The sequence below is a fragment of the Peromyscus leucopus genome, chromosome 15 (genome assembly GCF_004664715.2).
Source record: "Peromyscus leucopus breed LL Stock chromosome 15, UCI_PerLeu_2.1, whole genome shotgun sequence".
NCBI lineage: Eukaryota > Metazoa > Chordata > Mammalia > Rodentia > Cricetidae > Peromyscus > Peromyscus leucopus.
Genome location: NC_051076.1, coordinates 3,427,170 through 3,498,606, shown reverse-complemented (window position 1 = coordinate 3,498,606; position 71,437 = coordinate 3,427,170). Strand labels below are relative to the sequence as shown.

General features: G+C 42.4%; 1 protein-coding gene and 4 long non-coding RNA genes across 6 annotated transcripts; 3 read left to right on the top strand and 2 right to left on the bottom strand.

The window, feature by feature from the left end:
* Positions 1-15,017: 15,017 nt before the first annotated feature.
* Positions 15,018-38,229, top strand: Cd34 (CD34 molecule). Of its 2 annotated transcripts, none has more exons than XM_028882803.2 (8): positions 15,018-15,305; positions 24,778-24,945; positions 25,789-26,051; positions 27,436-27,516; positions 35,246-35,402; positions 35,635-35,687; positions 35,889-36,053; positions 36,757-38,229. In XM_028882803.2, exons 1-8 carry the CDS (start codon positions 15,227-15,229, stop codon positions 36,940-36,942), a joined length of 1,152 nt encoding a protein of 383 aa, XP_028738636.1. In that variant the 5' UTR covers positions 15,018-15,226; the 3' UTR covers positions 36,943-38,229. The 2 variants fall into 2 exon arrangements, with proteins under 2 accessions (XP_028738636.1, XP_028738637.1); XM_028882804.2 differs by having other exon boundaries at positions 15,019-15,305; positions 36,610-36,850.
* LOC114702381 lies at positions 32,751-35,251 on the bottom strand. The gene is made up of 2 exons (XR_003735978.2): positions 35,171-35,251; positions 32,751-33,471 (listed from the first exon to the last, which is right to left on the bottom strand). It is a non-coding gene; the product is annotated as an uncharacterized LOC114702381 (long non-coding RNA).
* An 11,416-nt stretch (positions 38,230-49,645) lies between the features above and the next one.
* On the top strand, positions 49,646-50,988 carry LOC119089131. Its single transcript, XR_005092963.1, has 2 exons — positions 49,646-49,832; positions 50,766-50,988. It is a non-coding gene; the product is annotated as an uncharacterized LOC119089131 (long non-coding RNA).
* Positions 50,989-57,762: 6,774 nt separating this feature from the next.
* LOC114702378 lies at positions 57,763-63,840 on the top strand. The gene is made up of 2 exons (XR_003735975.1): positions 57,763-57,802; positions 59,152-63,840. It is a non-coding gene; the product is annotated as an uncharacterized LOC114702378 (long non-coding RNA).
* An 869-nt stretch (positions 63,841-64,709) lies between these two features.
* Positions 64,710-64,929, bottom strand: LOC114702380. Its single transcript, XR_003735977.1, has 2 exons — positions 64,810-64,929; positions 64,710-64,765 (listed from the first exon to the last, which is right to left on the bottom strand). It is a non-coding gene; the product is annotated as an uncharacterized LOC114702380 (long non-coding RNA).
* Between the last annotated feature and the right edge of the window lie 6,508 nt (positions 64,930-71,437).

Genomic DNA, 71,437 nt, shown 5'->3' with positions numbered 1-71,437 from the left:
AGACAGGGTTTCTTTGTGTAGCTTTGCGCCTTTCCTGGAACTCGCTTTGTAGACCAGACTGGCCTCGAACTCACAGAGATCCACCTGCCTCTGCCTCCTGAGTGCTGGGATTAAAGGCGTGCACCACTACCGCCCAGCTCTTTCTTTTTTTTTAACTTTATTGACTCTTTGAGAGTTTCACATCATGCACTTCATCTTCCAGTACCCCCATATCCTCCCCTTATCCCTGCCACCACCACTACCACCCACATACGCACCCCCACCCACTCTGCCACACATAAGGAAACAAATCAAAGTATATGAGCAAGAAAAAAAAAAAACCAACTTCAACACCTCTTCATTCGTCCTGGTGGCAATGGAGGCTTCAGTCTGCCATATAATACACCTCTTTGTCCCTCTATTTTACTGGCAAGTGTTTATTGCAATGAGTCACTAGTCTGGTTCAAGGCTTCTGGTTTCTGGTACACCATCATCATTGGATCCTCACTGGAACTCATCGGGGATATCCTGTGGCTGCCACCAGGGTATCATTCCACAGGACCAGTCCCTTTACCAGCTCCAGCAGGTCTTAGATGGGGTAGATGCTAGGGTGGGTCAACCCAAAGCCCAGTTGTGGGCCTGGATGGTAGTCAGCTGGTCAGTCCAAGCCCCCAGGGGCCACCCACCTCAGGCAAGGTGGTGGAGTTAGCTCCCCTACATGCATTCCCCCAGGGTAGCTTCACCCTGGCCTGTGGTGAGGGGTGGAGGCAATCTCTCTGGCGTCAGGGGCCAGCTCTCTTGCTATAGAGTCCAGCGAGAGGCAAAGCCAGCTTTCCCAGGGCCAGTGAAGGGTGTGGCCAGCTCAGCATGACCCTCTGATTTTATCTCACATGGTTCCTAAGGCCTCCTGAGGTGACACAGGCCACAGACATCCACACAGACCCCAGCTGTAGCTGGACCACAGACACAGATGTGGCCCTCAGCAGCAGCTTGGCGACATCTTGGCTCTGGGTAGAGGGACTGGCCTCTCAGGTGGGAATGGTTGCAGCCCTAACCTTGGACCTTTATGTGACCTTGGTGGCAATGCAGGACTCAGACTTCAGCACAGACCCAGCCACAGTAGAACCATGGTATGTTGCATTTCTTAACCTTAGTGAGGGTTCATAAATTTTTCATATTACTCTTTTACCCCTCTTTTATAAATACCTGAAATACCTCAAAATACATCTTTAAGCAACAAAGGTTACCTTAGATATATAAATGGGGGTGGGGGGACCTGAAGCAATCGATATTAGCTAAAATGTTATTCTGTTTCTGGAGAGCAGTGATGTAGATCTCTGGCAGGTGTCTTCTTTGTGCTTTCATGTTCTTTTTGGCTTATAAATATGCTGAAGACTCTGCTATTCTTAACAGAAATAAGGAACTTCTGTCCCTTATGTACCTACTGTCAATTCCTTGCCTAATTCCTCGCCCAGCCTGAATATCCTCTCTCTATTGCATCACTCTAACAACAATAGGCTCCTGGTCCACTTTGCTAGGGGAGCTCATCTAAAGCATCAACAATCTACTGAAAGTTAATTCAAAGCAATTTATCAGATCATAGACACTTGTTATATTTGGTGTTATTGATTTGATGGCTCCCTCCTTGGAAGCTGCTTTGTCCCTTGGTTTTGATATCTCTTCTTGTTCCCTTTACCCCTCCATACCCCTTTCCCATTCTTCATAGTCTGAGTTGTCACTTTTGTATAACTCAGGTGAAGTATACATGGGTGTGTTTTTTACATTCTATTCCATCTCATTCTTTATTTTATCTGTAATTGTTCCAAAATTCATTATCTCAATTAATTACTGTACCTTTAGAATAGATATTAATATTAACATTTTGGCTTTTGAACTTAAACTCAAATTTTAGAAAATTTAATTTAAAAAGTGTTTTCCATAAACATGTGCCCAACAGATTTTGGAAAGTTTGGAAATCTGAAATATGAGAATATCTAACCTAGTTCTTTGTTACTCATTTTGAGATTTAACTTTGGTGCAGCTCTTTCAAGATCCTTCATGTGTACTTACTATAGACTCCTCTGGTTCCATTCTTACATGGACTCATATTTCCCAATGCATGTTTTTACTCAAGAAATCATTCTAAAAATAATGATAGCAGCTATTACTTATGTCTGATAATTAGTTATTTAATATATCCCACAGTCCTCATGCAATATCATATCACTAACAACAAAAAAAAATTAAGTTGTAGAAAAATAAACCCAGTTTCCTGAGAAAACACAGCTAATCAGTTTTAAAGTTGCAATGGTAAAGGTGTGATTGCAAATCTTGATTGTCGACTTTATCATATCTGGAAACACCTGGGAGGAATGCTTCTGTGCTTGTTGGTAAGGGCATTTCCAGAGAGCATCAGCTGAAGAGTGGAGACACATCCTGAATGTGAGCAGCATCATGCCATAGGCTGGGGTCCAGGGTTGAATACGAGAAGAAAGAAAGCTAATTGCCAGTGTTCATCTCTCTCTGTGTCCCAGCTGTAAGTGTGACCAGCTCACATTCCTGCTGCCACGATTTCCTTGCCATGATGGACTGTACCCTCAAACTATGAGCATAAACAAACCCTCCCTAACTTATGTTGCTTTTGTCATGGACTTTTGTCACAGCAACAGAGAACTAATGTGCCAGACCTGATGTTTTTTCTATTCACTCCTCCTCTTCTAATGATATACTTAACCTCAGCATTAAAATTTAGTTACAAGAAAAGTATTGATAAATGATGCTTACTTTAAAAAAAACTAATGAATAATGGACTCTATGGAAAGTGAATAAAGTTTCAATATAAACTTTAATTTTAAAATATTATGTCTATATTTCCTCAAGCCAGAAAGTTGCTTCTGTTTGAATTAATAATTGCTGAGTAATAAAACACTGCACAGCTTGCTAGTATAAAACAAGAAGTGCTGCATCCATTCGTGAAGTGTGTGGGTCAGAACCCAGCAGGAAATATAGTTTCTGCTGTCCACTGTCTGAGATGTGAATAGCTGGGAGGTAGAACAATGTACAAATCCTTTCATTTAAATGCCTGATGCCAGGGTTTCAATGACTGAGAGATGAGCTATTCTGTGAACTATGCATATGGGATCCAGATGGGGCCCTTTCTGTGTGGCATGTATGTAGCAACTGGTTTCCAAGAATTTCTTGACCAAATCAGAAGAGCAGAGCATTCTGAAAAATAAGCACATTAACAAATAGGAGCATTTCCAGTGTTCTATGACCTTGCTGTTCAAAGTATGATCTTCAGGCCAGTAGCATCAGCATTGCTTGGAAAGGCTTTACAAATGCAGAACTTCGAGTTACATACTACATCTATGAAATCAAAATCTGCATTTCCACATGGTATCAAATGAGTTAGTTGCTCATTACATTTTTCGGGTCCTGCTTTATGAAGTAGATGCTTTATGAAGATCACCTTTTGTAGGTTAGGAGATCCCAGAGTGAGGAAACTTGTTGGATAATAATCAATTTGTGAATGAGAAGAACTAGAATTTGAATTCAGGGGAATGGATTCTCCAACCTATGATGTTTATGAATGTTTGCCAGGGCCTCTCAGAAAACTTCACAACCTCAGGAATATGCTGCTATACAGACAACTGCCTTGTGTTTAAAGGGAGGTTCTAAAAGCCTTCAGTGCTCTAGAAAAGTTCTGGAACAGTGTTCCCCAAAAAGCATCTTTTCTCCCTCTTGTCACACATCACTTGGCCCTGTGACTTCCTGCTAAACTGCATTCCTGGAGTGACAGGACTGTGGCCTTGCTTGTTTATACAGCTCCGGAAGCTGACTTAACACAGCAGCTGCTCCTTCCTTGCTTCTTGATCCACAGGCACTGACTTAATGACTCAAATGAATTATGCAGATTGTGGGTGGGTAACTGAGGGGTACTAAGATTGTTTTCCATGAAAGGTGTATAAGGGATCTGTCTGTGTTTTACCAACAGCCCAGGGTTTCAACTTCAGCAAATGAAGGACAGAGGCAACAGCTATGATCCTCTGGGCTCAGCTTATCTCTCCATCCAGACTCTCCTTCCCAGCAAGCAAGGGAACTTCCTGAGAAACAGTCTCCTTTCTTTCCCACCCCTGCTGCAGCTTAACTCCTCTAGATCTATAATTAACTTTCTTCCACTTGATTGATGCAAAAGGGATGTGACCCACAGGAATGCAAGAAAGCTTGGCAATAATTTCCAGGTTTCTGTGGTGCCTCAGTTTCTGGTACTTTTTAATCTGTTCCCTCTTATGTTGCATTTTTAAGACATCCACACAGATGGGAACATGACTGCCCAGCAATTGACAGTAGCTAGAACAACTGGAAGACTTGGTTTAACCAGATAGTCATTTATGTTTGCCATCCTGGCATATTTATTAGCAAAATCCTCTTTTACTGCAATTTTTAAGCCTCATTTGGGTGATAAATTATAATAACTAGGGTATACAATGGTCCTTAGGAGCTAGAATAGACCAATCTCTCATTTAAGGACCAGGATGTACTGGTCATTTAATTGTTTCTCCAAGGGTAGTATTTATCTGCTGCTTTAGCTAGAAGTGTAGGTAGGTTTCCAGGCTTTGTCTTGGCTCCACTCAGGAGAGATCCTTCCCTTGAAGGACCTGCTTTCTATTCTAGTACAAATCCTTCCAGCATTGGCTCTCAGGTTCAAGGCCTATAGCTTCTTACCTTTCAGAAAATGGCCTTAATTCTAGCATGCCTGCACACTATAACATTATTATTGGGTGGCAACATCAGAAATTAGAACTGAACTCCCTGGCAGCCCTTTGATCCTTAGCGGGGGAGAGAATGGCCGGAAGGGAGAGCCCTGCCTGGGGCTAGACAGTTAGCATGCTTTCCTCTGGGCTCCAGAGGGTTGCAGACCAGCAGGAAAGAGTGCAGCTATTCTTAGACAAGGTGTGGGAGCCTGGCAGGAGCTGCAGGCACTGCCCCAAGGGTCAGAGACCGGAATCAGCCACCCACTCTGGCTGCTTCCCCTCTCCCTTGGCTGCCCCTCACACAAGGAAATGGCTACCCCACTCTCCCAAACAGAAGTAGTTTGTGGCTGGGGATGGTGCTACCCCCTAGTTCCCTCTCTAGACAGCAGAGTTCTGCCTTCATCTTATGCATCAGGAGTGGGTGGGTGCACTGAGAGGTAGGGGCCTGAAACAATCTGTGTTTCTCCAGAGAACCCTGTGTCATCATGGGAATATCAGTTTTGAGTCCCAAGGAGGGGCCCTGATTTGTCCAGGTATTTAGGTACTGTGGATGTCCAGAGTTGCACTCAGAACTCTACCAGGTAGTCATTAGGCTGATGTTTCTAAATGCCAGCCAGGACAGGGGCTACATATAACCACATTTCCATAGACTCTCTGTAAAATGAGGAAAACTGGCACAATATTTCATGCTTTTTTGGAATGGGCTTTCTCCTAAATTTACTTCTTGAGGTTTAAAAAAAGAGTTTGCTTTTATGAAATAGATACAGTAATATACCACAGTCCTTGATATTAAAGCCATAGAGTGGAAAACACTCAGAAGCATATGAAAATAGTTCATTCATTTTCTCAGCTGGGTTTTAGGGTATTTAATTTTAGTCTACACTGTACCAAGGTACCAAGTATACCTGATGTCTTCTCCATGTTTTTTACAGTCAAATGGAGAAGACAGGCAATAAAAATGTGACCATGTAACTGTAAAACTGGAAAGAATCACGAATGAGCCTCTAGAAAGAAGACAGAGGAGAACAGAAGATGACAAGGTGCCAGTGTGCTTAGAATGAGCAGGAAAGAGCAGTTGGGTAAAGGGTTAGAGACTTGAGGCTGGAAAGGAACTTGGTAAGTTTTAGGAACTAGAAGAGGCTAGCATAGTGAAGATAGGAATAGTCAAGGGCGAGAGACAGTGGGAGTCCAGCCCTTTCAGGTCTTGCAGGCTACGATGAAGAAAATGCAATAGTTAATTTTGATTTAAATCATGCTGCTCTGCCTGCTAAGGGAATCAGAGCCATAGTACAGGCCAAGGATATTTCAGCAATGAAGAGATGGAGAAAGGCAGCTCCAGATGATCCCTCCCCCAATTCTGGAAAGCAATACTTTTTTCATGTTTCAGGGACACACGTGTATGTCATTTCATACATTTGGGCTGTTTTGTAGAGGAAATCAGAATTTTTAGGCTCTTCCTAGGCCTTTGCTGTCAGGTCTTCTGATGGTCAGTTTCCAAATCCATACATTTATCCTCAGCGAATCCTCCCTGGCTTGGCTCTGGTACTCTATCTATCCTGCCAGCTCTCCCTAGCTTGCATACTCCATCTCTGGAGAAAACACATCTGGGAAGCAGCTGCTTGGCAACTGTCACAGAATCATATCTCCCTGATCCAGTTGAAGCTGGGTGGAGAGGAGGCATGAGGACTAAGGAAAAATATGGATTCTTCTGGTAGAAGCTAAGGGTAGAGTGTTGGGGCACCACTCCTTTGTTTTGGAGATAGGCCTCTGGGGTAGCTGTTGAATTTACAACTGGCCACTGTGTCTTCCTCTAATTCCTACAAGGCCAGATGTGTCCCACAGCTGCACACCATCTGCCACTCTCCACCACTGGGGAAGCTGCAATTGGAGCTTAGAGACAGGAGGGAAGAGAATGAGCTCGTCTTTGGCTCTGGAAGGCTTACTGTGGGACTCAGCAGTCAAGACTTCACACAAAGCAGGCACACAGCCTGGCATTCTGTACAACCACTCCCTCCAAAGTGCCCTGGAGTTTCTAAACTGCGTCCCTACCCAAAGTTCCAGATGCTAGCTTCCAAACTTTATCTCTCTATTTGCTCTGCTCCTTGATCTTTTTCTTTCCTCCCTACTCCAAATGTACCCTAAGTTCCCAACCTGGGTCATGGTGAGTCTAAGTAGTCAAGCTGACATTTAATCCTCCCTGAGAAAGAGAGCATGCTCCTGTCCAACAGATGATGTTATCGGCTCCACCCTGGGCTCCAGGCTTGCCTCAGCCCAGACATATGGATCTTTTTAGAGACTTATGCAATTTGGCATCCCTATTTTACACCCTGCAAACCCTGCTGCTTTGACACTGTATGCTGGGAATGCACCCAGAGAGGGAGGGAATGGATCTGTGCAGGCTCTTTTATTCTTTTCTCCTTGTCATTTCTCCTGGCAACTTCTTGCTCAATCTGGAAAACAAAAAGTTTTCTTCTTCTGGCTCAGATCTTGCCTAAAAACAGGAAAGAAAGAAAAAAAAATCAAATAAGAAGAGAAAATGGGAGAAAGAAAGAACATAAAACTGCCCTGTGAATATTCTGGTCAGTTTTCCAAAATAAAAACTGGGAACCCCTCAGTCACCAACACATTCTGTTCCTCCTCTTCTTTTCCTCCCCTCCAAGTGAGATGTGAACAGACATAGATTCCAGTCTCTCTGAATCTTCTGGTTTGTACAGTATATAACCTGAGCATCATTCGTTACAAAATAGCCTCCCCCATCACTTAAACCACCCTGAGCCTTTGATGGGTGAATTGAAACTTCCTCTGTGTTCTCAGAAAGATACTTTTTCTGTGGAGATTTATGTCTCCGAATCCCCTACACACCCCAATCTAGAAAGAGGAAGCTGACATGTCTTGGGATAAGGGGAATTCTTTTGCTACCTCTAGAAGAAAGAATGCCTTCTCTGCTCAGAGTACAGCAGCTGCACTGTTAAGGGAGGGGTCCTTGCACTCAGCTGTTATTCTTCCAACATGTATCCCCTGGTGGCTCCCAGCTGAGCAGTCTGCAAAACTTGAACCCAAGGGTGGGGACATTTTGGATACAGTTGCTACACTGGGCACATCCAGAACTTCACAGGAATTTGGCTATCTCTGAGCCACGCTTATACTCAGTCTCTAAGGTAGCCTCTTGCAGGCTGTAAACCCATCTTGGAGGGGAAGGAAGGAAAGCTTTGTTTCACCCTTTTCTTCCAAGTCCCGGAGTGGACTGAGCACTGTGTTTTAATTTGATAGAGCAGTTCTCTGTGTGAAGTCAGAACAGTTCAACAGATGTTTCCTTTGTAGCTAAGTTTAAAACAGCCGGCTTAATGCTTCCATAATACACTAGTCATGAAAGCTCCTCCTTTGAATTTGCAGACACAGGCTGATTGGTCCCTGCCCTTTACAGCCTGTTGGGGAGGGAACTGGATACAATATAGGGTGTAAGAAGACTGAGCCCCTTGTGAGGATTCCAGTTCTCTCTAGTAAGGTAAATTGTTGTCTTAATCTACCTTGTGGACATTATAAAGAATAGTTTCTGTATTCTTGAATTAATTCTTCATCTTGGAGTCTTCTTGAATTGATTGTCCCCTGACCTCAGGTACCAAGAATCTCTTTGGAGCCCCTGGCTTTAATGGAAACACACATGCTGCCTTGGAGCATTCATGCTAAGTTAGACTTGCACCATCACAAAGATTTTCCAGAAGTTTAGAAAAGATTTAGAGAAAGGAGCAGAGACAATGTTGGCATCCCAACATGCTGCATTCACACAAAGCAGGTCTTTGGGGGCTGCTTCCCAGAATCAGCAAGCCTCACCCAAGTTGCCTTCATTACTAACATTTGGATAAACTGTGTTCATCCTTCATAAGATTAGTCCCACAATGACCCAGACCTAATACATCCAAAGAAAATTATATGTGTGACTCCAGCTCAGAGTCTCTTACTCATAAGTTGGTTGCTTTTAGAGGCCAAACTGATAGGGTGGCCCTGGGCTCATGGTTGGATAAAATAAGAGAAATATGAGGTCTTGCTTTTATGGTCTCTTTTCTGGATGTTAATACAGTTCTGTCTTTAATGATATCCCTTCTAATAAACAGTTTCACCTATACAAGTACAAGAGATGGTGTTTTCACAGCATAGGAGCCTCTCCAGCTTACTTAAAGTTTATATGTACATTTACTTATAAGATATTTATATATGCTATATTTATGACACTTATATATGAGATACATATTTATATAAAAATATATAAGAATCTGAAAACCTTTGAGTTATACATCAAAAAACTAAGAGACAAGTGACTAAAAAACAATTAACTATATTATTAAAATATTAATTATTAATTTAAAACAATAAATTGTGTTTTCATACATTAGCAACAAAAAATAATTAAACAGAAGGTTGTGTTTGCAATAGTTTTGAAACATTCATGGGCAGTGATAAGTTAGACCAGGAAGATCTCTGAAAAGTTTACAAGAGATAAGAGAAAGGAGCAGAGGCAATGCTTGGCACCCCAACATGCTGCATTCACACACAGTGAGACACAAATTACTGAGGAATAAATCTGATGAAACATAAACTAGAACAGAGAAAATCATTAACTTTAGCAAAGACTCAAACCATATATAAATATATATCTGGTTCACTGGGCAGACAAATTCAGTTCTCCCTGAATTAATCTGTGCAATAATTTTGTTCATAATTCAAAGGAGAGGAGCAGAGTGTGATGGTTTGTAATCCTGGCACTAGGAAGGCAGAGGCAGTAGGAGCTCAAATTTGAAGGCTACTTAGGCAACATAATGAAACCTTGCCACAAACAAACAAACAGTAATAACAACAAAGAGTGAAGAGAGGGAGGAAAGAGAGGGAAGAAAAAAAATCAAGGAGGATAACTTTTATGAAATTATTATTATGCATTGAAGAATAATGACCCAAGAATAGATAGGGCAATTCTGAAGAAATAGAGGAGGAGGATTTGCCTGAAAATTAATAGGACATTCTGAAAGCTGAATTAAATAAGATGATAATACAGGTGGTATGAGATACATGTGTTATAAAGGGCAGATGAACCAACACATGAATGTGACAGGTGACTAAAAGGTCAGGTCAGATCAGGAGAGAGGAGACTACACAGCAAACAAAGTTTGGAATAGGGTAATCTGTATGAATAATGTTTGGGCCTGGATTTCTGTCAGTAATTTCTGCTATGTCTCTAAGCCTAATCCTCACCTTTCATCCTCCTCTTGATAGTACACTTGTTCTGTCAATGTAGACCATTCAACTCTGCCACAGAGGACAAAAAATGCAAACAGAATATAGAACGCATACGATACATTAACTATAGATCATAGTAATTTGTAAGGCACTGGCAGAATTTAGAACGTGCTAAAAATAGGAAGTCAGTAACCTAAATGAATGACATGTGAAATTAGGATAAATAAAATATGTTACAAAATGATGAAACAAAGTAGACTGTGGCTCATAGGTAGAAAAAAACAGGAAAGCACATCATAACCAATGTATTGATCATGTTACCTCTGGGCCAACAGTGTGCTATTTCTAAATTGCTTGTTTATTTGTGATCCTATTCTGTCCCTGAAATTCTGACATAAAAGATGACTGCCTAGAGCACTGATAAGCTATGTAAGCGAGCCTCAGGCCAGGCCTCTTCCAATAAAACAACAGTACATGGGTTCCAGTACTTCAGTATGCTGACTGCCTTATTCCATAGTCTCACTTCTTGTCCTTAGAGTTACAGCCTCCTTGTTGGAAACACAAGATCCATATGGTACATGTGTTTGCACCCCATCCCAAGTGGATTAACCTTCTCCAATTCTTGCCTCTTGATTCTGGTATTTTATGCCCCCAATAACCTTTGTGACTACCTCATGATAATGTGGTCTGAGTGTTCCTGGTCTGTATCCTTTGGAATAGACTGCTAGTCATTGAGACAGCCACCACATCAAGATAGTTTTCCACAAGACACTGAAAGAGAATCAGCAGGTCAGATAGTCCAGATTTCACTATCAGATGTCTAGCCTGATTATGCTAAAGGAGGCCCTGGAGGGCAAGAAGAGTAAAAGAGGGACTCAATTTTAGGATATAAATTCTCCGCCACTGGCGGTGGCGGCACACGCCTTTAATCCCAGCACTTGGGAGGCAGAGCCAGGTGGATCTCTGTGAGTTTGAGGTGAGCCTGATCTACAAAGCGAGTTCCAGGAAAGGCTCAAAGCTACACAGAGAAAACCAGTCTTGAAAAACCAAAAAAAAAAAAAAAATTCTCATTGCTTCCCTCCGGTATCTGACACCACCACCATTAAGGATCTTCCTGTGCATTCTGGGACAGTCCCTGAGTGCTTTCAAATACTTCCAAAAGAATATTTGCAACATGGGGAATGAGGGGAGCTTTGGTTCCAAAGTATGAACCTAAAAATAGAAATGAATAGATGATTCATTAATGTCCATAGAAGGTAACAACATATAAGCTGCAATTCAACTCTTTAATAATTTTATACAAATGTGTTAAGGCTTTGATTATAAAAGCAAAATAATGAATATATTTTAAAACTCAGATTTATTAAAACCATCAACTTCTATGGTTCAAATGTTTCCTTTAAATTTCATTTCCTAATACGCAAATTTAGATCTTGATGGTATTTGGGGCTCTGTCCTGCTGGGTAAATGAATCTATTCAGTATTAATGGGCTATCCAGTGGAGTGCTCTGGATCCAAATTCAGCAAGCTTTCACTCACTTGTTCTGTCTCACCTCGTGATGCTCTCTGCCATGCTATGATGCAACAAAAAGATTCTCAAAAGACATCAAGTGGATGCAGGTACAATGCTCTTAAACTACCAACACTCTAGAACCATGAAGCAAAATAAATTTGTTCTTGTTTTTAAGTTTTCTCTTTGTTTATGGGAAGGGGAAGTCCTTTGAAACAGTGTCTTGTATACCTCAGTCTGGACTCAAACTTGCTAATATAGCTGAAAATGACTTTTATTTGCTCATCCTCCTTCCTCCAGCATTCTCTATTCTTTATAAAGTATCCAGTCTCGGGTATTTTGTTAAAGAAACAGAACTAAGATACTGTCTTTCACATCAAAGGCATTATATTTAACAATCTACTTTAACTTGGCATGAAGTGTGTTTTGGGAGGGATGGGGAAGTAAAGGACATTCAATGGTAAGTGTGACTGTGACTTCACAAATGATCCCACTGAGCTACTCTAGATGCTTTCCTTTTGCACTTTGCTTCGAGTATTATAATAGCTAGTGTCTTCTTCTGGCATCAGCTTATGAGATGGAATATAAAAGCAGGGATGTTGAGGGGCAGTCTGAAGAAACATGATAGCTCAATTATACCTGGCCTGTGAGTCATCAGAAGGTTGAGGCAATAAGTGGACTTGTACATGTGCTGAGAGAAGGTGAGCTGTGAGTGATGTGTCTCAGTGACTGCATGCTGAGGGCCAGTCCTCCATCCTGCTTTATACTTTGATCTCATTATATCTATACAGACCAGAGAACTACAGCTTTGGTTTCTTCAAGGAATGGATTTCCATCCAACCTCCTAGATGTCTACATTCACTTTCCTTCCCTGATGCTGAACACTGCTTAGTCCTTACTTTGTACTTAGCATGTCTTCTTTTTTCTTTCAGGACCTCTTGAATTTTAGCATGCATAAGAATGACAGACAGCACATATTACAAGTTCAGATTCTTGGCACTCAGCCTTGATTCTAGTTCTACATGGATTTTGTTTTCAGAAACTTCTGCATGGAATCAATATCTCTTACTCCTCACTCCCACTCTGCTCCCAAACCTTGTCAAGAGGTTCAAGTACAAAAGATAAGTTTTGGGCTGGAGAGATGGCTCAGAGGTTAAGAGCACTGACTGCGCTTCCAGAGGTCCTGAGTTCAATTCCCAGCAATCACATGGTGGCTCACAACCATCTGTAATGAGATCTAGTGCCCTCTTCTGGCCTGCAGTCACATATGCTGTATACATAATAAATAAATAAATCTTTAAAAAAAAAAAAAAAGAAAAGATAAGTTTCCTATAGTGTAGCTAGAGTTTTCCTGCCTTGCCCACAGTCAGGACAAATCTTTGTCACCTGCCAGTCCCACAGCCACTCAGACCCAACCAAGTAAACACAGAGACTTATATTGCTTACAGACTGTATGGCCGTGGCAGGCTTCTTGCTAACTGTTCTTTTATCTTAAATTAACCCATCTTTATAAATCTATACCTTGCCACGTGGCTGGTGGCTTACCGGTGTCTTTACATGCTGCTTGTCCTGGCAGTGGCTTCAGTGTCTCTCTGCCTCAGCCTTCTGCTTCCCAGAATTCTCCTCTCTCCTTGTCCCACCTACTTCCTGCCTGGCCACTGGCCAATCAGTGTTTTATTTATTGACCAATCAGAGCAATTTGACATACAGACCATCCCACAGCACTATAGTCCCATTTCCCATGGCCCAGAAGACAAAAGACATTTAAAGTAACCAGAGGAGAGACTAGAACAAAGGTACACACCTATAATCCCAGCATTCAGAAAGCTGAGGTAGGATTCTCATGAGTTCAAGCCTAGCTTGGGCTACAGAGAAAGATCCTATCTCAAAATACCTCAATTAACTAAATTAAGTAACCAGAGAAAATATCTGGGAGTAAAGATAGACTCAAATGAACAAATTCATTTGCATACAACTACACTTTGCTCTTAATTTTATGGTAGGTACCTGAAGCAAATTCATTTTTAAAGCTGAGGAATTAGTAGAGAACATATGATATTTTCATGTTAGTTCATACCCCAAGCACCAAAGCCTGACTTTAAAAGCACATTTTGCAGTCCTTGTCCCTAGTTTACAGGTTCTCCATCACAATGCATCAGATCTAAAACATCAACTGCAATTTGACACAAAGTCATCTCACGTCACTGTATTCAATCAGCCTCTGCCTTTATAATGAAAACCTTTGCTCCCTGTTTTAATGGTATGCTAAGTAACAGGGGAAAAGTATGAGTTTGAGGACTGATAGTCTTCTTCCCCTCAACCCTTGATATATTAGGCCTGAGATGGACAACAAAAACAAAACCACTTTCCTCTTGGTGGTAGATCTTTAGAGGAATAAATACAAAAGCACCAGGGTGCTTGTCTGATCTCCCTTTAGGCTATGTGACCAGACAGTATGGGCAAAGTGGACCTGAGTATTTGCAGTTATCACCACAGACCCTTCTGTGCCTTATCTTAACTTCTACCTGGTGCCGTCATCTGCCTGGTCTGGCTCCTCTCTTCTGCCTTGATCTTCCTGAGCTGGGGCTAGTCTGACTGACCAGCTAGAATCCTGCAATCCAGTACATCAATATGAGGCAGAACAATTGCTGAGGAGCAGGAAGCTCAAGGAGTGCTAGATGGTGTCCTAGATGAGGGTGGGGATTTGGGGGGGGGGGAATCCAAGGAATCTTTTGAAGGGGAGGCAAGTAGAGTTTAGATCCAGGGTTGAAGAGGAGAATTTGGAGAGAAACCATCCTGGGTGCTGTGGATTAGCTGTACTATCTTTGTGGTATTGATAACTTCTATGATCTGACAACTAGGGAAATATGGATGGTCACGGGAAAATTAATAGAAATTCTGTAGATTTTGCTGGGAAAATGAGTGTATAAGAGAGATGGAAGTGACAGCAGAAGAGCTGGATGGGTCAAGTGGCTGCTATTGTCCCGCTCACTTTTCAATAACTTTTGGAATTTTTTGTTTTGTTTTTGTTTGTTTGTTTGTTTGTTTTGGTTTTTCGAGACAGGGTTTCTCTGTGTAGTTTTGGTGCCTGTCCTGGATCTCACTTTGTAGACCAGTCTGGTCTCGAACTCACAGAGGTCCACCTGGCTCTGCCTCCCGAGTGCTGGGATTAAAGGCTTGCACCACCACCACCACCACCACCATGGGCTGTCCCGCTCACTTTTAACATGCAGTACAGAGTCTACTGTGACTATCACTAAAGGTGTCTTCAGATTTGTGTTATTTCCTGATCAGCTAAAAACCTTAGTCCTGTAAACTCAGGCTCACAGTGGCCTCCTATCATACTTAAAACTTTAAAATAAAGAAAACAGAAAGGAAAAACTTGACCCTGCCCAGACGCAGCCAAGATGACACAGGGTTAAAAGTGAAGTAGAGGAGTTCGAAGACCTACTATCCCGATCTGCCCACTTAGCGGCTGGCCTGGCAACCTTCCAAGTCATCTGTCTGCAGCCCCAATCTCATGGCTCAGGTCCTGGGCCTCTGAGTTGACCGGGAACTCACGTTGGCAGCAGCCAAAGAGAGGGGCCGGCTCCGCCAAGACACAACAGGGAGGGGATAAGTCAGCATCCCCCACCCCCTCCGGACAGGGAGCAGGGGAGGAGAGCCAGTATCCCCCACCCCTGCGCAGGGCGGAGGAGCGCGTCCCGCGCCCGGCGCCTCCTGCACCGACGCATCTCCGGAGCAGTGCGCGAGAATGCAGGTCCACAGGGACGCGCACGCGGGGCTCCTGCTGCCGTGGGGATGGGTGGCTCTCTGCCTGATGAGTCTGCTGCGTGAGTATTAACCGCTGAGGGCCAGGCTACGGGTGGGGAGGAGGGAAAACCCCCGCTGTTGACCTCACCTGGGAATCCTTTGCTGGAGCTAGGTGTGAGCTTACTCTGATAATGCTGGGAGATGCCTGCTCCTCATTGAGTGGCTGAAGGTGCAAAGCTCAAAGTTGGAGCTAGAATGAGGATAGAAGGAAGGAAAAGTTCTGTAACTGTCCTTGATTCAGAAAGCAAGGGCCCAGAGTGGGGCCCAGGGAAGGGTTCAGGCACCCTTTGTTCCTAGGACATGGACATAAAGAATTTATGAGGGTAACCAATTCCAATGAGGGCCAGGAGACCCTCAAGGAGGACTGAGGAACGTTAGTGGAGGAGTTTGTAATAAAGAACTAGCGGAGAAAAGGAAAAATTTTTAAATTTAAGATTAGAAAGCTAAACTAGAGTCGCCCCTGCAGACACCACGCAGATGCTAGTGGGAAGGTGCTTTGATGTACACACCAAGTCCTTCTGCTCGCCAGTCTTCGTCCTGCACAAACCCACACTCATTACTCTTTTCTTGCCCTGCTTTCCTTCAGATTCTAAAGCTAGTGGGCAGGCAAAGACACCTCCTGCTGCCCACACATACTTGTACTTATTAAGCTATTCCTCTTTGGTTGGCAAAAAAAAAAAAAAAAAGTATTCACTCAGTCTATAGCAAATTATATTGCATTGGAGGGTGCTGTTCATCCCACCTCAGGTTCTTACAAGTTTTCAATGTTGGGATTTATTCCTTTTGCTTCTAGTCCCTTGGGATTCCTAAATCCCCATCGTATATCTTAAAGGTCACTCACCATGGCTCTGCAGAGTGACCTAGATCTGCCCAAAAGGCCTCTTTGTGCCCAGTCTCCTGTACTATTTCTTTGGGTCCACCACATGAGAGCTGGCCGAGGAGAAGTTGAATTAGGTTCTGGATTCACCTGATTGGCAGCTCTGGACATACCCTTTTAGATGGAGTAAAACTTGCTGAAGACTGAAATGCCCAGAATGATGCTATACTGTGCCTTCATAATACAGGTGGATGACCATGGGCTGGAGTTCTCATTAGATGCTCTCTTGGTTACTCAGCTCAGCAGTGATCCAGGCTGGGGTGGAGTGCTGCCTTTTATTTCCTCAGCTGGCCAGTGTCAACCATGTCTTGAGCTGAAGGAAGGGGTGGCGGTGAAGAGCATAAAAACCTCTGCAAACCTTGGACAAATATGCTGATATCAGTGTCTCAGCTTTCCGGTAAAGGGCAGGGCAGGGGCCACCATTCCCAACCCAGCCAGACTTCATGGGCCAGTTAACGCTTTGTACTTTTTCCAAGAACTTCCTAGGGTTTCTGTTGAAGTTCTTTTGTTTGTTAATACTGTTGTTTTCTGTCCTGGGATACATTGCGGAATAAATTAAACCAATGACTGTATGTAATTTAAAGTACCCACAGTGGACAACAGCAAAAATTCAGTGCTGCTGTTACTGGAAAATTTGGTTTTGAATGGGAATTCATTCTGAAGAGATAGATTTCCTCTGTCCTTGAGAGAAGCTGGTATAAATACCTACTAGCCAACCACAAGTGCCACTTTTTCAGGGGCAAGAGAGATCAGTGACCAGAGTCTAGGTTGTGGCTGGGGACCACCAGTCAACACTTTCATGCACCAGCTGAACTAGAAGCCTTTCAGGTAACTAAGGACCCTTTTTACCTGGGTATCCTTCCTTAAGGCCCGTGTTACCCCTTACCCCAACACTACCTTCAGCTCCTATTCACATTCCTTTCTTCCTTTGGATCCTTTGAGTCTGCTGACCCCACACCTATATCCTGCCTGGGGCTACGTGTAAAAGGGGGGGGACTTTTATCAGATATTTTCCAGAAGGGAAAGGCCCCCACCCTTTGTTACATGATGAGGAGGAGTAAGAGTTTAGGGGCTGCTGAGTTATTCAGTGATCTGAGTGCTCCCCCTTGGAGGGCCAAACCAGGCTTCACAACCTTTGCAAATACACTTCTTCATCTTGGGCATTCCTGCCGGGCTGATAAGCAGGCAAGGGCTAGGCCTCTTTTTCTTACCCTTTTGGCCCCACCCCTTGGGCTTGTTCATTGAGTTGCCCTTATTGCTTTTCTTTCCTGAATGGTCTTTGTCTCCAAAAGTCCAAGGCAAGAAGTGCCAAACTGCAGCAGATAAAGTTAGCCGAAGAGTCCTAGAAAAACAAGCAAAAAGAGCAGGCTCCACTGTCTGTGATCTGTCTGATTTTCTCTGACTTTGTGCTTGAGGACCTGGGCTTACTCGCAGGGTTCCCCAGCTCCAGGCTCCAATACTTGGACTTCCCTCTCTCATTGATTTTGGTTCATCTAACTAAATGTCCTGTAATGCGGCAAACTAAAAATGGGAAGGCATGGAAAAAACACAAATTTGTCTCTAAAAGAAATGTTCACAGTGGTCAGGGTAGAATTTACATATTTTGAGGGGGGGGCTTTGATGTTTCTAATGATAATATTTTCTTATGTTGGCTAAGAAATAAAAGCAGACTGTCTTTAAGTTTGCTCTTGGGGTCCTGGCTGTACTATAAGGAGAATGGGACATGCATCTTGGGGTGGAGTGGGGTAGCAATCCAAACAAACTGGGAGGCCTGGCAAGGTACACTTCCCTGGACCTACACTTGGGAAAGGCAGGGAATGAATCATTTCCCTAATGATGCAAAGGAAAAGGCCTCCTGGCTTAACTGGGAAGTCTGCTACTTCCTGGAGTGGAAAATAAAAGTGAGCCTCTTAGAGAAGTGGTATCCCTAGGTAGTTTGCTCCACTGCTTAAGAAAATGTGTACATGGGTCTTTGGGTAAGAAATCTTAGAACTCTAGACAAGCTCTGAATGTCCAAAGGCAGGCAGGAGGCAGGGTGGCTAAGTGGGAAGTAGAGTCTTGTCTTGGGGTGGTCTAAGAGAAAAAAGGCAGAAGGACTCCAGAGCCCAAGGTGAGCGCAAAGGTGAGTTTCTTCAGAGTTGGAGGACTTATAGGAGATTTCTTACAGAATAGCTTCATTAGCACAGCATTGAGTAACATTTCAAGGTTGTGCCACTATCTCTTCTGACTGCTCTATAATTTATTCCATGTTTTCAAACCTCTGGCAAAAACTGCCCAAGTAGACCAGGTTTGCCTGAGAAGGACTCAGAGAGACTAAGGAAATGGTTCTTGGCTGGCTGACCTGTATAAGTGACAGTAGTGATCAGAGCAAGGCACTTAGCTGGCACCCAGGAGTGAGTGGCACCAGAAAAGTGAAAGAAAGGCAAGTGGGAGAAACATAGGCCTCTTGGGGATCCAGAGAAGTGGAGGGATGAAGACAAGCTACTTGACAATAGTGGAGAAATCGTAACGTCGTGTGGATGTTCATGCCAGTTCATGCTGACACCTCTGCCTTGCCTCTGAAGCTGAGGAAAGCTTCTGCCAAGCCCTTTGTTCTAGTCCAACAATGGCTCAGACGCAGGGTGCATGGCAGGTGTGAAGGGACCCTAATAAGATTTTCTGAATATTCACTTACCTACTAATGAGCTCATCCCATTAAAGCTATTTGCATTAAGTTAGTTTCCTGTATCGCTATGAAATTAGCCTTTCTCTGACTTAAAATCATTGTCTTATTTCTGTTCTTTGGATTGTCCCAGGATGAATCCAGTCTTCATGAAAATCCCTAAAGACCTGTCTAGTCAGCCCCTCTCCTAGAGAGATTTGTGTAAATCACAGAGCTACTAAGGACTAAGGGTGGAAAAGAATCAAATGATCCCTTATTTTGTATTTTTTTTTAGGACTTAGTGAGATCCTTTGCATGTCCTTTGTGCTTAAGGGAAAAATGCATATACTATGAAAGTGAAATTAGTCTACAAGAGGGTTATTTACAAACTTTTTCTGTGAAGGGCAAAATAGAAAGCATCTCAGGTTTGGGATCTGGATGTGTCTTCTGATGCATACAACACTTTGTCTTACTTTATGACACTTGAAAATGTAGATGACATGCTTGACTGACTCACTACTTGCTATCAACCCCAATGCAGAATTTGTCCTAGGAGCCATAGTTTGCCGACACCTGATCTGAGTGAAATCAGGTCTTTAGCAATGTGACTTGGATTGTAGAATTTTCCTCATTATATGGAGAAACTGGATGTCTTTAGCAAGTCACCCCCTAATTTAATAAATTTCCTCTTTATACAGAGCATTAGGGGTAAAAGTGCTTGCCATGCAAGGTTGAATACCTGCGTTTGATCCCCAGAACCCAGATAATAGGAGAGAAATGACTGCAAGTTGTCCTCTGACCTCTTCGTCTGCTGTGGTGCATCCTTGCCTGCCCTCACACCTCCCTCTCTCTCTCTCTCTCTTTCTCTCTCTCTCTAACACACACAATAATAATCATGATAAATAATAATAAGCCATAGAGCATCAGAATAAGACTAGAAAGGTGTAGGTGGTGTGAGCAGTACAGCTCAACCCAGTTGCTTATCCTAACGCCCCAGGATCTGCCAAGCATCCTGAGTAAAACACACATATGTAAAAAAAGGTCTTGACATTCAAGAAATTTATAACTTAAGTGAGGTGACAGTTAAACCTCTCCTGAGGAAGCAACTTGTGTGACTTTATGCCAGATGGGTGATAGAGATAAGTACTGATCTGGAAAAGCAGAAGGAAGGGCCTTTTCATGATAGTCATGGACCAGACAGTCTGGCTGCTTTGTATTTCCTCACCTTCTTTGTTTCTCAGAACAACCACAGGCAGGGCCTGCTTTGATCCCATTTTACTGGAGAAGTTTGAAAGCTGTAATGGCCATGGAGCCACACAGCTAGAATACAGGAGAGAAGCCCCTACAGCATCTATCTGCAAGGCATGGCCTCTTTTCTTTGTCTCTGGTAGTTTGTCTTCAAATCAGTGGTTCAATGGCTCACCTCTCAGGGAGTGACTTTACCTCAGATACATCCAGAAAGGCTGGACAGCTAGGGGCTGGCTGAGGATGGGATCAGAAAACAGCATCAGAAAAAAACTAAAACTAGCTTGGTGTGGTGGTATACACCAGCAATTTCAGCACTCAGAAGTCAAAGGCAGAGAGAACAAGAGTTCAATGCTGTCCTTAGCTAAAGTGAGTTACATAAAGTGTGGTTTATCCTGGGCTATATGACACCCTATCTAAAACAAACAAACACACAAACACCCCCAAAACTCTAAAACTAAGGATATCTGAAGAAATTAGACCAAGAATGTTTGGAAATTTTGTTATTTGGGTAATAACTTATTGAATATCTTAGAATATGTAACCTTTTTACAAAAACTGAATCTCCAGTTTACTGTTAAGTAGATTTTTTTAAAATGTATTGCACATGCCTCTGATTCTTCATAATGTCCCCTACCCTAAGGACTTTTAACTTTTGTGACTCAAATGGATCATGAAAATAAGGTGGTTTTGTTGCAGTTGATGGCATGATTAATACATATCAAGGTGTTTATTTCTGTTTAATGTGACTATAAATGACTCCAGACCAGTATGGGTTGGTACTTAGGTCTGTTTTTAATTTAGAAATTTCAGTTTCTTAGTTTTCAGCTCTTGCATCTCCCTATTTGTTTCTAATTTTCATCTTTGACTGGAATACCAAGATTGCCAGGCTTCTTAATACTGTATGTGAAAATAATTGCTTCTAAATAAGTACCTGTAAGGCCAGTGTGTGAATTTCACTATACAAACTCCATTACATCTGTTGGTGTCTTAAGATTCTTATTTAATAACTTCCCAATAGCTTATCTCCTGTCTTGCTCTAGGTTTATTGAATGAATTGATAGAAGCTGGAAAGATGACTTAGTGGTCAAGAATACTCACTGTTATTGCAGAAGATGCAGGTTTGGTTCCCAGCACTCACTTGCTAGCCTACAACATCTGTAACTTAAGTTCCAGGGCTTCGGACCCTTTTCTTCTGGTCCCCTTGGGCATACATGTACATACATATCTACGAGAATAACTAATCAAGTAGAGTCTTTGAGGTGGCACAGGACAGACTAGGAACTAAATTCAGGAACAGTGTTTTACTTAGTTCGGAGTTATACTATCTTTGTTGAGGAATGAGAGAAGAGCTCTTCCTCATGTCTGTGTGTAATGAAAGAAAGGTTTCCTTAGTTTTTCAGCATCTGAAAGGCTTTCAGTGAGTGTAGGCTGCTCTTATGCCTTTCTAGAATGGGAATCAGAAGTTCAGAGAAAGAAGGCCAGTGTTTGATGGTTTAAGTAGTGGATATATGTAGAAAGAGAGAACAAAGAGACACATTGCAAGTCTTAGTACAGCCTTCCTTCGTGACACACTAGTAGTGGCTCCTGACCTATGGCCATGGCATTCCCTCACCTATGCTAGTTCTTACGCAGCCCTTCACTTAGCCTTGCCTTCTGCCCCTTTTCTTTGTCCTGTGCTATAGCCTCACAAGCTTTGCTGCTTACCCTAGGTTTGGAGCTATACATCTGAGGTTGGGTCCTCTTTTCATTTTCAAACTGTCCAAAGAGTTGGGGGGCAGGGGTGGAGATGAGACTGCTACAGCTGGGAGCACATCCCCAGTGGGTCCATAGCCGGCTTGGATCCGGAGTTGATTATTCACTGTTCTGGAACAGGCACCTCTGTCTTCAGAACTAACAGCAGGTCTCTTCACATCTGGAAAAGTTCAAAAATGTTTGTCTAGATGAAGGAGGCCCTTGGGGGAGGGGTTCAAAAGCATGACATCATCTCAGCCAGGCCCAGCTTCCTTTGGAGAAAGAGGAGGTCTGGGCCAACCTAGACCAGATGGGATTCCCAGGAATTGACGTGTTTGAGTAGAGCAAGGAGGGTGTGGGCAGAAAGAAGTGTTTCAAAGGGGAATTCAAAAGATATCTTAGAATGGTACATTGAGAGTATGATTCCTTTAATTCAATATCCACCACTTGACCCTACAATGAATTCATGTCTTAGGGTCATGTTGGTGGGGCCCTATCTTAAGAAGGAAGTAGCTTAGGTTGGCTATCTATCTAAACTACACATGTCCTGTTGTCTGCAAAGGCTTTGAGGCTGTATCCAGATCTTAACAACTACCAGAGTCAGCAAGACCCATGTCCTTTGCTGCTTGACCACATGATCTATATTCTTTCCCTGATCAACTACTAGGTGACATAGGGTTTTCATTTCTGGAATGAAGATGGTAATATCACTTTGTGGTGGTATTGTGTTCCCCAAAATATTGTGTACCTTAATAAACTTATCTGGGGTCAGAGAACAGAAAAGCCACTAGTGAGGCAGTGATAGCACACACCTTTAATCCTAGTATTCCAGAGGCAGAAATCCATCTGGGATCGCTGTGAGTTCAAGACCACATTGGAAACAGCCAGGCATGGTGACTCACACCTTTAATCCCAGATAGCGAGCCTTTAATCCTAGGGAGTGATGGCAGAAAGCAGAAAGGTATATAAGGTGTGAGGATCAGAAACTAGAAGCATTTGGATGGTTAAGCATTTGGCTGGTTAAGCTTTCAGGCTTTGAAGCTGCACAGTTCAGCTGGGATTCATTCTGGATGAGGACTCAGAGGCTTCCAGTCTGAGAAAACAGGACCAGCTGAGGAACTGGTGAGATGAGATAGCTGTGGCTTGTTCTGTCTCTCTGACCTTTCAGTAGTCACCCTAATAACTGGCCTCGGGTTTGATTTTATTAATAAGAACTTTTAAGATTCCTGCTACATCACTTCTTTCCCTGTTTCCTTGGTACATAATAAGACATGATTCCTGTGCTCAATATTAATACAGTCTGCTTGTTACAAGTTAGGAAGAAGGTAGAGGTGGAAGTTGAGACCCTGACTAGCACCTTATGGAAAACATTCTTGGCCTTGGATTGACTAGAAGCTAAAAGTCTGACTTCCCTCTTGATTCTAATGACGATAGCAATCAGTCTACATTGTTGTTGACCTTGGAAAATGGAAAAAATATAGCGCTAGATTTCAATTAGGAAAATTTAGAGATGCGCTTCAGGGTGTGCTGGAACCCTTAGGAACTTTCCTTGCAGATGGTATTACAGTTGTGAACTATGGAGCCTGAGTCTATCCAATGAACAAAGAGGTTCACATCCTGCATGTTTGAACTTCACATTGGTAGCTGAGGCCAACTTATAAACTAAACAGCTTCATCCTCATACCTTAATCATATACCTTCTCAGTCACTAAAAAAGCTAACTTTGAATTTGGAACTTTTTGGAATTCAGTCTTTATGAGGCTGATCAGGACAAGATAGGCCTTGGCCCTAGCTTACTTCCCTTCTTCCTATCCACAACTCTGGCTCCAGATCACTTCTCTTACTTTCTTCCTTCACATGACTCAGGATCATGGTGTGAAGGATCTTGCATGTACACATAGGATACTAGTATACCCATATGCTAGCTAACCCTTCTCTCTTCAAATGGTCATTCCTGGACCTTGGGGGTGCACAGTGTGGTGCTGCAGTTCACCTCTAGAAGGATGAGCCATCATAGGTTAATACTGGTCTGGATGTGAACAAAGAGCCATTTTAGCAAAGTGTATAAAGACTTGTAGTCTCTAAATTGTCATCGTGAAGGGAGGGCCATCCTGATTGGCCCATATAGGAGGTAGAACATGCTTTGAGACCCATAAGATACAAGGTCAAGGTTCTCCTTCCTGAACCTAAGGATATATAGAATAATGGGGGCAAGAGTATTCACAGGGTATTCAGAAAATGTATACATCAAGAATCATTCATTCTACCTTAGTAATTTGATTTTTCTGACAACTCATGTAAAAATAGACAAACTACCTATATTTAGGGATTATTAAACTGAGGTACACATGCATGAAAATATATGTTCCTGGTAAAGCCAGATAAGGCTCTGTGTCTTCCTTCTATGAGACAGTATGGGAAACCAGGCCTTAGTTCTCTAGTCCCATCAAGAGTTTCAGCTTAGAACCTCCTGAAAGTCTCCAGGTTGCTCCTTGCAGTTGAGTTCCTCATTTAAAAGAAACAGTGAGTTCTAAGGTCCTGAACTTTGAAAAAGCAAGACTGAGAATGAAAAATTATTTAAGGGGATTTTCATAGAAAAAGTATGAATCTAGATTATTTTCAATATTGGATAGAGGTTGACCAAAAAAAGAGAAGTGTGTAAAAAAGGCAACTAGGAACATAGCCTCTCTCATATTTTCAATCCTTGTAATGTTTACATAGGTGAAATCTTGGTATTTTGCTAAATACATTACAAGTATTATGTTGTTATAGTTTTTAATTATTTGTGAATGTTTAGTATATTTCCTTAGGGAAAACCTTGTATAGAAAACTAGTCTGATGTCCAGGAGTATATTATTAATGTTTACTCATTGTCAGGGGCAGCAGCAATCTTCAGGCAGATTCACCTTAAGTCAAGAAGATGAATCAGGTGTTGTCATGAGGCTCCAAGGTCAGGTGACTTTTCCTTATTTCCCTGTAACCTCTGGGCTCACAGATCTAAACAACTTGACTTATGTTGCGACGGAGACTACTGCCCCAGGAATATCTCCATCAGTTCCTACAAATGAGTCCAGTGAGAAAACCACCAAACCTAACATCCCTGGAAGTACCAGCTCCTACTTGTTCCCTCAGGGCAGCAATGAGACCACACCAACCATCTCAGGTAATCAGCTAGTAGAGTCTGTTCCCCACCATAGATGGGGTCACAGAAACCAATGCTTCATGCAAGGGTACTCTTTTTATTTATTTATTTATTTATTTATTTATTTATTTATTTATTTATTTTTTGGTTTTTCAAGACAGGGTTTCTTTATGTAGCTTTGCGCCTTTCCTGGAACTCACTTGGTAGCCCAGGCTGGCCTCGAACTCACAGAGATTCACCTGGCTCTGCCTCCCAAGTGCTGGGATTAAAGGCGTGGGCCACCACCGCCCGGCACAAGGGTACTCTTAAATAAGTTCTAAATGGCTTTTTCTATGCTTGCAACATTTGTAGGCCATATATGACAAGTGGGTCCTGAACAGGACTGATTCTTGTATTTATGCTAAGTTCAGCTGGTAAAAGAAAGGATCAGAATGGATTCCATCAATGGATGTCTCTGTTCTCTTCTAAGTGATGGAAGATGGGTCTGGGTTCAAACTATAGGTCTTTCACTTCTGTAGGATAGAATCATTTTTGATTTCAGAATTGGAGGGTACCTTGATACATTCTAGATCATGCATGTCCAGTCTGATACCTGAAGGCCTCATGCATCTCAGGTTAGCTATGAGGTCCAACATATTGGTAAACGACAACATGTTACAATGTTAAAAGGTCGGAAACCCTTGTTTTATATTATAGCTATGGTTCTAACAGCTGGCTTGAAATGAATTAGGTCAGGGTTACGATATGAAGTAACTGTAATCTCACCAAATTCCTGTTTCTGTGCAGAAATCACAAAGTGAGATTGTGTGTTTCTGAGTGTATTGTGCAGCTGCATACACACACTTGTGTTTTGGTGTATTCCAGAGACAATGATCAACTTTACCACTGCCACTGGAAATACTTCAGGCTCTGGAACCACACAAGCTTTTGTGCAATCACAGACGTCCCCAGCTATCACCCTGCCTACCACTTCAGACAATGCTTCCACTTCAGAGATGACCTGGGAGCCCAGCGTGCCGTCTGTAAATGTTTCTGATTACTCACCTAATAATATCAGTTTTGAGATGACATCAACCACTGAACCATATGCATACACATCATCTTCTATTGCCCCAATTACAATCAAGGTGGGTGAGTTGGGCTCAAAATGGCAGATTATGCCTCACTCCCTATCCTTCTGCTCGTATCAGTCAATGAGATTTGGTTCATCTTGAAATCAACATGAAATCTTGGAATATGTACTTTATGTATTACTAGAAAGGCTAGACAGGAAGAAGAAAAGAAGAGGGTTCACAGTCCAGTGAGAAGTCTGATCTTTGGATTTTGCACTGGGGAGATTCTCAGAGATCCTTCTACTTCTCTGGTTCTTCAGAGGCACCATTTCTTTTGGGGAATATTTAGATCTGTCCCCCTGTATACTGGGGTTTCCTTCCTTAAAATGTGTAGGGCAAAGTGTTTCTGACATGGGAGGGCTTACAGAATGGCAGTAGGTCATCTGCAGAGGCAAGAACTGGACACAGGGATTTGACCTTCTTGGCCTTGAGCCTGTGGCAGTCAATAGTTTTCAGCCTGAAGGAAGGTCAGGAATATGAAGGTCTAAGGACAGCCTTGAGGGGCCTATTGTTCGTTTGTTTGTTTTTAAAGAGGTAGCAGAGACTCCTCAGGGCCAGGAGGAAAACAGGTGTCACCAACAGCTGCCTGACTACCCCATTGTCTGTGTAACTGACTGAAGGAAAAACAAAAACAAAAAAAAAAAAATAATTTTCTCTTTTTCCCTTAAGCATCACCCAAGCCAGGTTTCCCATGATTTCCAATAGCATCTTGCTATAAGCCAGGATAGTAGCAAAAGGCTTTATTCTCTCTTTGGGAAAGTTTATGAAATGGGAGCAAACAATGTAACTACACTGAATACCCTTAATCTGAAAATCTTGGGTTCAGGTTTTTTATTTTGGAGTATTTAATTTGATTTTAGAATATATAACACGAGATCTTGAAGATAAGAACCAAGTCAAAATGTAGAACTCATCTGTTTCATATATACCATATGCACATAATTTAAAGGTCATTTTATATCACACTTTTCAATAATTTTGTGTACTCAAAAGTTTGTAGTGTGTATTTCCCACTTGTAACATCACATCAAAAAATTTTAGATTTTCAAACAATTTATATGCTGAACTTTTGGATTAAGGGTGCTCAATTCTTACTGCAAATCTCACTGGGCATGTCTGAAATCACAGCAACCAAAAGGCTGAAGCAGGACAATTATGGATGAAGGCCAGCTCAGGTTACATAGCTGCATAGTGAATTCTGGTCTGTAGCCTAAGCTACAGAGTAAGTTTGTCTAAAAAAAAAAAATTAGCTAAATAAGTGTAAATCCCTAGGCCTCTGAGAACTTTTAAATTTCCTTTTTCCTAAACTTTTCAAGAGAGTACCTTGCCATGAAAGAGGTGGGGGGAAAGTGAGGGGCAAGGATACTTGCATATTTACTTTGTTTTTGTTTTAATGTAGGGAGAAATCAAATGTTCAGGAATCCGAGAAGTGAGGTTGGCCCAGGGCATCTGCCTGGAACTAAGTGAAGCAGCTAGCTGTGTAAGTCTGCCTTGACCCTATTCCTCTCACACCCACCCCAACCCCTCTGAACACCTGAAGCCGTCTTGGATTGGCCTTACTTGAGTAAGTTGTTTGGGAGCTTAGCAGAGTCAGACTCTTTCTAATATGAATCCTTAGATTTGGACAAAAAGAGGTCCCATCTAGTGAGCATAAAAGGCAAAACCAATTTTAAATAAATTTTGTTACTTGATGTCAGATTTTAGCTTGTTTTTATGTTAAGAAAGTCCTTGTCATTGCCCAGATATTAACAAGCCAACTAAAATTCAAGTGATTTTATTATTCACATGTAACTTTTTAATGTACACTGAATTTATTCTGGTGTTTATATTAAGTTTTTATATGACTTGGTAATATACTTCAGAGATACTTTATTTGTTCATGTTGATTATACTTTTGTCCATTTTAAATTTGTTGTGCTTTTACATTACAGTGCTTTTAATATCCAGCAATCCAGATCTTTCCTAATTATACCATAAAAGTGTGATTTTCAACTCTATTTTTTAGAAAATCTTTGGAGATATCTGTCAAGATTCTGTCCCCTCACTCCCCAAAAGTCATACAAATTTGAATAGGAACTTGCTGAAATCTTTTTGTTTTTCCTAGTCTTATTTTGTATTTTTCATCATCTTTTTTTTAATTTAAAATGTTTCTATATTGGTCTCCACTACCCCCCACAATATATATATTCTTTTGAATAAGGATGGAACCCAAGTCGGTGTACATGCTAGGCAAGTATTTCATTGCTGAGGCATACCCCCAACATTTTTCACTGTAAGTTTGATGGATTTTTAGCAAGGATATCCTAACATATATTCTAACTTACTATTGCTTAGATATTAGAAAATAATTGGAGTTTGAATATTTATCTTCAACTTGTGTCTTTCTTGAATCTGCTAATTCTAGGAGAGTCTCAGTTCTTTTTCATTTTTAAAATGAACTACAAATTATCTGCTTTGATGTATTATTTTTCTCATTCTTTTTAGCAGTAATGATTCTTATTTCAGTTTCTTATCATACAGCATTGGTTGGAGTGTATATGGCATGGTGTGAATTTTTGTGTGTTACAGTAAATCCTGTTTCCTGGCAGTAACAAGGCCCTGGAGTAAGGATGGAGGTGAAGGAAAAAGTGCTGTTTTCTTTTACAGTAGAATATTTTCTTATGGGAATGCAGTGAAGGGAACCTTGTAGGTAACAGCTGACATGGTTTGGACAGACTTTAGGCTGTAGAGACATGCCTTATTTATTTTGGCTACTCAAATGACTGGTTTCTTACTTACAGCTATCAGGTAGGTACCTCTGACTTACAAATCTTTTAAAACTACATATTGAAAGGACCATTTAACGTAGAGCATTTGAAAGTGGCAGAAATCATAAAGACACAAGTTTGAAGAATGAAATCACTCAATGAAGTTTTCAAAAACATTTAGGATGAACATAATAAAAAAAAGTACAAGCAACAGTTAGAGTGTGTCTGATGCCAGTTTTTAACTTCACTAATTAAAGATAAAAATAAAATCATTCCATCTATTTAATTTTACCTATCATCCTGATGGAGTATTTTTATCTATCTATCTATCTATCTATCTATCTATCTATCTATCTATCATCTATCTATCTATCTGTCATCTATCTGGCTATCATTTATTTATTTGTTTATTTGTTATTTATTTTGAGCATTACACAGGTCTGTGCCAAAGTGCTTGCTCATTGTGCCCAGGGTTTAGAGACAACTGCAGAGCATTTTTCATATCAGTCTGCTGTTCTCAGGATCTAATTTAACTAGGGTCATTGTCTAAGACAAAATGATATTCCAGAAAGAACTGCTCTTTCTACCTGTGGTCTATGCTGTTAGTCTGTTTCATTCCTGACCAGAGAGCTCTTTGTGTGTCACTTTGAGATTGGTGGAGGATCTGTGATTAGGGTCTGCAAAGAGCAGCTGCCCCATGTGAGCCAACAATGAAGACTTCTACACTGTTCATAAAGACTTCCATTGCAGAACACACGTGAAGTGCTGTCATCCTCTGGTGTTTCCATCACTGTCCATCCATTTCTTCCTCAGAACATTTCCTCCCAATCCACAAGCAGCAGTGCCTCCTTGTGCTCCCTGGGGTAATTTTTCTTAGACAGCACTCCTGGATCCAGAATTTCTAGCCATGGCTCCCAATATGTTAAGATTCCCTTCCTTGAATCCTCTTAGTTGAATAGTCTATTGCAGAGGTTGTAAGGGCACATTCCCTTCTAGCTGCCATAGGTTGCGTGTTTGCTTTGGTGTCAGAGGGTTTTGAAGTACTGGTTCTAGTAGTACAGAGGTTCTCAATCTATAGGGTGTGATCCCCCTGGGATCGAATGACCCTTTCACAGGAATTGCCTAAGACCATCAGAAAACACAGATATTTACATTATGATTCAGAACAGTAGCAAAATTATGAAGTGTGTTATGAAGCTACGAAGTAGCAAAGAAAATAACTTTATGGTTGGGAGGTCACCACAACATGACTGTATTAAAAGGTCACAGCATTAGGAAGGTTGAGAACCACTGCACTAGTGGGAGACTTCAGGCCCTACCCACAGCCCAAATTAGGAACAGGAAGGATTTTCCCTATTAACACATCCCGCAGAACTCATTTGATACTGATACCTACCTGCATCTAGTACAAGTTTCAATAGAACTGTATATGTGGCTCTCAGCCCTCCCAGCCCTCCCAGCCCTCATTTTGCAAGTTACATGATGAGCAACCAAGGTGCTAGCTCATCTTGTGTGGAGCATTTAGATCTTTCTGTACAAACATTCTGTAACACTTAATTCCCCACTTACTCTAGTTCTGCTCTGCATCCTTTACTTCTGAGCATCCTATACATGCTAAAGGATGGCAGAGCTGTTTTCAAGCCTGTTTCCATATCTTAGGGCCCTTGTTAGTAGAGCATGTCTCCTCGGGTATAATTTCCATTCTCTCTGTTTCACTCTCTGCTTAATTTAGTGTTTATAGTCATGATTCCCAAGGTCATTTCTAAAATGTAAGACAACTTTATTTTCTTGTATCATAGTGCAGGGGAATTCACCAACATTTTTAAATTGTGATAAAATACACTTAACATGAAAAGTACTACCATTACAATTTCTAAGTAAAACTGAGCAATGTTGAATACATTCACACTACACCTTGCTGCCAACATCTCCAGAATTCTGTGTATCTTCCTATGACCTCGTTCCTCATCCCCCCAGCAACTGCTCTCCTTTCTGTCTCCATGAACATGGTTATTCTAGGTACTGATATGAGTAGATTGTGACATAATTCCTTCTATATTAAGACTGAATAATATTCCATTATGTATGTGTCCTTCATTCTGTCTGTCCACTCATCCATTGGTAGACACTTGAGTTTTTCCACCTTTTGGTTATTGTGAATAAAGTGGCTATGAACACTACTGTTGACATGTTTTTTGGCACCTTAATATAAATTCTTTGAGATAAATACCCAGCTGTAGAATTGTTAACTTATATGGTAATTTATTTTTGAATTTTAGAAGAACTACCATATTTTTGTTTGGTTTTATTTCCATTCCTGGAGATTGAATCCAGACCTTTGAACATGCTGAGCAAGCTTCTATCACTGAGCTACACTCCAGTCCCTCTCACTGTTTTTATTTTTGTTTTTGATAGTGGCTGCACCATTTGACATTTCTGTCAATAGTATACAGGGCTCCAGTTCCCCCACATCCTTGTCAGCACTTGCTCCCCTACACTCTCTGGTTTTTAAATACGCAGCCATACTAATGCTCATGAATCATTATCTCATTATCTCATTGTAGTTTTGTTTACAGTTCCCTGGTGCTTAGTGATACTGAAAATCTTTTCATGTGCTCCTTGACCATTTGTGTATCTCTGGAGAAATATCAACTCAAGTTCTTTGTTGCTAATATAGTTTTTGGAACCAATTTATCTATTCAGTTCCATGTCTGTTATATGTACTATTTATATCCATACAACTTGAAAAGATGAAACTGGGTAGTTTTATTACCTTTTCTAAGTTTACTTCACATTTCCTTACTTACACATTAAACTAACTTCCTTTGAGGCAGGCTGTTTCCAACCCTCTGATCATACACAGTCTCTGCCTGCCTTCCTTGCCCTCTACCCAAACACTGAAGATCAGTTCCCTTACAGAAAACATCAGTTACTGATGAAGGCCTAATGAGGAAGACTGTCTATTGAAAAGAAATATTTGGAGACAATCTAACTTCCTGCCCTTAGTTTATTGCCCATTTGTTGTCTGACTTGTAACAACAGTCCTTTAATTATTCCAGTCTCTTCAATGAAGATATGGATTTTGCCAATTTAATACAGCAAAGAATGTAAGATCACTTTGAAATAGGTGGCTGCAGGGTATCTTAGGTAGGGTTTTTTATTGTCATGATAAACACCATGACCAAAAGCAACTTGGGAAGAAAAGGGCTGGAAGTCAGGGCAGGAACTCAAGGCCAAAACTGACACAGAGACCATGGAAGAGTGCTGCTTACTGGTTTGCCTGCTTCTGCTTTCTCAGCCTGCTTTCCCCAGTCTAGGACCACCACCTGCCCAGGAGTGGTACTACCCACAATGGCTTGGGCCCTCCATATTAAGAAAATGCACTACAGATTTTCCTACAGATAAATCTTATGGAGTCATTTTCAATTAAAGGTCCCTCTTCCTAAATAACTTACAACTTGTGTCAAATTGACTATATATATATATATATATATATATAATATATATATATATAAACAATGGGAGACAATTGATCCTAGAAACTCTAGAAACTTAGCATTGGGAAATACCTCCAAGACCCTTAGAAATGTGCCTGCCCCCTCCTCCCCACCCCATACCTGATATGCTTCTTTAACATGGTCAGAGGCATAACAGAATTTGAGGATGCAACTCTACAAACGTTAGATGATATTATTTTTTAAAAAGGAACATGTGAGCACAGATTCAGTTAGAAACTCTTAAATGTGATTCTCATGAACAAAATGGTGAGGCTGTGGCTTCTTCCTGCCCACTCTCTCATGATGTTTGTCCCTTGGGGGAGGATGTTTATCCTGGACATCCAGAGAAGCATTGTGTTTTGTTCAGGATCCACCTGCTTTTTTCCAGCCCAAACACAATTAACTGAGGCTGGTAAATTTCAGAGTAGGAGGCTGATCACTGTTATTGCCTTGAATTTAATCCAAGAAAGTAACCATGCAGTAGAGAAACTCAAGGTAGAGGCCAACCAGTTGGGGTGTTGGGCCGAACAAGTCCTTGAGTTCTCTTGTTTATTTGGTACAATAAATGCATTCTGGTTTCAAAATTACATGGCATGCACCCTCACCTTCACCACATTGGCACTTAGGAGTCTAACAGTTTAGTCAGAGGGAAATGACAACAGTAAGATGATCACAATTTGGATCTCTAGGTAATACACCAAGAACTGTGATTATTAGTAATAATAGTAATAGATGCTGTTTTGTACCAATCAGAATCCTTATGTTTTAAATATTTTTATACATCACTGTTGTGGTCACCATATACCCAGTTTAGAGCTGAGGTACTTGATGATGTTGCACAGTTGATGATGACTTGAAAAGGGTCTAGAAAATTGGAGAGCAAGAATTAATGTCCAATTTGCCAAAGACAGGACTGGCTTCCTGGAAGACATGGAATTTGAGTTGAATCTTGAAGGACATGGAGCAAAACAGAGAAGGTAGAGTCTTTCCATCTTCTTTCAGCTGTAGTGAGGCTGGACAGGCTGTCACACAACAGACTTGCTTCCATGCATTTGTCTACCAGCTTTACCTGAGCACATTGGTTTATTTCTGCTAACACAATCCAGATGTGTCTTTGCTCTCTTTTGCAAGCTTACGTGCTTTGTTATAATTTTCTTATGGTAGACAGTCTTTGTAACTCAGTTTCTTTATCTATAAAATGAAAAGAATAAAAGAATTACAGTACTCGCTGTCTAGAATAGTGGGAGAGTCAAATGAATTAATATGTGAAAAGCACCTAAGACAGAGCATTGGCCATAGTAACTGGCATTTATTTTAATTGTCATATCTATATCTATATCTATATCTATATCTATATCTAGACAATAGTTTTGATCATATGAAATTAATTCATAGCTACTCTTGTCTTCCACTTTATCCTCACATAGGGGAATGACACACACACACAATTTTCTTTTTTTTTTTTTAAAGATTTATTTATTTATTTTTATGTAGTGCTCTGTCTGCATATACTCCTGTGTGCCAGAAGAGGTCACCAGATATCATTACAGGTGGTTGTGAGCCACCATGTGGTTTCTGGGATTGAACTGAGGACCTCTGGAAGAGTGCTCTTAACCTCTGAGCCATCTCTCCAGCCAGCCCCCACACATGTTTTCTGACAGTGCTTTACTATGTTTTGTTATGTTAGAATGGCTGAATATTGTCAAAGCACAGCTTCTTAGCACTGGAGAATGGGGGAAGGTCCCATTTTGTTTATCTACTTTAGATTCTGTGGGAGACCTGTCTCTTCTCTTCTTTCAGGAAACAAACATTTGAACTAAAGACTCACGAAGATTCCAGACTCATTGTGTGTAGTCTCTCTCATAACCTGAAAAGCATGGTACCAGGGAAGGTGCTTTGCCCAGATGGAGAGGTTGTAAGGCCAGCCATGTCCTGCTGGCCTCACTCATGCCCAGTTATTTTCCTACTGCTTTCTGAAATCCCCCAGTGCCTATGGCCAATCTTGACTTTGTCTGGTGTAATCACAAAGGAGATTTTACTGCCTAAGACCTCAATAGAAGGAAAATACCCAGGCTTTTTTCCAACAGTGAAGACCTCTGGACTAAACCATGGGCAGCAGACCTGCCTCCAGGCAGGAAACCTCCAGAAGGCTCAGGTCTGATGGTAGTTACAAGCTCAAGAGTTTTCTCCTAACAGGAATGTTTTCATGTCCATGAGGCATTTCCTCCTCTGACATCTGCCATCAAAACTGGGGAAAGTCTTGGTTTGGGTTTTCTAAGGGAGGCCACTGTGGTAGGAGGCTTTATAGTAAGTTCAGGGCAATGGGGGAGCCCATTCTGAAGGACATAGCCACGGCCTCCAATTAGTGCTGTTGCTGAGATTCGGTTGCTGAAAATGATGGGGGTTTATCTTCTGAGTTCCTAAGTCCTGTGGACCAGTCAGCAACCTAAAGGAGGACATGGGAACCTCACTATGTCATTGAGAGCAGGGCTTGCTGACAATCTTGGGACAGAAAGAGGGAAGAAGCACTGGAGTACCTGTGTAGTCAATACTCATAGGCTTGTTCTCTACTCCTCACTTTTGTTGGTTTTTTTCTATCATTTAGAGCTGTTGTAACCTTGAAGCATAGAATTCTTCTTAGTTATTAATTAGTATTAAACATTCACTATTGCAATGATACCATGTTTGTGGTGATTATGAATTCAGTTTGAGCAGCATGCATATATAGGCAATTATTGAATAAGAAAATATTTCCTGTTTGTATGTACATATCTTATTTCTTTCTTACTATAGTTGTTGCACATAATTTAGCAGTGATGTTTTAAGTTGTAATTCTAGAAAGGATTGCTTGTGGAAGGCATAATAATGTGACTTGAGTCAGAATTCTTACCTTATTCTGGGTAAGGTTCAGTGTTACTAGTTATTACATCTCTTGCTTTTTCTTTTCTTTTTTCTGTCTTCCCAGGATGAATTTAAGAAGGAAAAAGGAGAGGGTCTAACCCAAATACTGTGTGGGAAGGAGGGGGCTGAGGCTGATGCTGGTGCTAGTGTCTGCTCCTTGCTTCTAGCCCAGTCTGAGGTTAGGCCCGAGTGTTTGCTGATGGTCTTGGCCAATAGCACAGGTAAGGGCCACTTTGGGGGCTTGGGATTGACTAGGGCTAAGTCAATGGGGTTCATGTTAGAAGATCCTGGTTGGAACTCCTATACCTCAGCTTCAGAGACCACAGGTGCTGGGAAGAAAGGTCTGGTTGAAAAGGCTCATTGGATAAAAGAGCTTCTAGGACAAGATGGGAGGATAGATCAAGATGAGCCGGACTAGCTTCTAGATTTAGCAACCCCTGTTTCTAATTCTAGAACTTTCCAGCAAACTCCAGCTTATGGAAAAGCACCAGTCTGACTTGAGAAAGGTATGTTCACAAGATGATGCATCTCAAGGGGAGCACTGGGTCAGGAGAGGAGATGGTGACCTCTTCAGGCATCCCCTTCTTTCCATCCTCTGACAGTCTGCATCAGGGAGTTGTACCCAGGGATATGGAGTGGTCTGGGCTTCTCACTAGAGGTTCTTTCTCACAAGTGACATGCTGCCATTTGTTTGTCTTTTCCTCAAGCTGGGGATCCAAAGCTTCAATAAACAAGACATTGGGAGCCACCAGAGCTATTCCCGAAAGACTCTGATTGCATTGGTCACCTCGGGAGTCCTGCTGGCCATCTTGGGTACTACTGGCTATTTCCTGATGAATCGTCGAAGTTGGAGTCCCACAGGAGAAAGGCTGGTCAGTTCTGGAGTAGGGGGGAAAGAAATGAGGAAGATAATGAATTTCTGGGGAGGTCCATGGATATCATGAAAAAGAGAGAGAGAACTACCATAAAAATATTTCTAGTATTTTTGAGATAGGGATATGCATGCATGAAGACATTGTATCTACAAAAGAGAAGGAATAAGACACAGTAAATGGGGAGAAGGTTAAACTGAGGCAAGCCCACTTGCTAGTCATTGTCACAGCTGATGGTTTATGTCATCTATTCATTTTGTCCTGGATAGTTCAGCTGGATAAAAGAGAATAGGCTGCTAAATTGGACATGCTTATTTGTAAACACATTGAATGCCCGGTGGGTGCCATTTTGCTTACAAGCATGGAACATATGGAATGACTATCTACTCTTGAAGTATTCTGGATAGAGGGAGGGAAAAGGCTAAAGTTTGAGTCTTGCCAGTGGCTGGTGTTTACTGGGGAGGCTCTTTTGTCCCTGAGATTGGTTTCTTATGGGGCTGGTTACTGAGCCACATTGACATGGTGTGGTGCCTCTCCTCTGTCCTTTCTCCTCCAGGAGCTGGAACCTTGATGGCTGTTGGGAAGAAAAGAGCCTGCACATGTAGCTGTACCTGCCCCCTCCTCCTACTTCCTTTGTGCTCTCCTCACAGTACCTCACAACCCTACTTACCAGATAATGCTACTTTATTTCTACACTGTCCAGGGTGAAGACCCTTATTACACGGAGAATGGTGGAGGCCAGGGCTATAGCTCAGGACCTGGGGCCTCCCCTGAGACTCAGGGAAAGGCCAGTGTGACCCGAGGGGCTCAGGAGAACGGGACCAGCCAGGCCACCTCCAGAAACGGCCATTCAGCAAGACAACATGTGGTGGCTGACACAGAACTGTGACTTGGCTGGGTGGGCAAAACTGGGTGGTATCTGGGAAGTGGCAGCTCTGCCTCTGACCTCATGCTGCCTCCAGCTCATGTCCTACCTTCTCACTTACATACACTTTAGAGACTGTTCCTAGGACTCTTCACCTATGGGGAGGCAGATAAACTTACCTCTGAACATTCAGCTCCCTGAACCCAAACTCTGACCTTTGGGTCAAGTTGTGATGGGGAGAAGCCTAGGTCTAGAGGAGCTGCCAAGGTTGGTGGCTATGTATCACTTGTCTTGGATCCTTTCTTCCTCTTCTCTTGCCTCTTTACAGAGGCTCTTGGGAAGACTAGCTTTTCTAAGCTACAACTTCCTCCCAGGAAACTTCACATTTTACTGTTATTTCTTTCTGTTTTCTTTCCCTACTGTAGGGAAACCAAGATATTCACTGACATCTGTTCCCTTATAAGGATATAGCCAGAAAACAGTTCATCCCTTATAACTCTTCAAGACACTATGGATTTAGTCACCAACTTCTCTCTTGGTCGCCTGTTCCTGAAAATCTGTCTACAGAGGCCAGGACAACTTTCTATCTGAATCCTGGTACTGGGCTCCATGTTTTAAAGCAACAGCTCACTTGGTCTCTTGGGGTCACACAGGAATTCTCATTGGTTCATTGTAGACAGGACAGTGGAACAAGACTTTGAACTGAGCCTCTGGTTTTTTTTGTTTGTTTGTTTTATTTTGTTGCTAGGGATTGACCCTGGAACTCTACACATATTAGGCAAGTGCTCTACCATTGAGCTGTATCCTCAGCCCTCCTCCTTCTTATTTAGAGATAAGGTTTCATGTAGGTGACCAGGTTTGCCTTGAACTATGCAGTTTAGGTAGACCTTAAATTCTTGCTTTAGGCTTCCAAGTAGCTTGAATTACAGGCCTGAGCTACCAGGCTCAGTTGAGCTAAGCCTCCTGACCTGAGCTCTTCAGAAGAATCCTCTTGCTTTGAGGCCCCTAGTCTTCTCTAAAATCTATGACTTCCCCCACCCTCTGACTCCTGGGGGAGCTGTGGCCTCAGTCCCCTGGTAGATTCCTTTCTGTCTGTGCCTTTCCTAGCCTAAACCCCTTCAAGATCACAAGCTTCCTCTCCTGGGGTTGACCCAGGACTCCTTCTCTTATTTTTTCAGAGGGGAGAACAGGGATCCTGATTTCAATGAGGCTGGAAACAGAACTTTCCAGAGATGAGAGGATTGGGTGGATTTTTTTCTGAATAAACAGTGATGAGTGAGAATAATATAATTAAAGTGATGATGAAATCTGTGCTGTGGCCCCATCATGCTGAGTGTGCTAAGTGACAGGGTGGTTTCCATATGAGGTCTGGGGAGATTGTGTGGCAGTGTGGGGGAGGTCAACCAAGGAGGAGGTCAGCATACGGGAGGGACACAGCTGCCAGACAGGATGCCCAGAACTTGTGATTTTGTGAAATGTTCCCCTCCATGTTGGGAGGCAGAGAGGCTAGAAGCTTTCTATAGTGGAGAGAAGGGCAGGCTGCAGTGCAACTCAGGTGGAATGCTGGGTGTTCAGAAACACCATTCTGAGAAGTGGGGCATGTAAGTGGCTGCATAAAAAACATACAAAACAAAGGAAAGGATTTATGTTCTAGGCAGCCTTTGTTACCTAATCATCCTCTAACCCAGCTCATATTATAACCAGGAACCACTATGTGAGGTCTATTCTGGAGCTGGCTGCCAGCTCCCAGATTCAGCAGCCATATGCAAGTACTTGCCCACCCCAGATTCCAGGTGACCTGCCCACATGCCACAAGTAGTGGAAGAGGGGTGCTGCTGGATTTTCAGAGGCCCCTGGGAACACCCTTAAGTGTGTCAACAGTGCATCGGGGGTTAAAGGCTAAGCAAAATTTGCTTCTTCCAGTCTTATCTTGTCAAAGCCAGACACACCCTCAACCCATTTCTTGCTGGCATTTGTCTAACTTTGCTAATAGAGACTCTTCCCTAGGATTAAGGAAGCTAAGGGACAAGGCTAGACCTTGCCCAAAAGGTGGTGGCTGTTTGGGGGGTCAGAGAAAGGCAGGATGGTGATTGAACATAAAAGTCTAGTTAGCCGGGACTGGAGAGATGGCTCAGCCGTTAAGAGCACTGACTGCTCTTCCACAGGTCATGAGTTCAATTCCCAGCACCCAGCACCCACATGGCAGCTAATAGCTGTCTGTAACTACAAGATCTGACACCCTCACACAGACATGCATACAGACAGAACACCAATGCGCATAAAAAAAAAAAAAAGTCTAGTTAGCCTCCATTTAATAGCATGCCTTGCAATGAATTACCAGTTAAGGGTCTGGCCCTGGTTAGTGGTGTCTGGAAAGTAGTTAAGGACCAGGAATGGAGTCCTTAGAAACATTAGAGGGAGAAAAGAAGCAATGGGGCCTCAGAACCATTTTACCCTGCATTTCTGAGGATGTAGGCTTTAGGGGAAAGGTGTATATGTGCTGGGGGCAGATGGATCAGTGGCTACGATGGCTGGATAGCTTATTCTAAAGGCCTCATTTGCTTCCTAAAGCATTACTTTTCCACTAGGCCTGAAAATCATGATGCAGCAATGGCACCACCTGCTGGCCCTGCTGGATTCCCACTGTTCAGCCTCAGTACTTTATGTTTGTTAGATTTCTATCTGGTGTTGTTCTACCTGTTAACAGTCTAGTACAATTTATCTCATTCATAGCACACACACACACACACACACAGAGAGAGAGAGAGAGAGAGAGAGAGAGAGAGAGAGAGAGAGAGAGAGAGAGAGAGAGAGAGAGAGAGAGAGAGAGAGAGGTAACAATGGAGAGGACTTTAAATACATATTTAGTTCAACTCCCTATGTACAGCTATTCCACACTAAGGCTTTAGGAAGGATGTCCTGAATGTGAGGCTTCCTTTCATCTTAGCATCCTGCTCTTGGGCAGAGGCTTCTAGGTACCTTCAGCTGGGTGTTTCAATGCCAGTGGCATGTTTCAGAGTGAGTTCATGATTACATTTTTGCATCATTTCACAACTGTGTACTGTGCCAGGACACAAAAGCCTAGCAGGTTCTGAGCCTAGGAACAAAAATCTTAGGAGGCTATGAGGCTCTGCATTCATTATGGTTGCATACATGGATTCTTTTGCCAGCTTTCCATCTAAGCAGATAAATGACTGTCCTTTAAGTCTGGACAAGTACACTATCCCCTTTCTATATCTTCTAAATAAACCAATCCTATATTTCTTTATCATTGCATAAGCCCAGGTATAGGCAAACAATTTTGTGTAATAGGATGCTACTCATTTCCTTATAAACCTACTCATGGCCCAATGATTTTCTATTGCAATTTAGCCATTCAACAAGTTTTATCAAGTATATTCTGTGTAGTGGCTGCTCTAGAGACAGGATGAAGCAGACATTCATTGAACTTCTAGCTCTAACAGAAGAGAAAGACAGCAAAAAATACTCTAGCTCAGCAAACATACACATACATTTTTAAGTAATTTTCAGAAATATGAAAAATACATATGAGTTTACCCTTTAGTATATTCCAAGACCCTTGGTGGAGATTTAAACCTTAGCTAATACTGAGGCCTGCAGACAATCACTGTGATACTTTAAGAGTTGACCTGATAACCATGACAGCTACCAAAGGACAGAACCCCATTTGAGGAATTGCTTTCACCAGATTGACCTGTAGGCATGTCTGTGTGACATTTTCTTAATTGTTGATCAATATAGGAGGACAGTCCTGGGAGGTATAAGAAAGATAGCTGAACATGAGCCTGAGAACATGGCAGTAAGAAATGTTTCCCTACAATCTGTGCTTCAGGTTCCTGTCTTGAGCTCTTGTCCTGGCTTTTCCTTGATGTAAGCCAGGTAAACTCTTTCATCTCCAAGTTGTTTTTGGTCAGTGTTTTATCACATCAACAGAGACAAAACTAGGACAGAAATGAATCGTTCTTTTTGTAGCTTTTTTTTTGTTTTTGTTTTTTTTTCAAGACCGGGTTTCTCTGTGTAGCTTTGCACCTTTTCCTGGAACTCACTTGGTAGCCCAGGCGGGCCTCGAACTCACAGAGATCCGTCTGCCTCTGCCTCCCGAGTGCTGGGATTAAAGGTGTGCGCCACCACCGCCCGGCTTGTAGCTTTTTAATGGAACTTTTGGAGAAGCCTTCTTCATTTTGCTAGCCATGTTAGACATCACTGGCAACCAAATTGATGAAATTGTTTTACCTAAGAAGTTTGGATTCAATAAGCAAAAGAAAGCCTGCCTTGTCTTCCCTGATCACTGCTTACCAAAGATGAACACAGCACAGTGTAATTCAGAGACGATAGCATCAGCAGGTGAAGCAATCAGAGCAGCCATTCATTGATGGACTCTGGCAACTTAAGGGTCTCAGACACGAAACTATAGGCCAGCAGTTATTCTAAGCTCTAACTCATCTGAATGTCATTGGTCTTGCTCAATCAATTCACTTTCCTCTGAGCCCCAAGACTCTCCCATGGGAGGATTTCTTGAGTTACCCTAGGTTCATGAATAGAACTGCTTGGACCTGCCTGAGCTGCTTTGTGGTCAATCCATGAGGCTCTGGAGTCAGACAGCCTACAATTGGATTTAGCTCTGATATTAGCTATGTGACCTTGAGTATATTACATTTCAAAGCCCCTTACTTCTGTTTCTTCATTTATGAAAAAGGGGGAAATAATATATAAAAAGATGCTATGCTACAAATTACTGCCCTATGCCTTCATTAGGGTGGGGCAGAATTAATCCTAGAAGTACTTTGCTTATTGGTCAAAGAAAACTCTTCAGTAACATTTGGTTAAAGAGCAGACAATGGGACTGAAGTGGCTAAGAAAGCTTATTGTTCTTGTAGAGAATGTGAGTTCTGCTCCTAATACCCACATTGGATGGCTTACAATCACCTGTAACTTCAGTTCTAGGGGATCTATTGCTCTCTGGCCTCTGTAGGCATCAGCATAAGACATGGTGCACATACATTCATATAGGCACACCCAAACATCTTTAAGAGGAAGGGCAGATATAATTTTTCTCTGACCTCAGATTGAAAATAACCTAGAGTGGAGACTTTGTCCAAAAGCTAAATTTCTTTGCATAATAATCTACTGTTTGCAGAAAGATATAGGAGGCAGTAGAGAGATGGCTGAGAATCTTAGAGAGATGGAAACATGATAGCAGCAGGGCTCAGAACAGCTGGGAAGGAGTATCTTGGAGCATCAATAGAGGACTTTAGATATGGCTGCATTGGTGAACCTGTAAGTATCCTGTGCTGTGCCCTGCTTTCAGTAAAAATCTTTGTACAAATGGTCCTGTGTTCTGAAGGCTTAAAAAGAAGAAAAGACACCGAGCGTTGGTGACGCACGCCTTTAATCCCAGCACTCGGGAGGCAGAGCCACTCGGATCTCTGTGAGTTCAAGGCTTGCCTGGGCTACCAAGTGAGTTCCAGGAAAGGCGCAAAGCTACACAGAGAAACCCTGTCTTGAAACCCCCCCCCCAAAAAAAAAAGAAGAAAAGACAATAGCAACACCTTCCAGAAACAGCTTGAATTCAGCTGGCCCAGGATTTCATAGGCAAACATGAATATGTCAGTCCTTTCTCCAGGAGTCCTTGGAGATCTTGGGAGAGTACACAGTTTTCACATAATTTTGTATGGGGGCTCAGGCTTTTAAAACAGACAGACAGACAGACAAACAAACAAATCATGATTTAAGAAGGCTGATAAAAATCAGATTACATAAGGATTAGATGAAAGAATGTACAAGAGGGGGCTGGAGAGATGGCTCAGAGGTTAAGAGCACTGACTGCTCTTCCAGAGGTCCTGAGTTCAATTCCCAGCAACCACATGATGGCTCACAACCATCTGTAATGAGATCTGGTGCCCTCTTCTGGCCTGCAGACATACAAGCAGGCAGAACACTGTATACATAATAAATAAATAAATCTTTTTTTTTTTTAAAAAAAAGAAAGAATGTACAAGAAGCAATTAGCTCAGAACATAGACCTTGATTGATAAGCACTCAACTAAAGGCCTTTATTATTTTGATTTATTATTCATTTCCTCCTATTTGCATCCCTTTGAACATCAAGGCTTCATAATATACTGATAAATTACGCTACTCATTTATTCTACTAGCATTCATCAAATTATCTTCCTATGTACGAGGTATATTTAACAGCTACTGAGGGCTTAGTATGTCCTAAGTACTAGACAAAATTTACTTCATTGGATCCTCAGATGAACCTTAGGGAGAGACAAATGGATTCCCACTTGTTACACAACTCTTCTTGAGGAGACTTGAATAAACATGTCCTCACCCCAGATATGGCAACCAATGACAGGCCAAAAAAGCAATTCCATTCAGTTTGGTGAACCAATGAGTTTATTGGGCTTGAGTATAGGAACATGAGTGAAGGGTCACTTACATGCTACTCATGGGTGATTCACAAAGGTCTCCATCACCAAAAAGCCCCATCACACCACAGATGACAACTAGTGAGTGCTACTTTACTGGAATCCTACATTCTCTAGCATCTCCCCAAACCACATGAAGCTGGAGCAAGATTACACGAAACTTGGGGTAGGACAAGACTGCATGGCTAGAATTGAAATTGAAGGTCCATTGATCCTCCCCACCCACCTTCTTGGAAGGAATGTTAATAGGCCTGATCTTGTGAGGGTCAATTGTGAATGATTATATCTGTTCTGACTTCAAGATGGCAATGGCCATGTCATCCCCAAAAGATAAAGAGTTCCACAGCAACATTTTACAAGTGGGAAAACTGAGGCATAGTGAAGTGAAGGGACTTATTTTAGATCCTCTGGACAGCCAATGAGGAAGCTAAGATTGAAATCCAGGCTACTGAATGTCAATATATGCTTTTAAGGCCCATAGTAGGCTGGTTCTGAAAGACAAAGCTGGTAGTCTATAACCATTGGTGGAAGGGGCTATGAGGACAGGGCCTTTAAGAAGCAAGCATGTAAAAGTAGCTGGATTTTCACAGTTCCTACAGTTCTTAATGGCGTGAGAAATGGTGACATCAGCACTTCTGCCAGAGCTGCCTGTCAGCTGAATTGACTCTTCTATACTGCCTGAGCACACTATAGCAAAGGAAAGGAAGGGAATGAAGAAAAGGGATTGATTGAAGTTGTCAATAGCTAGAAGTTGACTAGTTTACCTTAATGTAGCACAACAGCACTAAATAAATTAATCATTTGAGGGTAGGGAATGACTTTCCTATACTCAGTTATTAAAGGCTTGTATCACTAATTAGTCTATTAGTTGGAACTGTTCCCTCCCTTCCACATGTTATCAGCCTGCCAAAGCAGGGAAAACCCAGCCTTCAGGGCAGAAAATAGGAGAAAAAAAGATGCAGCAGATACAAACAGCCCGGCTTCTGTGTGTTTTAAAAGCACAGCTCTTAGTGCCTGGGGCAAATCCACCTGCTACAAGGAAAGGAACATTTATCAAAAACCAAAGGGCTGTTGTCTTTGTTGAACAGAAAGGGGGAAAAAGAAACGATTTAATCTTTAAAAGAAAAAAAAAAAACACCATAATCACAAGAGGACCCATGAAGGTAGTTCCACTGGGTGTTTCCTGGAGCTCAAGACAGGAAGGCAGGCAGGCAGGCAGGCAGGCAGGCACGCACACACACACACACACAAATTCTGTGCAAAGGTGGCATCAGAAGACTCATCAGCAGAGAGGGGTTCTCTGCCTGATGCTCAAGTGCACTCATATTAAGGAACTTTTGTGTATAGAGTTCTTACTAAATGCCTGATGCCATTTCTGTCCTTAATATTTATAATGCCTTGTTTGATGATTTCATTGATGTTTTCAAAGTACCTTCCAGTTGTTTCTGGGAATTCCCAGAAAGAAGCCTCAGATGAGCCCTGACCCTAACTGTGGTCAGTAAGAAAACTACTTTTCTCTTGCTCTCATGTTTTTGCAATCACTGGTCCAGGCCTCCTGCCTACCAAGATCTTGGGTAAGCCTCTCATCAAATTCCTTCTATGTGAGAGTGTGGTAATGCACATCTACACACCTAAACTTGGGAGGCTGAGGCAGGAGAACTGCAAGTTTGAAGCCAAACTGGTCTGCATAGAGAGATTCTGTCTTAAAAAAATACTTTTGCATAACAGATAAGTTTACAGCTTCAGGCAACAGCCATCAACATAGCTAACATTACTGCATATGACTCACAAGTCATTATTGAACAGTTCCAAAAAGCTCTGAGCCTCAAAGCTGTTTCCATATCTCTGTGAAAGGAACACTAGAAGAGAACAACAGCCTTCATACTCCTTCTGTGCTTTTCAGGCTCCTAATCGCCCCTCTGTCCTCTGCCTAGTTGATAAACAGACATTCTATGAGCATAAAAACCATCAGACACAGGGTAGGATTTTGGGGCAGGTGTTTCCACTAGCAATAGCCCACCAACAGCTGTTTTATTATCTTGCTTAATTCACATAACAGCTATGTGCTGGGATATTATCAATCCCATTTTACAGAATGGAGAAATGGAGGTTCAGAGAGGTTAGTTTGGCCAGATGTCTGCAAGCCATAACAAAACATTTAATAAGAGTTTAATAGCTGTTTGGTGATGAGCAGAAGTGTAAATATGGAGTAAACAGCCACCAGCTGCTGGTAATCTTGGAGCCTGAAAGTGTCCAGTGTCATATAAAGATGATCTATCAATTGAGATTATCCTATTAGGATGCAAAGGGGGACAAAAATTCAAGTATATGTTTAGCCTCAAGGTCAACTACTCTTCAGCCCATTTCTTCCTATTCTGAAGTTTTCCCAACCAAACTACCTTATACATCAAAAATCCTTCAGAAGTTCTGTGTCTCCATTCGTTAGCTACATGACTATGACATATGTGCCCAAACATTGCTTCCTCCTCTAGAGCTGGAAGGGAGGAGCAGGTTGGGGGTTGTTGGTGGTAGAAAATACCTAGACTTGGAATGCAACCTCAAACTTCTGTTGCCTGGTGACTAGCTAGGTAACCTATGGAAAATGGTGTTCCATTGATTCACTTCAGTTTCCTCATATGAAAATTCCTCAGCTGTCAAATGAAAATGTTACTGCAAGGATCAAGTGAAGTGATATAACATAACTGGCTAATATATAGATGGAGAAGATTTTAAAATTGTAAAGTACCACATATATTTAAGAGCAATCCTGGGTGTTATCATTCCCATTTTCAGTTAAGGAAATTGAAGACTCAGAAAGATTGAAAATCATTTGAAAATGGTGAGTGGTGCTAGTATTTAAAATCTGCCTTCTGTCTTCTAGCCAGGTGTGGTATTACACACTTGTATTCCTAGCACTCAGAAGACTGAGGCAGGATTGTGAGTTTGAGGTCTGCTTGGGCTACACAGTGAGACATTATCACAATAAACAAAAAATCAAACAGAACAAAACAAGCCTGATCTGACCGAATTTCAGAGTACTACTATATTTGCCCCAGGGCCTCTTATCTGGGGTGTGTGTTATAGTCTACCTTTCATTTATTTAATTGGAATGTTCATGCTTCTACATAACATCAGATATTGTACTAGGCATGGAGAACACTGGTGCAGAGGTATCACCAAGGCAGGGAAAGCAGATGTCACAGAAGTAAATATCGGTATTGAGGGACTAATGCCACAAAAAGAATGGACTCAGAACAGAGACACAAGAGAAGGCAAAGGGGATAGCTGAAGTTGAGTAGGGTGTAGCAGGGAGAGTGTTCACTATTGAGTGGGAAGGAGGCTGCTGTTTAGTATGAAGGAAAGTACCAAGAGGGGAGGCTGGGGACACAGTTAAGGAGATCTTTGAAGCCTAGTGAGCCAAGTGAAGAGGTTTGGCTCTCATGTGGTTTTAAGCAGAGAAGAGATTGATGCTTTCGGAGACCCTTCAGTCTGAAATGTTGTCTGTCTTCTGAGCTGCTATAATAGAAAACTATTGACTGGATAGATTACACAACAGGTGCTTATTTCTCATAGTTATGAAGGCTGAGGAGCCCAAGATCAGTATGCTTTCAAAGTTTGTTTCTGGTAAAGGTTAGCCTCTGTTTTTGCAGGTTTCTCTCTCTCTTCTCTCTCTCTCTCTCTCTCTCTCTCTCTCTCTCTCTCTCTCTCTGTCTTTTAATCCTGTCTTCTTGGTTTTGCATCAAGTGGTAGAGAGCAGTGAGAATAAGCAATTTCCCTGGTGTATTCTTTTATATTTTTCTATATATATAGCCTAGGCCAGTCAGGAACTCATGATGTTCCTGCTGCAGACTCTAAAGTACTGAGATTGCATTTGTGTGTAGCTTGCACTCTGCAAATGCCCCTTCTTTAAATACATGCATTCCATTCACAAAAGTTTCACTTTTATGTCCTAACTATATCCCAAATGTTTTACCTCCTGATACTATTTCATTGGATCTCTGGATTTGAAAATAATTTTTAAGAGGACACACATACAGCCCACAGCAGATGTGGGCCTGGATCTGAGCCTGGTGAGGCTGGAAGCAGAAAGTGTACCTGAGGTGGAGACAAATGTGGAAATTCTCTCTCTCTCTCTCTCTCTCTCTCTCTCTCTCTCTCTCTCTCTCTCACACACACACACACACACACACACACACACACACACAAACATACACACACACACACACAAACACACACACACACACACACACACACACACAAAATGGTTCTGAGCTGGGAATAAAGAGGAAGAGGACCTCTGAAGTTTGATTTAGAAAGTAGAGTATGGATAGCATGTGTTATGGAGTTATTTCCATACTGCAACATACCCTCCTGGAGGCAGTCTTCTTAAGACTCAGGAAGCAAACTAAATGTATAAGGTTCAAAACTGAGGAGTCTCAAAAAGCTCCTGAAATTTACTAGTCACAAGGCCCCACCTTAAGGTACACAATATTTTGGGAAACACAATACCACCACATTTCCTCTCTTTGTCTAAAATTAAAGAAAGCTTATAACTAATACAAGAAAAACTATCCAGTAAGTATATACAATATATACAGCCAAAATTACATTAATGATGTCTAGTCCATTAACATTTGACAGATTCAGATAAAAACTCCATTATATATATTAACAATGTCCAGTCCAGTAACATCTGATAAACTCAGACCAAAAAATTTTCATTACTTATCTTATTTAAAATAAGTAATTCCTTTTTAAAAGTAGCAACAGCTACAGAGAGAAGATAGTCTGAGCTGTCTATACATAGGTCAGGAAGTTCCACAACTGCAGATTTCATGAATTGTTACTCATGATGGGAATTGGGCTTTTCAGTCATGCAGCTTCAGTTATCCATGTTCCTATAAGGCACCCCAATAAATTCACTGGTTCACTAAATTAAACTTGATTGGAATAGTTTCTTTGGCTGTCATGGATTGGTTTATTCATATCTCCCAGGAAAAGTCACAAAACATAGTAATTGGCTGGAGGGAGTGAAAATCATTGGTGACATTCTGGTTTCTTCTATCAGGTGCAATGGGTAGGGGGTGGTGCCCCTTATTGGACTCACGGACACTAGTGGAGGAATAAATAACTGCTGCTTGGCAGGTGCATTCTACATGAACTTGTATCCTAACTCATCTAGCAACCACTGAATTGAGGCTGCTTTGTGCAGAAGAAAAAGAAATGAGAAGATCTTGCCATCTTAAGGACTCTGTTTTCCAGCCATGGAGTTATACCTGGGAGAATATATATTGCTGTTGGAGCAACCAAAGAGAAGTAGGGTACAGTTTCCTCTGGGTATCTCACTGCTACCTACCACTTGGATTTCCCTCAATTCATTCACTTTGAATATTTATAAACTATTGTCAAATAAATGAACTATGTAAATTACCTTAGTTGCAGAAGGAAAAGACTGATCTTAAAAGAGTTTACAGTCAACTACAGAAACATCAACATGTGTATGTATATCTAACAGTGGTTAAAAAGCAGAATGTGATGTCAGAAAATCAAGGAGAACGAGGCTTTTGTGCTAGCCTTTAAGGAAAGGAGAAGGAGGAGGGTGTGTGTGATCAGAAGTAGAGGCGGCTAGACTGGCCAGAAACCAGGCCCCTCTACAATCTGTCGGTCTACGCTCTGCCTCCACTCCCATTGCTGGGACTACAAAAAGATTTTTTTATAGGCAGAAACATGAGCTCAGAGACTGGTGAAGATGTCCCAGAAAGACAGCAAAGTGGCAGTTTCAGGAACTGCCAACTGGCTTACCTGCCACAGGCACCCACAGAGGTCTGAAGTTGGCGGTCACGACACTGAGAAGTTAAAAATATCCTGAAATAGCATGCAAAACTCTGCTTCTGTGTAAGTGCGCATTTTTCTGTAGAGAGGGCCCCCAGTTCTTCTCCAATTTCCTACTGGTCTAAGTTAGAGAACTGTCAAGAAAACATCCCCTGAATAAGAATTTACAGGTACACGAAAGCATAGTCTTTTTCGACTGAGCTCCAGAAGTGACCTAGATGTACACCTGTGAATCTACCTTAGTTGCCTGAGCCCGACCCACATCTCCTACTCTTTACCTTACAAGAGGTGTCATGAGAGAGAAACTTGGGAAGAGAAGGTCAGAGAAACCAGGACTAGAGAAGAAAAGGTTAGCTCTGGAGCCACCCTCAGATTAGGGCGGGCCTATTGGCGGCGAGAATGTGGTTGGCTGGCTGGTCAGATCCTCTGCGGCATTTCGCACGGATGGGCGGAGGCGACCGCGTTCCGGGCAGGCGCAGCGCCGGACTTGGCCGCAGGGTGGCGCGGCGCGGGCGCGGAGCGTGGGAAGGGCGGGCGGAGCTGAGTCCGCAGCGTTGCGCCTCCCGCGGGTTGCTGCGCCGCGGGGCTGCGATTGCTGTGCTGCGCCGGAAGCCGCGGGCCGCCCAGGTAGGAGCTGCGGGGCGGGATGAGGCAGGCAGGCCGCGCGTGGCCCCTGCGTGCCCGGCCAGGCCGCGCTTACCCCTCCGATGCCGCTTTGCAGGCAAGGCGGTCGCGGACGGCGGTCTGGGCGGTGCAGGCCTGAGGGGCCGCAACCCCGGGCGCACGAACCTGAACTGCGCCCTGCAACTCAGCTTCCCTGTAGGCGGCGAGCGTGGTGCTATGCAGGGGTGCGGCGACTTGGGAGAGGCTTCGGGGGAGGGAAGCAGAGACAGGTGGTTGAGGGGGCGAGGGACGGCGCAGCCTGTTTGAGATGTGGGAGCTTGCTCCTTCTAGCTCTTCAGAGGCATGGAGGTGCATGAGGGAAGGCCAGGGTGTAGCTTGGGACTCGCAGGTGCAGCCAGAGGAGATGCCACCGGGCAGGTTCTGTGCGGTCCCCCTTCCCCATTAATAACGTGGGTGTGGTAGTGACGATGGGAGACTTGGATGGAGCGCTGAACTGGCCAGCTGCGCCCCCCTGGCCGGTGTGCATAGTCACCAGCCACAGACGCCTGCGCCGCTGAGGGGGGCGGAGGAGGAGGAGGAGGAGGAGGAGGAGGAGGAGGAGGAGGAGGAGGAGGAGGAGGAGGAGGAGGAGCAAGCCCTCTGGGTAGCTGCTCTAGCAACCTAGGCAGCTGCAGGGATGGGGCAGCTATGAGTCAAGAGTTGTGGACAGCTCTACGTGCTGCACCTTAAGTTCCTAGGTGGTGGGTCATCTTCCTTATGGGGGAAGTGAGGCTATGGGGAAACAGGGTGAATATACTCAGGACTCCTTCGTAGCTTTGTTTGTGGTCAGGGATGGGATTTGGCACTTGACAAATATGCTTTTATTATTTTTATTTCAATTTCACTTTTGGCGTAATTTGTTTTTTGTTTTATTTTCTGGTTTGTTTGTTTTTTTAGAGAAACAGCAAGTGACACAGCAGAGGACAACTGGCCCAGCCAAACCTGTTGCTGCTGCAGTGCTTGTTATGTCAAAATAGAGGGGTCTCTGGACCTTACCCCTCCCTTGCCAAGGCTCCTGGGTGTCCTTCTGCCAGGCTGTACAGAGTCTGTCTTTAGCCAGGGTGGTGTTGGTGTTGTGGCCCCCACCTGCCACCCAGCAGGGGAAGAATGCCAGAGCCAGGCAAGTCTCTCTGTCCTCTTAGGTGGAAGGAGCAGGTAAAGGCAGGGTTGAGGCAGCAAGGGCCTGGCTTTCTTTGGCACTGGTGGCAAGAGAGTGTGTGCCACCTTGGCTGTTTCCATTGCCTGTCTGCAATGGTTGGGGGATAGTCTGGGTGCTGCTTGTTTTTTTTTTGGTTTTCGGTTTGGTTGTGTTTTTTTTTGTTTTTATGTTTTTTTGTGTTTGTTTGTGTGTGGTGGTTGTGGGGTTTTGTGGGTGTGGGGGGTGGTGGGGGGTTGTGCTGTGGGGGGGGTGGTGGGTTGTTGGGTTGTGGGGTGTGTGGTTTTTATGGTGTGGAGTTGGTTGTGGGGGTGGTTGGTAGGGTGTTGGCATGGTGTTGTGGGGTGGGTCTAGTATGTTTGTGCTCCGTGTTGGTAGTGTTTGTGGTGGTGTGGGGGTCGATTGGTGGGTTTTTTTGTTTTTTTTTGTGTGGTTTGGGGTGTGTTTTGGTGGGTGGTGGGTGGGTTGGTGGTTGTGTGTGTGGGTGGCAGGATTGGTCCTCACCACCTCACCATTGGTGTTTTCGCTGTTCGCTTCGAGCTCTGTGGCTTGGTGTACTTGCCTTGAGTGTGTCTGTGTATTGGGTGGGCGGGAGAGTGTTGTGGAGCCGTCATGTTATATAACGCTTTATGAGTCTCACGGCGATAGCTTTCTCTGACTGAGGTCATGCGATAGGGTATAGATGTCTATGTAGGAAAAAGGATCTTGGTTTTGATGACCTTTTCTCCCAGCTCATCCCCAGCCAGGACTTTCTTTTGATGATTTTGGAACAGGAGAGGTTTAACTGCTTGGTCGGGTCTTGGCGTTTTTGTTAGTAGGGGTGTTTTAGGTGGGGTGGTGTGGCGGTGGGTTGGTTGTGGGGGGGCAGTGTGTTGTTGGTTTGTTTTTTTTTTTTGTTGTTTTTGTTGGTTTGTGGACTGTTGGATTGTGTGTTTGTTTGTGGTTGTGTTTGTGTGTTTGGTTGTTATGGTGTGTTGGTTCTCGCGTGGGTTGTTGAGGGGGGTGTTGAGGTGTTGTAGGTGGCTTCTGGTTTGATTGGGTGTGCTGAGTGAGGGGTTTCTTGTGTGTCTGTATGTGAGCGTGGGCTTGTTTGGGACAGATGTGTGGTGTTGTTGGGTGGTGTGTTGTGGGTGTTGTTTGGGTTGGTGTGGGTTTTGTTGTGTGTTGGGTTTGTTGGTTGTGGGTGTTTGGGGTTGTGGGTGTTGTGGGGTGGGGGTGGGGGTGGTGGTTCTGTGGTTTTGGTGTTGTGGTGGAGTTGTTGGTTTGCGTTGACTGTATGTTATGGGGTATCTCCTAGCTGAGTGGATGTTGGAAGTGTGGATCCATTCTTGAGCTTTGAGTCAGCTGTTGGTTTTTGAGCTACCTGGCATGCAGGTGGTTTGTGAGATAACCCTAAGATGTGGAACACATGGTCATTGTGCTTGATAGTGAGGATCAGCCTGCCTTGAGTTTTGAGCAACAGACTGGAATGGTGATACTGGCATTATAGTGGCAGATCCTAGGTGACAAGCAGGTGGTACAGAGGGTGCGGGAAGCGGTGTAGACAGCAAGTCATGGTTTTTTTATGTATCTACTGGGCTTCATGGTTACATGGTGTTCATTATACATGGAATGTCAGTGGTTGCAGATAAATCATGCTTTTCCTTCAGTGGAAAAATCTGGTCCCTCCTCCAACTCCTCCTCCCCCTCTCCCTCCTCCTCCTCCTCTTCCTTCTCTTCTTCCTCGTCCTCCGCTTTCAATTGTCTGCCAACCCTGCCCATTAGGAGGGCAATGCTCTTAGGGACCAAAGACCCCAGCATACCCTCTTAATGCCCTTCATTGTCCGTTTTTTACCATCTCCCCCTTTCTTGCATCTCTTAGCTCCCCCTAAAGCTCCACAGTTGGCAGTTGCGTGGGAGTTGGAATACATGGAGGGGGCAGGGCATCGACGTCATCACTGGGCAAGGTTAGCCAAGCGTGGGCAGAGATGTGATGCAGCAATGACAGAACATGGAGAGGGTCAGGCATTGATCGGCTTGGCTCTTCAAGCCAGAGGTTGTTTTCAGAATGGCAGATAGGTAGGAGGGGGGAGTGAGATGGTAGAGGGGTCTGCAGAGTGAGCTGCTCTGGGCTCAGTGTGGGAAGTAATGATAAGCCTCACGATGAAAATCAGGGTTCACTCAATTATTGTGCACCCCTTAAATTAGGTAAGGTTCTGGAAGCTTAGAAGCCAGAGAGGTAGCAGTGAGCCTTGACCTTGAAAAGAATGTGTGCATGGGAGGAGGATGAGTAAGCATATTGGGTAAAATCCTATATCTACATCATGGTAAGCCTGGCATGGGGTGGGGGAGGTGGTACGGGCAGAAGACAGCTAAGGTACCAGACTGGAGGTGGGAGTTAGTGTGAAGCCTATGGGAATAGAAAGGAGAGACAGGTCAGACAGCCATTTTGGCTTGGGGACAGGACATGGAGAAGGAAGGTGCTAAAATTTTGAGCCTTAATGGTTGCTAGAAATAGGAAAGTTAGTATTCAAATATTTTCAAGGGAGACACATTTGATTTGTTTTTAGATATCTTTGGGATGACATTGGGATATCAGTATAGAAATATTTATGGTCAGATTTACCAAGTGTGTGAGTCAGTTCTAGGAAGAGCTTGAAAGTACAGGTGTATGCCTTGTTCTTGTTTTTTATCCCAAGACCCTTTCAGACTCCTGGGCTAGCTTCTGTCAACCATCTACATCTTCTATCATACCATATCTATTTTTAAAATGTAGATTTTTGTTTACACTTTCTTCTTTTTAGTAGCCATGTCTGAGTAATATAAAACTGACACATGCAGACGCACTTCCTTCCCTATATTGGCCTTTGCCGTTCACTCAGAGCAGTGGTTCTCAACCTGTGGGTTTGAGGGGTCAACTGACACTTTCACAGGGGATGCGTAAGACCATTGGAAAACAGATTTTTTTATGATTCATAACAGTAGGAAAATTACAGTTATGAAGTAGCAACACAAATAATTTTATGGTTGGAGGTCACCACAACATGAGGAACTGTATTAAATAGTCACAGCATTAGGAAGGTTGAGAAGCACTGACTTAAAGGCTCAGGAAGTGCTGTTGACACGCTTTCTTTCTGTCTATCACTTGCTGAATAGGAGTACAGAGTCAGGGTCAAGCTCCCAGAAATGATGTCTATATCCATTTCTACTTTTGCTTACGTTTCTGATTCCAGGTTGGTTTTCAGAATAAACAGACTGGACTTTTTTAGTGCCTTATAGAGCAAGTAGCAGAAATGGAGACCTGAATCTCATAGTAGGGGTACTTAGCTACATGATGGCCTCTGTTCCTCTCTGAAACATGAAATACTAAAAGAGCAGATCCTAGTGAACAAAACTATGGCCTATAGACCAGGTGCTTATTTCTGTACTTTATTGGATCTCAGAAATGCCTGTTGCTTATGTATTACCACAATGACATGGTCAAGTAGGTACAAGAGCCGTATGACCTGCAAGCTTGAAATATTTACCATCTTATCCTTTAAGACATTAAAGATAAAAATTTGCCAACCTTGCTGTAGGCTACCACGAGAGCACAAGTCTTCACTGGGAATTCTTGCTAGAACTGGTTCAGACCTCAAAGGTTCTTGAACATTGTGTATTAGATATTTACAGTCACCTCATGAGAAGAAAGTAGATGGTCAGAATAATTCTGTATTGGGAAACTCCTTTCTTTCCAAGCCGTTTCTGTGGAGCCTGGAAGGTACCCCACTCTGTTTTGAGACCTAGAGTCTAGAGTTCCTGAGCAGAGCTGGATTGTGGCCATGGTTTGACAAGTTGTTGTGCCTGATCCTCAGGTGTGTGCAGAGGAGCTAGACTAACCCCAACCAATCTTGGGGTAGATGAAGGGAGACTAATGAGTTCTTTAGTGTCCTGCAGGATATTTTCTGGTAGTTTTGCTTTTTCCTCCCAAGGGTGCTAGTTTAGAGATTTGTCTGCAAGCAGCCTGTTTGTCTTGTGTGATGATGGTTCCCATCCATACTGTTAGAACAAGGCCTAGGCTTGGGATTGTGGAAGGTGCTGTCTGTCATCTTGGGACTGGAATCAGCCCCTAGGTTTCTTACAGTTCAACTTTCTGGAGCCCTTTTGTTTCCTGATTCCCCCCTAGTTGACTTGGTCCTCAGCCTGGAGTCTTAGTAAAAAACCCCTAGCTGGTAATGGGACTGATTTAAGACTTGGTGCTCTGAGCTAGCAGCAGCACAACAGCTGGAGAAATTTGTTTGGTTTAGGGTCGAGATAGAAACTGAAAGAGACTGGTGTCAAGAGGAAACCATATGCTCTAATCAGTGGGGATAGAAGGGGTAGCAGGTTTGTTCCCATTACAGCTGGGAGGGAGAAAGGATAAGGTGTCAGTAGGAGGAGGGAACAAAGGATCCAGAATAGCAAAGAGAGTCGCCAACCACACCCAGAGTTGCTTTTAACTGGTAGTGGTGAGACTGACTCCAGAAGTTTCCTCTTCACCTCCTGATACTTCAAAAGGCCTCATCAAACACCCTTTCTACCTTTCATTTGTAGAGTTAGGATGACCCCGTACTATAGAGGTTTAAGTACTGTTGAGACAAATGCATTGACTTGAGTTATTGATTTCATTGTCTGGATATTTATTAAGGATCTGTGTTGGGCAGTATGTGAAGTTCTGAGGAGATAGGGAAGTAAAGCACTTACATTCTGGCCTGGAAGATTCATGGACAATTTGGATACCATTTGTATGGTGGTTTGAATAGGCATGGCCCCCATAGACTCATGTGTTTGAATGCTTGGCCCATAGGGAGTGGCACTATTAGAAGGTGTGGCCTTGTTGGGGGAAGTGTGTCACTGTGGAGACAGGCTTTGAGGTCTGTTATATATGCTCAAGCTAGGCCTAGTGACACAGACTTCTGCTGCCTACAGATCAAGATGTAGAACTCTCAACTCCTTCTCCAGCACCATGTCTGCCTGCACACTGCCATGCTTCCTGCCATGATGATAATGGACTAAACCTCTAAAACTGTAAGCCAGCCCCAATTAATTGTTTTCCTTTATAAGAGTTGCTGTGGTCACAGAAACCCTAACTAAGACAGAAGTTGGTATCAGGAGTGGGATATTGTGATAAGCTTGACCATTTTTTTCGGGCTTTGGGTTAGGAAAGCAGTAGAATGCTTTAAATGCTGCTTAATAGGCCATACTAGTAGGGACATGGAAGACAGTTGTGCTGAGGGTGATTTGAGCTGAGAAATCCTGGCTCAAGAGGCTTCAGAGGAGAATAATTTTAGTATGTTACCTAGAAATCCTTCTTGTGATATTTTGGTGAAGAATGTAGCTGCTTTTTGCCCTTGTCTGAAAAGTTTGAGGCTAAAGTGAAGAGTTTTGGATTAATTGCATTGACAAAGGAAATCTCAAAGAAGCCTAATATTGACTCTGTCCTGTGGTTATTAGTGTTTGCTCTTGTGAAGATTTATAATGAAAAGGGGCGAGCTGAGCAAGTGAAAATACAAGATGTACAGATTGAGGAGAAAAGGGGCACCAGAAAGCGGAATGGATCTAAGTCCTGTGTTCAAGGAGATAAACAGATAAAGAAATGGAATAAAGGGAGTGAGGACCTCAGGGCAAGACCCCACCCAGTTAAGCTTCCAATTTGTGAAAAGGAATTAAAGAAACACTTAGGTCCAGGCGTGGTGGACCTAACCTCAGTACTCAGGCCTTTAATCCCATTACTCAGAAGGCAGAGGCAGGTGGCTCTCTGACTTTGAGGCCAGCCTGATCTACAGATAGAGTTTTAGGATAGCCAAGCTTAGGCAGTGAAGGAAACCATCAAACCAGATGGTCAGTAAAGATTTTGAAAGAGGGGGCCATGTTCCAACCCCAACAAGCAACAGAACTTGGCAGCTTCAGCCACGTGGTTCTGGCTTTAGAATCAAGGTTAGAAGAAAGGGTTATGGGATCTCAGCTACAAAGGAAAGCCACTGAGGCCAGGCATGTGTCAGGGATGTCCCTGCATGGAGGCCTAGAGAGGCCATTGTGTGAAGCTGTGAAGGTGAAGCCTGGATGGCCTTGGAGACCCCATGATGTTGGAGATGCCAGAGCTGTGGGATATCTGCCAAGGAAAGCTGCTAATGGAATGGAACCAGTCCAGAGAAAGAAGTGTGTTGCAGTCAACAAAGCTGAAAGGAATTGGCGAGCTGAAGAGCATTTTGACATCAGACATGGAGGTATAGAGTTTGGAGTTTGTGCAGATTTTCCCTCTTGCTTTAGTCCAGTTTTTCCTCATTATTCTCCTTTCTCTATGTTTTGGAATGGTAATGTAGATCCTATGTTGGAAGTATGTAACCTGTTTTTTGATTTTGACTTTATAGGACTTTATAAGAGATTGCATGAATCTCAAAAGAGACTTTGAACTTTGGACTTTTAAATATTGTTGAGACTGTGATAAGAGTATGGGGACTTTTGAAGTTGGACTAAATGTATTTGCATTATGTTATGGCTACAAGCCTTATGGGAGCCAGGCCCCCATAGACTCATGTGTTTGAATGCTTGGCCCATAGGGAGTGGTACTATTAGGAGGTGTGGCCTTGTTGGGGGAAGTGTGTCACTGTGGAGACAGGCTTTGAGGTCTGTTATATATGCTCAAGCTAGGCCTAGTGACACAGACTCCTGCTGCCTACAGATCAAGATGTAGAACTCTCAACTCCTTCTCCAGCACCATGTCTGCCTGCACACTGCCATGCTTCCTGCCATGATGATAATGGACTAAACCTCCAAAACAGTAAGCCAGCCCCAATTATATGTTTTTCTTTATAAGAGTTGCTGTGGTCATGACGTCTCTTCATAGATATAGAAACAGTAACTAAGACAATTTGTGGTAGATTATATGGTTTAGAGGATGTCTGCATCTGTTATATTTGTTTCTGTTACCTTTGTTCTGGATTCAGAATTTGGCACACAATAGACATCCAGATAATTATTTGGTTCCATCCTTATTTGGTTTGCCTTGGAAATGTGCAGAAAGTAGCTGAGTAAGTAGATGGAAGAGAGGAACTCAGAGTAGCAAGAGTGACACATTTGAGAGAAAATTGATGTTATAGGGTATACTGGTGATATGATAGCATTTAAGGAAAAGGATAGAGAAGGGGTTAAGCTACATGGGCATAAGCTTCAGTGTCAGTGGAGCTATGAGAATGGTGGGTCAAAGGCTGAGTGCTCTCAGTTACTGCAGAGGACTAGAGTAAGAAGGCAAAGCTAGTATGGCCCAGAAAGGGACTGCACAGGAGATAGAAGCTAGTGAGATGTCAGCGGACTAGGGTGAGTGTAAATATGAAGCCCATGATTCTTAGGTTAATAGGTTGGCGGGGATGGAGAAAAGACAGAACTCTATTCTGCAGTTCTCCATTGAAAAACTGCCAGTGTATGTCCCAAAATACCACTCAGTGATTTTTCTGTGGTGGGGCAAATGCACGGGTTTTATGGCTACTCTCTGTAAGTATTTACAGAATTTATTCCACCCTGTACAAAGGTGGAATTAGTGTTATAAACCTGTATGTTCCTGTTGCCCAGTGTTTCCACAGGTAGTCAGAATATGGCCTTTCTCATGTAAATCTCCACTTGTATTCCCCCATTTTACCCCCCATCCTGGAGTTACAGCAAATCTTAAGTGGTAGCATTTTTGAACAAACTCTATTATATATCTCCACCTGATAGGTTATTTTAAGAATGTAACTCTGTTAGTGTTATCACACCTTGAATAAGCAAAAATATCCCTAAATATGACCTGTTTTACAGTATGTGCTTAAACTTCCCTGATGGTTCATTAAAAAACAAAATTCTTTTTTAAGTCATGATGTAAACAGGATCCATGTTTTATTTAGTTAGTAACTTGTAAATCACTTGTTAATAAAGAATCTGCTTTGTAGTTTGCATTTTGGCTTTGCTTATCTGCCTACCTTTATCCCCATCCAACTGCCAGAGCAGCTTTCCTGAGGTTTGTTCAAACATTGTTATTCTTACTGTGTTTATGGTTTCTTGGTCATTTATTATTTCTTTAGTAACCCTTTTTCCCTCCCTGTTTCCTTCTCTCCCCCCTCCCCTTCTCTCCCTCTCTCTTGTCTTACTTTGTAGCCCTGGCTGGTTTGGAACCCACTGCATGGACCAGACTGCCTCCCAAGTGCAGAAATCATAGGCATATGACACCATGTCTAGCTACTAACTATTCTTGAGGTCCTGCTCTCTGCCAGGCAATGTATTAGACCTTGGACAGACACCTGTGAGAAGATGGTCAGGGCCTGACGGTCATGGATACTACATTTTAAACAGTGAGAAGTACTGTCAGCTTTTCTTGTGTGCTGTATGACTATGACTCATTTCCATGCTGCTTAATCTGCCTGTTTTAGGGCCTAGGGTTCATGGATTCATGCTGTCATTTCATGTGGTTGATGAGAGGTGTCCATAAGAAGCCAGATAAAGTTCTCTGGCTTGCCTCCTTTTCATACTCCTGACTTGCCTTTTGTAGTGGCATTGCTTTACTATTGTGTTTAACACTCTGACTTGAGTGTGTGTAGCTCCGACAGTTGGTGAGCTTGCTTAAATAATGGATGTCAGAGAGACTAAATGAAAACATTCAAAAAGCTCTTCCCAATTGGTAAAGGTCTTGGCAAGTATCCAGTGGTGCTGGTATAATAGAGCAAGTTGGATCCATGTTTTTGCTAACTGTGGATTGGGTTGGGCTCTTGCCTGTTCTACCAGCTGGTCAGGTGACAGTTCCATGTTTTCAGTGTGCTGCTCTTTGCTGAAGCTGTACATTGTTAATCATCTGTGCTACTACAGGAACAGAATCTGCTGATACAATTCAGGCTTATGCTAATAATTTACATTTCCCTATGTAAATAACTTCTCCAGATTTAAAAAATAACCTGTAATTCTTAGATATTATTAGGTTTATTTTTGTTATTTTTTTTTGCATTTTCAGTTGAATTTCAGCTATATTGTAGGATTGAGTATTACAATTTTTAAAAATACTTTTTAGTAAATGTATATTCTCAGATGTAAAGACTGGTATACTTCTAACATTCATATGTTCTCTATTATATACTTAGGATAATACATAATATTTTAAATTTAGCATGGTACCTGTCTCTAGTCACTGAAGGTTTAGAATTTGATTTTTTATAAATAATATTTTGATACATGAACATATTAGTTAAACTTTTAAGTATCCTCCTGTATATATGTTATGTATAGCATTTCTATATTAATAATACATAGTAAAACACAACATTGAAAGTTGTCTGTTTGCTAGTTACAGTTCTGTCCTAGACAGCCCCTGTCTGTTGGGTGTCCTTCCTTCTTGACTATTCAGGACATTGCCCACTCCCCTACTCACATCACCTGTTTTTCCTCTGTTGGATCTTTTCCACTGGCTACTGTTTTCCTATTTAAAGAAGCCCCAGGTTCTACTTTTTAGACTTCTTTACTCTCGTGTTTCCATGTCCACCTAGAATCCCACCACTCTTGATTGACGTGCTCCTGACACTTCCCCTGTTTTAGACTTCTTTACTCTCGTGTTTCCATGTCCACCTAGAATCCCACCACTCTTGATTGACGTGCTCCTGACACTTCCCCTGGTGAGCACCTGGGATCTGACTTCATTGGTGGCTCTTCAGCAGGGTTTGACAAACCTGGTCCTGCCATTTTCCTTGAGGCTGTCTTCATCTTGGTTCCAGGGCATCTGTTTCTGGTCTCATATTGCCTTCACTGGCCACTCATTTTCAATATTCTATCCGTGGGGCACTTCTTTATCTTTTCCATCCTCACTGTGAGTCTTTTCTACATCAAGTCTTTAAATGTCTTACTTATAATGTCTCTAGTTCATTTCAAGTCACAGAAGAGAAATAGCAATGACCATGCATTGATTATTTCTGAAGTTGCTTGATGAGTTTTATTTTACTGCTTTCTCTATAATTTTATTTATGTTATACATTTTCCCTAATGAAAAGTTCAAGTCTGTGTGATGATGCTTCCCATTTTTTTTTCTTTAATCCAGGCTTTCTCCTGAGTTGTAGACCTGTATATGGGTCTGCTGGTTTAACATCTCAGTACTGATATTAATAGATATTTACACTGAACATGTCCCAAACTGAACTAACTTTTCTATTTATTTTTTTCATCACAATGATGAGAATGCTATCCTTTCAGGTGCTTATTAGAACACTAAATGTTGTATTTCATTTTTCTCATTTTTGTGGTCCTCTACCCCCACCATGTGCAAATCTGTAAAGTACCCCCACATCTGACCGGTCAGAACTGCTTCCCCTGCTGGCACCTTGGCCAGTTGCAGTGATCTCTACTTCTCTGTCCCTCATAGGCTAGAGTCCTTACAGCAACTAGAATCTTCCTGTGAAGCAGAAGTCTTGTTATGCTCTGTTGTACTGAAACCCCAGTGGTGGCTTTCCATCTCACTCAGTAAATACTGTGGTTCTCAGTGAGGCCCCCAGAACAGTGTAGCTTGTATCATTACTATAAAATAGAGACACAATGTAAGAAACATTGGAGAATCACACAGGTAGTTTTAAAATATCTGGCAAAGGGAATGAAGCTGTTGAAATTAATTGTAGTCCTGTATTTTATTTAAGCTTGTATGTCAGAAGTGTTTTTATTTCTGAAGTGGGTTACATTGTCCTTGTTTAGTTCACTGTTTGTGCTGAGTCATAGTACATCTCCAGTTGTAGCTAGTGACTGCCATGTGGTACAACACAGGTCTGTAGGACCCAGCTCCTGTACTACTGCATCTCCGTCCTCTCAAGTTCTTTTTTTCTTTAACTACACTTTGTGCCATCATCATTGGCCTCCTTCATGTTCCTCAAGCACTGTGTTAGGGGCCTTTTTATCTCTAGTTCTCTCTGTTTGGAATCTTCTTCCAACTCAGCCTATGTTTTTCTCTTATTTCCTGTGTCTTACCTTCTCAGGGGCCTCCGCAGCCCTCACAATTCTCTAGTATTCTCTGTAACCCTTCACACAGTGCTTTTTCTCTATCACCATTTAATATAATAAATATTTCTGTGCTGGTTTGAGTAAGAACATCCATAGGCTCATATATTTGAATGCTTAGTCATCAGGGAGTAGCAGACTTGGGAGGGATTGGAAGGTGTTGTTATGTTGGAATAGGTGTGGTCTTGTTGGAGGAAGTGTATCAATGGGGTGGGTTTTGGAGTTTCCCAAAGACCAAGCCGAGCCCAGTGTTTCTTCATGACAATGCTCTGGTCATTGTGTCTCTTCACAGCAACTGAATACTGACTATGACAATTTCCATTAGTATCTTTTCTCTTTCTGTTCACTGGAACAGGAGTTATATGATTAGTGATTTTTGTCAGTTTTGTCCCTTGCTTTGTTTCAGAGCAGAGACAGAGCCTTTCATGTAGGAGATAGACATTTGTTGAATAATTAAATGGAATTAGTGACTAAGAATGCTTACTAGTAAGAATAGCACAAATGAGTATACTGTATTGCTTTGGAATATGTTGGTGTCATCTAGTAGTTTAAAGTTCTGGTTCAAGTGAGTATATATTTTTCTTAATAGAGACTTCACAAATATGTATATGTTAAGGAAGTTCTAGATTCTATGTAATAAATATCAGTTTCTGAAACTCAGCTAATATATTAGTTTTAATATTTCTAGATATCAATAGTTACAAACTCATTGGAAGAGTTTGTATATTTTTATGTTTTAATAGCTGGATTCAAGACCATTCATTTGGGGAAATTTTGAAACTAGGTATTTCTAGTTAAGTTTATGTAGATAGATTTTAGACATGTCCTTAATTGAAATTGGCAATGTCATGACATAAGGTGGCAATTATTTCTAAGAGCTTGTTTTCAAAATGTTTTTTTTTTTTTGAGGAATTATGGCTTTTGCTCATTTTTAAAAATTCAACTCATTTGAAAGGGACAGATTTAGTATTTGCTTCTTTAAAGATATTCCTAAACATTCTGTTGACAGGCATTCACCATAGAAGAGGTCAGCAAATTTTCAAACTCTCCTAGCTAAAAAAAAGTATAATTCTTCTGTAAGTTGAGCTACTTTTTCCATATTTTGTGAGTCAGTCAGGAACTGCATAGTAGTTTGGCTTCAGTCATCCACTGTGTTAAAGAGTGTGTCTGTAAGTAAGTTTGCACGTCTAACATGCCACTGCCCCTCTTCTGCCTTGGGATCCTACATAGGAGGCCTCTTGTACATTAGGTGACAGTTGCCACACAAATTTAAGCATTGTGCCTGTGTCCATAAACATGCTAAATAATAGTTTGGTTTGACTTATTATTTTCAGCAAAAAATAAAGGATACTAACATTTTCATCTTCATCCTAAGGTCCCTCCTTAGACATACTCACTCAGAGGTTCTTGACCACATTACTTCTGCTAACCTCGTCTTTGTTGTTCCTCATATTTAAAGGCCTGAGTTTCACCAATACTTACTGCTTGATGGGCTGGAGGATAAGTCCATCCTATGACCCAGGACTATAAAGCTGTGTTTCATAGAATCTGCCAGAACAGATTTATTTGGTAGCTGCTGAAGACAGCTAGTTTCATAATGTGACCATTCTAGTCATGACCATGCTGTGATTTAGGGGGCTAACACTGCTCTGGAACAACATTCTGAAAGAGGTAGCCATGGTAGCTTGAGTAGCCAGCTTACTCCTTTAAAGCACATATACATGAATGTATATAGCTGCATACTTACACACAGACATAATTGCACATATTTTGGGGACTGCTGGTATTCCAGTACATCTGTATAGTGTGTGATGGTCAAATCAGGATCATTGATGTATCTGTCTTCTCAGATATAATTTCTTTATGTTAGAAACATTGAGAGTCCTTTTTGCAAGACCAGCCAGTCAGTTAGTCAGTCCTATGCTAGCTGTTCTGAATTATACAGTAAATTATTGTCAGCTGTAGATGCCCTACTACACTATAGGAGATTAGAAATCTTTTGTCTATCTTACTTCACCGTCATGAATTGTCCACTTTCCGTGCTTTTGACCCTTTCCTAACCTTTGACCACTGTTCAACTTTCTGCATCTGTGAAGTCAACTTTGTAGCTTCCACACAGCATTCCATGCCTGTGAGAATGTGTGTTCATCTTTCTTTGCCTGGCTTATGTCACTTAATGTAATAGCTTCTAAGTCATATGGCTTCAAATAACAGGATTTCAGTCTTTTATGGTGAAATAATATTCTACTCTGTGTGTGTGTGTGTGTGTGTGTGTGTGTGTGCGCCACATTTTCTTTGTCCATTCCCCCATTGATGGACATTGAGGTTGATTCTCTCTTTCTCTCTCTTGGCTATTATGACCAGTGAACATGTCATAAAAATGTCTCTTTGACATACCAACTTCAATTCCTTCAAATATATTCCTTGTATTGGGATTTCTAGATTGTGTGGTAGTTCTATTTCCAGGGTATTTTTTGTTTGTTTTGCTTTTTGAAATATAGTCCAGACTAGCCTAAAACTCATGATCTTCCTGTCTCAGCCTCCTGGGTGCTGGCACTGCAGGCCTGCACATGCCACGCCTGGTTTATTTCTAGTTGTTTGTTTGTTTCATTTTTAAGGAACCTGAATACAGTTTTCCACTGTAGCTGTACAAATTTACAGTTCTACCAGTATGACAGAGTTACCTTTTTTTACTTTATCCTTCCTGGCATACTACTACGACGACGACGACGACGACGACGACGACAACCTTTTTTACTTTATTTCTGACTACTACAAAACGAAAACTACTACTACTACTACTACTACTATTTTATTATTATGTGCTTTTGATAGTATCCATTTTCATTAGGGTGAGATGATATTCCATTGTGGTTTTGATTTATATTTCTCTGATGATCAGTGACATTGAACATTGTCTCAAATACTTGTTGGCTGTTTGTCTTTTTAAAAGAAATATTTGTTTAGGTCATTTGCCCATTTTAAGATCAGACTATTTGTTTTCTCCTGTTGAGCTGTTTGAGTTCTTTATATGTTCTGGATGTTGATCCTGGCAGGTACGTAGTTTGCCAGCATTTTCTCAAGTTCTGCAGGTTGTCTTTTTATGCTTGTTTTCTTTTCTGTGCAGAAGTTTCTACAATACTTCATTGTCATCCAGCTTTCTTAAAGAGAATCAATACCTCTTTGTTGCATTCTTTTAGTTCTTTCATTCACCATGTGGTCCAGGAACGTATGCATACATCCTGGAAGGGCCCTTCTCCATTGTGTTTATACAAGAGGCTATGGATTATACATTTGGGTCCATTGTCCAATGGTTATGAGCAGAAACACACTTTTAAAAGGTGAGCTGCTGGAAGGAGACTTACTGGCTTTGGCCTGGTTATAGGCCCTCTATACTATCTACTGCTGGAACTAAAGGCGTGTGCCATCATGCCAGGAGAGAATATTGATTTTCTAAGACATGATTTTTTACTCATACCCAGCTGGCAGTAACCACAGATATAAAAACCAGTGTGTTGTGTTTCTGGGAAGGGGGACTGTAGAAAGGAGTCATTTGGATTTCATATTACTGTAGTCTGGGTTTTAGAGAATTCCTTTACTATTAGATCCATCAGGGTAGGCTGTCTAGAGGAGGAGGTGGCAACTTTTCATAGGCTACTTGGAAGACTAGAAAGACTAGACTAAGGATAGTTTTTAAATGAATTATTTTATCCTGTTGTTTTTTTTTTTAAAAAAAAAAAAACTAAAATTGTCTCTATTTAACTAACATTAACAAACAGACTTTAGGCTCTAGGATTTTGTAGCATGTCTGATGTACAACTAAACTGTTAGAAGACGTGAACACAGGAACAGTACAGATGGCCTTTCTGTCTGGTGCCACAGGTCTGTTCAGTTCTGGGGCTACTTTATAGGGTGAGAAGTGCTGTAGCTGGTGAAGCATGTTGGCCAGAAATCAGCCTGTTGTGCTTGTTAGTTGGACCAGCACTAAAGGCATCATTGGAGCAAGAGGAAAAAGATCATAGGCCCTGGGAAGGCTTGAGGACTGGGGTAGTCCTAGCTGAGGATATTGCAGAGAAAGGACTTAACAATGGGATGGTATGAAATCAGTATAATGGGAGATCAGCATTAGAAAATATGCATGTATATGGATAAGTCTTAATGAAACTTCTTATTTTGTGTAGTTAAATGTTAGTAAAAAATAAAAAATATGTATATATATAATAGAAAAATTGAAATGTATGATATGTGATAAAGGTATTATTTCATGAAATATTTCTTCATTTTTGCATACACACACACACACACACACACACACACACACACACGACATATACACAGTGGTGCAGGAGTTACTTTGAGTAACCTGGGCCTTACTTTGGGTCAAGCTCTAGAATATATAGGAGTACTGTCCTGAATGGGTTCCTGTGTTCTTAGCATAGACATCAGGTTCCAGCTACTTCCCCAGAAGCTATCTCTATGGAAGCAACTGTACTGAAGACTTAAAAAAAAAATTTTTTTTTTTTTAAAAAAAAAAGCAAAAAAAACCTAGGTAGGTCTGAGGCTGTTTACCCATATGTGAGATGCTTCCTATTGTAGAGGAGCTGGGGAGAGAGGCCAAACAAAGGCAGGGATAGGAACAAATGTCTCTGAATACAGATGTTTAGCCCCAGCCCTTGTCTCCTGCTTCCTGCTTTAATAGCTATTTCCTTGCTTTCTAAGATTTATTCTTTTTTTTTTCTTTTTTAAATTTCCCAGCAGAAATATTCCCCACATATCAAGGTCTGGGCAAGAAAAAAGCCATTCTAACTTACTTTACTCTGCTAGTGTTGTGCTTCTGAGGTTCACTGAGGAAGGTGATGGAATTCACATACTTAGGTTCCTAGTGGATGGTAGTAGCTGACTCTTCCTGGTGATGTCACTGAGGTCTCAGAAACTCCGACTCAAAGTTGCTCAGGCTTCATGTGTTTATTTGTGTGCCCTGCCCCCCTTGAAGCATTTCTCAGATCATGGCTGCTTCTCTGTGCCAATGGGCCTGCAGAGTACTGACCCACATGCTGTACCTCACACAGAGGTTTAAATTAGGATCTTTAATCTGTAAGAAGCTTACAGCTTGTGAGTAGCCAGCTGCTCTGGACTTGATGTGGGCAGAACTGAGCTTTGACTGGCTGTTGTGGGGTTCAGTAAATCATGAGGGTTGATGATTTAGTAGCAGGAGCCACAGGGCCTAGGAGTAGGTGAGTAGGGCCTTGTATGATGGAATGGGGCAATGATGTATCCTTGTGATTGAATGGAGGCTCAAAGTGCTATGGGTCTGTTCCTCCTGAGCATTAAGCCTAAGTACCTCCTGATGTGCAGTTAGCTCTGCAAAACATGTGTTTTCATATCTATAAAACATGTGTTTTCATCTCACATATGTGAATCTGATATACCTAGCACAATGCCAGTGCTGTGAGGAAAACTCAGAAGTGTGAGAATTGAGCCGTTCCTCATGTTACTTCTTATTTATTTGAGGTACAAGACTAAGCCCTGCTGAAACATTCATCCACAGGCCAAGTATTTGATTTGGCTGATAGCTGTTTGTTCAGGGTAGCCAATTATAAAACTCCAAAATCATAAGCATGGGACATTGATAGAAACACTGACAAAGGAGGCAGTCCTGGGCTCTGAATGGTAGGATTTAGGAGTTGGGGTGAGGGCAAAGCACAGAATGTGGGAGGAAGGTGTGAACTGAGACAGAGAGGATGGATAGGCAGGCAGTGTTCGGACAGTAGGAGCCTTATCTCTTGTTCATGTCCTGTCAGTCCCACATACTTTCTCATTTCATGACTAGCTCTTGGGTTCCTCCTTTCCTCCTGCATGTTGTTATAGTGATTCCTAATTCTTATTGAGCACTTCCTACCTATCAGTGTATGCATGACACGGAGTGTCTTGTTACATATTGAGAGCAATCTTGCCATAGGTGCTTAGTGTTTAGTAGGCACTTTATAGCCAGCAAAGATTGAATAACTTGCCCACAGTGACGTAGCAGGAAGTGATTATGTCTGGAATCCCTACTAGTATGTCTTAAATTTCCAGAAAGTAGAAGCTGAATTCCCAAACCCGTGGTTGACAGACTTGTGCACAGAGGTCCTCGAGTCTCCTAAAATGTGCAAAGCCCAGACTAGGTAGCCGGTGTTTTTTTTTTTTGGTTGGGGAAAGGTTGCAGGGGTGTCAGGAGTTCAGGGCTTCCTGGTTGATTCCACTGTAGAGTCTGGTTTAGGATCTGCAGCTTGATCTCTGTCCTTTAAGGCCTCTAGTATTTGACTGTGTGTGCTCTGTCTCCAAGTTTTTCATAGAGCCCTGTATGGAGGGTGATTCTTTATCCGCTTATTTGGTGACAGGGTATCTTATCCTACCCTACCCTAACAGGGCACAGTATCTTGGACTCCCAGAGAGAGTGACACTGGTGTGAGGAGGAACAGACCTGGTAGGGTGATTTTCCTGGAGCCAGCAGCCATTTTCTCTGAGTGAAACCTCGAGTGCAGAGCCTACTCACAAAACTCAGGAAATCTCTGACTGGTTACTCACATATTCTGCTCTCCTGGGTCCCTGCCTTCAGTGGGGAAGAGGGAGGGTCACATGAGGGCAGATCTCAACAAGTTCTGTTCCTCTCTGTCCCCAGATGAACCTGAAATGGACACGAAGTGCCGAGTCGCTGGGGTGGCTGGGAGCAGCCCTAAATTTAGCAAAACTGTAGCTGTTGGGGGGCCGGCCTGGAGGAGCCCAGACCCAGCTGAGTGGACTAGATTTATAGTCAGCAATGCGGTCAGCATTGTCTCTGCGTAGTGTCACCTCTGCTGGGCAAGCTTGAGCTTATATAGCTTCTTTTGGTTTCCAAAGACAGAAGTTTGTTGGGCTGTCCTGCAGGGGTCCCTGGCTCTGCCCTCAGAGACTAGGCTTCATCCACACTAAGGAAACTATCCCTTGGTTTTCCACTTACCCACTCATCTATTCCTCCCTCCCTCATGGTCTGGAATTCTTATACTGCATAGCCACACCTTGGACTGTAGATTTCTTTCATGTCTGTTGGCAAGCTTGCTAACCTTTACCCCAAGGCCCTGGAGAGAAGATCTGAGCTTTAGTAGCTCATATGGCTTCTAGGATACTTTTGGGTATTGTGATCAAGGCAGGGGTTTTGAGAAGAGGAGTTGAGATGGTTAAACAGGGTTTTAAGGCCTGAGATGCTCTCTTTTGACTCCTAGAAAGTGAGCCAGCTGATGTTAGTGGTTGTCCACATATCACCCAGAGTCAGTCGTGATAGTTTGATGTACAAGTCTTAGACACAAGTCTTAAGAATGTCTCTCTGGCCAGCTAAGACCTGTGTCCTGATATGGGCAGTTTGAGGGGAAGTGGCTTGTAAGATTAGAGAATGGCAGTGTGTGGGTAACAACATCTTCCCCTTGGGACTGTTTTCCCAGCCCTCAGATCTAATGGTGATTGCTTGGTCAAAGGAGGCTCTGTCTCATTAGTGTCCCAGGAGATGATAATCTGGCCAAATTTTCTCAGATCTTTAAGAGTGATGATTACACTGCTGGTCAGGGCTGGGATCATATCTGTGATATGATTTGCTAGTATAAATCACTATGTCTCGGTCAGGAATTGTTGGGCCACTGCCATTATCTTTGTTTTCTTCCACCACTCCCATGTGTACAGGGATCTTGATAGAGAAATACTTCAGTGTCTTGCCATAATTGTACCCAGAAAGATGTTTCCAGGCACTTGTCACAGCTCTTGCCCCTTTAACACACTTACACCCCAGGCTGATCATATGAACTACACAAGGCCATGTTCCTGGTGCTCCAAGCATGTTAATGATGCTGGCATGTTTAGGTGCTAATACCTTTAAGGGTAACAGGGAAGGATTTGCAAACAGGCATCATGTGGGAATGATTCTAGTCTAGCCTGGAGCTGTTTTCCTTCTTTCTGTAGCTGAAGTATTTGTTCTGTCTTGCAGAACTTCTGCTTGCTGAAGTTCTCTTAAATACAAGAAACACATACTTATTACCCTGGAGAACATGATATTGCTTTCTAGATAAAAGACCCAGCCTTTGGCTAAATATGTCAGTGTGCAACACTCAGTAGCCATCATGTGTTTTAGTTATATGTCTGCAGTTGACAGGTTGCTTCATTCTGGAAAGGGGAGTGAGTCTCCCAAGGAGGAACTCTGCTGGTTCTGGTTGGTAAAGGAAGGGGTCCTTGTATAGATTCTGGAGCATGCTGATTTTTTTAAAGTACAGGATAGGTATCAAGCTTCTTTCTATGTAATCTCATTCCCTATAGTCTGCAATTGTAATGTCAGAGTGAAGATGTGAGTGATCCCTATGACTAGGAAAGAAGAGGGGAGTGGAGATCAGCAGAGCAGAAGCTAAGGGACCTGGAGGATGTGTACATGCTCTTGTTGGGTGCTTCAGACATCCATGCCAGCAGTTTGCTGATTGATAATTCCTTTGTCCTTTACACTTACCATGTTTCCCTGTCGTTGAGGTAGCATATGCTTTTCTTGTGGTGAAGCCCACAGTTAGGAAGGTACTTTTGCTCCAGAGAGTGTACAGCTTTCACAAAGGATGTTTGGGTACCTGTCTTTTTATATTCTTCCCTTTGTTAGTGAAAATCACCAGGGATTATTGCATGGTAAAAAATTCTTGGTGTTCTTCAAGTTCAGGTTCATTTCTTGCTGTCTATTATAGGCAACTGAGGTGAGGTTTTTGGGCTTGAGCTAGCTTCTGCTGTCTCAGCTGTCAAGTAGCCTGGCAGAACCAAACGTTTCAGGAGTCCCGATCAGTGAAGGCAAATATTTGAATGGATCAGCAGATGAGTATGTGTATTTAGAAACTCACCCCAGAGGAAGAACCTTGGGTAAGCCTGGCTGCTCATCCTTGCTTGCAGGTCAGAGCACACCCAGGCTGCATCCTCTTGTCCTAGGCCAGCTGAGGTCATTTCCTTATGTACCCAAGGCTGCCTACACCCAGCCACTGTTTCCTGTTTTGTGTCAGGAAGTTCAGGTCACTCATCTTGTGACCTCAGGGTGGCTTTTGCTCATTTACCAGAGTTTTGTTTCCCTTACAGTTCAGATCCAGAACTTGTCTCGGACTCCCTCTGTGCCTTCTTCTCTGACCTAGAGCTTTGGCAGCTACTGGGAATTACAGCCCTGGAATACTGATTCCAAATTGTGCATCTACTGAGTTTCTTGGGCTTGTTTTTCACAGACCCTTTGCCCCTAGCTTCCACCATTTCTGTCTCATTAATAAGTTCTATTTCTTATAAAAAGTGACGCCATTTCACTATATTCATAAGACATAAATCCATCTTTAGACTCAGTCTCAAAAGAGTATATAAAATTTGACAAATTAAAGAATTTTGAAAGCATATTTCTTTTCTATGG

Bases quoted from the DNA above. Each gene is read 5' to 3' on its own strand.
- Cd34 (XM_028882803.2), top strand. From the start codon at position 15,227: ATGCAGGTCCACAGGGACGCGCACGCGGGGCTCCTGCTGCCGTGGGGA. The intron at 35,403-35,634 runs GTAAGGGCCACT...TTCTAATTCTAG, and splicing joins GGTCTTGGCCAATAGCACAG to AACTTTCCAGCAAACTCCAG. The intron at 36,054-36,756 runs GTCAGTTCTGGA...TACACTGTCCAG, and splicing joins GTCCCACAGGAGAAAGGCTG to GGTGAAGACCCTTATTACAC.